Raw genomic sequence first — 64,351 nt, 5'->3', positions numbered from 1 at the left:
CTCTCAGCAGCTTTGACACCGGTTAGAAAGTGTTTCTGGGGGCACCTGGGTAGCACAGCGGTTAAGCGCCTGCCTTTGGCTCAGGGCGTGATCCCGGCGTTCTGGGATCGAGCCCCACATCAGGCTCCTCCGCTATGAGCCTGCTTCTTCCTCTCCTACTCCCCCTGCTTGTGTTCCCTCTCTCGCTGGCTGTCTCTATCTCTGTCAAATAAATAAATAAAATCTTTAAAAAAAAAAAAAAAAAGAAAGTGTTTCTGAAACATCCACTCTCTGACCCAAGTCCTATCCTTGGGAGCCTCAGAGAGCAAACAGGTCTAATTTCTCTTTGTCCTTCTACTTATAGATATTTGAAGATTTCTGCCCCAGGTCTTGTGTTATTGGAGACCAATATCTTCCATTACTGGGGAAGGGAAGATCTTTGTCCTCGTTCTCCTCATGCACCTAGTAGGTTTGAATATGGCTCCGTTAGAGTATATCACCCAAAACAGAACTAAATGTTTGCAGTACCATCAGAGCAAAGCAGTACCCTAACTTCCTCCTTTGTAGGAGTTCCATTCAGGCAATAAAGTTCATGGCATCCACACTATTGACTCATTGAGCTTGCCATCAACAAAACCTCCAAGACTTTTAAATAAGTGCTCTGCTGGAGCATTTCTACCTCTCTTGCGATTTTTGAGCCAACTTCAGTTCAGGTCATCTGAGGACAGGCCTTGGGCCTCTCACCTACTAGCTCTTTCAGGATATGTGAGGAAAAAGAATAGGAGTTGGAAGTTCGTCTAACTCCACGTTTCAACCAAGTGCTTTTGGAAAAAGTTCATGGTTTGTGTCTAAAGACCATGCCACTGAACAAATAGCATTTTATATAGATATATAGATATATAGATATATATATAGATATATATTATATCTCAACTGAGCAAAATCTCAACTGAGCAAAAAAAATGCATGCATACATGAAAGACTAAAAGGAACTATGTAATTTAATATGTTAGTAGTGGTTTTTTTCTCAGTAATAAGATTCAGGGTAGTTTCTTTTCTTCTTTATATTTTCCCATAAATTTCCCAGATTTTCTACATCATTTATACTACTTGTATAATCAAGGACTTTGTTTCCAAAAAAATGAGTAAAAATAACTTTAAAAATCAGGGACATGTAATAACTTTTAAAATTGGGGAATAAGGGGCACCTGGGTGGCTCAGTGGCTTGGGCATCTGCCTTCGGCTCAGGTCATGATCACAGGGTTGTGGAATCGAGCCCCATGAATCGAGCCCCATGTCGGCTCCCTGCCCAGCGGGGAGTCTGCTTTTCCTTCTCCCTCTGACCCTCCTCCTTATTTGTGCCCTCTCTCTCTCTGTCTCAAATGAATAAATAAAACCTTTTTAAAAAATTGGGATATAAACTTAAGATATAACAGACTAAGAGAAAACATTTGTAATACATAAAATAAAGATTTGTATCTGGAACATACAAAGGACTCTTAACAAATCAATAAGAAAAAAATCTACTAGAAAAATGGGCAAATAATATAAATCGGCAATTCACAGAAAGGAAATATAAATTGTTAATAAGCACACACAAAATGCAATCTCAGTAGTAACCAGGGAAATGGAAATTAAAACTGAGATTGGAAACAATTTTCAATCTTCATAATATCAAAAGAATATAAATTGGCACAGCCACTTTAGAGGGCAGTAGGAGAACATCTATTAAATCTGTGTCTCAGCAATGCCACTTCTAGTTATCTACCATACTCCATGTACATATGGAGGTGTGTATAAGGAGAATTACTATATTTTTTTTCCTTTTAAATTTTTTTTTTAAGATTTTATTTATTCATTTGACAGAGAGAGAGACAGCCAGTGAGAGAGGGAACACAAGCAGGAGGAGTGGGAGAGAAAGAAGCAGGCTCCCAGCGGAAGAGCCTGACGTGGGGCTCGATCCCAGAACTCCAGGATCACGCCCTGAGCCGAAGGCAGATGCTTAATGACTAAGACACCCAGGCGCCCCAGTGATATTGTTAATAAAGAAACTTTGGAATCCGCCTAAGTGCCCACCAACAGGGGAATGGCTAAATAAAATGCACATTACTCATAATGCAATTTTGTAGAGAATTTAAAGGAAGTGACCGTGATCTATGTGTTAATATAGATCTATCTCAAAATCATATAGTTGAGGGGCACTTGGGTGGCTCAGTCGGTTAGGTGTCTGACTCTTGATTTCAGCTCAGGTCATGATCTCAGGGTCCTAAGCTTGAGCCCTGCCTTAGACTCCATGCCCAGCACGGAGCTTAAGATTCTCTCTCTCCCCCACTCTCTCTGCCCCTTCCCCCTCACTTGCTCCCTCTCTCTCTCTCTAAAAAAAAATAAATAGATAATATAGTTGAATGTAAAAAGCAAGTTGCAGTATGATATATAATATGTAAGTTATATATATAATTGATACTTTAAAAAAATGTTCCTCAAAATGCTTAACTTCGGTCTAAGCATGAAAAATCATCAGACAAACCCAAATTAAGGGCTATTCTAAAAAATACCTGACTTGGACTCTTCAAAAGTGTTACAGTCGGGGTGCCTAGCTGGCTCAGTTGGAAGAACATGTGACTCTTGATCTTGGGGTCATGAGTTTGAGTTCCATGTTGGGTGTAGAGACTGCTTAAAAATAAATAAATAAACAGACTATTAAATAAAAACAAAACAGAACTGGAATCCTTTAAAAAAAAAAGTGTTAAGGTCATGAAAGCCAAGGAAAGACCGAGAACTGTTACACAGTGCAGGAGATTAAAGAGACAAGACAACTAAATGCAACAGAGGATCCTGGATGGGATCCTGGAACAGTAAAAGCACATTAGTGGAAAAACTGGTAAAATTCTAACAAAGTTTATAGCTTAATTAACAGTACCTTGTACCCGTGTTCATTTCTTAGTTTTGATCATTCATTGAACCAGAGTTACAGAACCCATTAACATTAGGAGAGGCTGAGTGAAGGTATACTGAACTTTCTGTTACTATCTTTGGTACTATCTTTTACTTAAAAATAAAATGTTAAAACACTTTGCAACTCTTCTGTAAATCTAAAATTATTTTCAAAATAAAATGTTAAAACGCAGACATAAATACTATTATTTCTTATCAACACTGCTATAGATAAATTCTAAATCATATGCTGAAACCTAATGCCCAACATTATGGTATGTGTAGGTAGGGCCTTTGAAAGGTAATTAGGTCATGAGGGCAGAGCCCTCATAAATGGAATGAGTGCCCTTATAAAAGAGACCCCAGAAAGCTTCCTACCCCTTCCGCCCTGTAAGGACACAGCAAGAAGATAGCTGTCTCTGAACCAAATCTGCTGGTGCCTTTCCCTTGGACTTCCCAGCTCTGGAACTGTGAGAAATTTCTTATAGGCTACCAAGTCTCTGGTATATGGGTATAGCTACCCAAACTAAGACAATCATACATTAAGTTTGTAAAAGATTTTTAAAACAGATATAAGGCTATCAGAAGTTATCCGGGGGGAAAAAAAAAAAAAAAACACCTGTCTCTGAAGATGGGGTAAAGGGCCAAAATTGGGGGTGAAAGGGAGTTTAGCTTAGTTTTACTGGATTTTTTTGTTCTTTTTTTTTAAGAGAAAGAGAGAGCATGCGCATGGGGGTGGGGTGGGGAGGCAGAGGAAGAGGGAGGGAGAGAACCTTAAGCAGGCTCCACGCCCAGTACCGGGGCTCCTCAGCTTGATCTCACAACCCTCCTGAGATCATGACCTGAGCCGAAATCAAAGAGTCGGATGCTTAACCAACTGAGCCACCCAGATGTCCCTAGTTTTATTGTTTCTGAAGATAAATGTATTCATGTATTGTTTTTGTAACCAGGAATTAATGTTTTAATTGCAAAAGAAAGGAAAAGGGCAGGACATTTGGTTTTATGACTTTCTGGAGAAAGACAAGCCATACCAACTATGAAAGAACCTTCTAACAGAAGACCGGGGAGTCTGAGGAAGCAATGAAGAGCCTTAAGTGGCTTGCTTAGGGTCTCTAACTTGGCATTGGCTGAAAGGCCTGGGCAGTGAGTGCTCAGCAAGAGAGGCCATCTTACTGTGGCTTTGGAAGGCCTCTCACCAAACATCCTGCCCAGTACCCACATGGCTGTCCTACCCCTTTGATTAACACGATTTCCCCCCAGAATACCATAAACTGTGAGTCACCCAGAATATAAGCAGCGTTCACAGGTCACTCATCAGTTTTCTGCTCCTTGGCAGAAGCTCTCAGAGAAATGCAAACATTGCTCAACACCCTGGCCTGGGGCCTAGAAACAGCCTCCTGCTGCCCAAAATTTTTCTCCCAGGAAGTGTTCAGTCTTAGATCCAAACAGCCTTCTCAGATGTCTCCTGTTTTTCATCCTTCTTTCTCTAATAGCATAGGGTCAGCACTTACCATGATTCGTGCCAGCACAGCCACTATGCAAGGAGACAATCAGAAAATGTTTAGTCTAGCTAGAAATGTCCAGTCCAACTTCAGGGACAGGATATCCATGTAAGACTCCAGAGCACCGACATTTCTTCAAAAATATGCAGTGAGTTCCTACCTTGTGCCTAACACTCATCAATAGAGACATGGGTTTTGCTCTCTTGGAGGTTGCCAACTGCTTGGGAAGATAAGCTTTAAATAAACGAACAATTATTTTCCTACAATTTTAGGGAAGTGCAATGCAGGAAAAGTAAAAGATGCTATGAGGGAAAACAAAATAGGGGCTAGGTTTTGGGGCAGGGAGAGGCTCAGGGAACATTTCCCTAAGGAAATAACATCTCAGCTGAGCCCTGAAGGATGAGTAGGACCTAAGCTAAAGAGAGGGGCTTGGCTTGGATGGTTGGAGGATTCCTGAAAGAGGGACCAGGAGGTACAAAGGCCAGAAATGAGTCACTACCTGATAGTGACTCAACACTGCATGAAGGATAAGAATAAGGTCAGCTGGATCCCCACTTCTGCTTCAACGCAACTCCACTTTTATCTGTTTTAAAAAGAGATTCCAAAAAATATAAATAAATAAATAAATAAATAAATAAATGGGGTGCCTGCGTGGCTCAGTTGGTCGGGCATCTGCCTTCGGCTCAGGTCATGATCCCAGGGTCCTGGTCCAGCTCAGCGGGGAGCTTGCTTCTCCCTTTCCCTCTCCCTCTGCCTGCCACTCCCCCTGTTTGTGCTCTCTCTCTCTCTCTCTAATAAATAAATAAAATAAATAAATGAATAAATAAATAAATAAATAATTTTTTAAAAAAAGAGATTCCATATAGGGATGTGTGTGTGTGTAACTGCCCACATGTCTATGTTTGAAAAAAGGGCTTGGTTGCTTTTAAAAAATGTGTTTGAGGGGTGCTTGGGTGGCTCAGTTGGTTAAGCGTCTGACTCTTCATTTTGGCTCAGGTCATGGTCTTGGTGTCATGAGATTGAGCCCCGCATCAGCTCAGCAAGGAGTCTGCTTCTCTCCCTATCCCTCTACCCCTCCCTGAGCTGGTGTGTGTGTGCTCTCTCTCTCTCTCTCTCTCTCTTTCTCTCTCTCACAAATAAATAAATAAATCTTTTTTTTTTTTTAAGTGTGTTTGAAAACTATCAGTGTAGGCTCTGGAGCACCTCTCAGAAGGCCTTTGCATGGACTCAGGTTCCAAGCTACAAGGGCTTGCTGATCTTAACCAAAGTTCATTGATTTTGCCGCTGTTGTCTTGCCAGGCTCTGCCAAAGGGCCATCTGCCCACTCTGATTCTCCCAGTGGTGTTGTGGAAAGGTCTCAAAAGAGATCATTGACAGCAGCTCAGTACAGATCAGGCAGCTTAGTCCACAGGCAGCTTCTGTCTATGGAATCAGAGGCTGAAAATAGATCATTACATGCCATAAAAGTCTTAAATTGCTTCTAACCAGGCAGCATGCTGTAGGGATTAAGAAAATGGATTCCAGAGTCAGACTCTCTGGCTTCAACTTCTGGCTCCGCAGCTAACTAGCTGTGACCTGGGCAGGTTTCTCAATGCCCTCATGTCTTAGTTTCCCCATCTTTAAAATGGAGGTGAGGATAATAATAGTGTCTACCTCATAGGCTTGACGAGGATCAAATGAGATCACATTTGTACAGCATTTGAGGTAGGGCTGAGCATCCAGTGAGCACTACATAAATACATTTGTTAAATAAAACCAAAGTGGCAATAGTACGTTTCTTTCTGTATGAATTCATGGGTGGCAATGCCCAAATCCAGGCATTTTAAGTCTTCTACACTGCTGTCAAGGTGAGGCTTTCTCTGTGGCCTCCCACACCTCTGAGGAATTGGGGTCACATGGCCCTCTGAAACGGTGAGTGGTTACCAGATTCAGGATTCCTTCACTCAGTAATATTTCAAAAGCACTTCTGAGGATTCATGTAGGGTAGCCATCTTTGGACAGTGCCATTCAAGACATTAAAATAAACTGCCAATGGGACACCTGCGTGGCTCAGCTGGTTGGGGTCTGCCTTTGGCTCAGGTCATGATCCTGGGGGTCTGGGGATCGCCCCGCATTGGGCTCCCTGCTTGGTGGGGGTCTGCTTGTCCATCTCCTCTGCCCCTCCCCCCACTTGTGCGCTCACTCATGCTCTCTTTCTCAAAAAAATAAAATCTTCAAAAAATTAAAAATAATAAAATAATAAAATAAACTGCCATCTACTGTCATTACTATTTCTTGAAAAGCAATTTTAACACCAAAAAAGTAGAAAAAACATAATTTGAGAATAAAAGGCAGGGCCTTAAACTAAATTGAGCTTAGTAAAAAATTGATACCCTTTTCTGCTTTTTTCCGTTTCATCTTGAGCCACCAGCCAAGAGCCGACCCCTGTCTAAGACCCAGCATTTGGCTAACACTGCTCTACCTGGCCCTTCTGAGTGATCCTGGACACACTGGACATTATAATTAAACACCTCTCCACCTCTCTGAATGTCCACACCTCAAAGCCAGTACTGAACACCCCACACTTTACAAAACTGAAGGCATTTGCTAATAATCCCAGAAAGTACTGCCATGCTCCCAGGTCTTGGAAAGAGTTACTTTAGTTGTTCCCTGTAGCACTTAATGAGGCCATTTAGAACCTTGGCCCTAATTTCAAGGAGTCAAGAAGGACTCTGAGCTACCCGGGTGTTTTAGAAAAAACCTCCCCATCCTCCTGTGTCTCCTTTACTCTCATAGCACTCCCACACTCACAACACTTCTGAAACCAGATGCGTGAGAGTTTTCCCACACCAAGCAATTCTCTGGGACAACGGAGTGTCTGCCTGGAGACAGTGTCAGATCCCCCAGGGTAAGGGCTCAGTCCCACAAGACTGCCCCCCACTTCAGATCCAGTCACAAGTAACAAGTCCCCAGGTTATCCACAACTTCTGACTCGGCTGCAAATCAGAGGTTCCCATGACCTCCTCCCCCTTGGATTTGATCATTTGTTAACAGCCACTCACAGAACTCAGGGAAACACCTGCTTGCATTTACCAGCTCATTAAAGGCTATGATCAAAGTGAACAGCCTGACGAAGAGATACAGAGGCTGAGGTCTGGGAGGGTCCCAAGCACAGGAGTTTTGTCCCCATGGAGTTAGAGGGGCACCCTCCCAGGATGTGGATGTGTTCACCAACCTGGAAGCTCTCTGAACCCCACACATTTTTTTTTTTAAGATTTTACTTATTTATTTGAGAGAGAGAGAGAGCATGAGTGGGGTGAAGGGCAGGGGAGAGGTAGACACCCCACCAAGCAGGGAGCCCAATGTGGGGCTCGATCCCAAGACTCCAGGATCATGACCTGAGCCGAAGAGAGACACTTAACCAACTGAGCCACCCAGGCGCCCCACCCCACACATTTTTATGGAGACTTCATTGCACAGGCATGATTGATCATTAACTCCATTTCCAGCCCCTTGCCCTTCTTAAGAGAATGAAGGGAGGGGCTGAAAATTTTGAGCTTCTAATCACCGCACGTTCTTTGTAGTGACCAGCCCTCATCCAGGAGCCATCTATGACTCTGAGGAGAGTTACCTCATTAGAACAAAAGACATGCCTATCACCCAGGGAGTGACAAGGGTTTCAGGAGTTCGTACCAGGAACCACAGAAAGAGACCAATGTCTATTTTCTACCATCTCATGCTGAGTGTGCAGTTTTTCTCCCCAGACATAATGAGAGATTCCTGGAAGGAGAGTCAGGGTACAGAGGCTGTTATGCTGACTCTGCTGCAAATTTACTGTGTAATTTTGGTGAGGCCCTCAACCATTCAGAGACCTAATTCACTCTTCTACAAAATGGAGGCAGTAACACCTGCTCTGCATTCCTCAAGGTTGTTTTGTGAATCAAATAAGTAATGGCTACGAATGTGGTGTTAAAGCATTGTAAAGGAAAGGGTATTTGTCAACTCTCAGCCCCCACCCCCTTCTGGCCAGCTCCTCGAGATTCCCTACTAAGTGTATACCAAGGATTCTCCCCCCCACCCTCTCCTTTGGTCTGACGAGGATTCCACAGCACAACACTCCAGGGGAGACTCCTAGGCCTTGGGTTAGAGCAGTGTGATAGGGAAGAGCTGATTTGTTCTCTTTCTCAGAGCCCTGGTCTCGCAGCTCTCCCCAGGAGGGAGCGAGCTCCTAAGTATTAAACACTCAGGAGTCCACAAATACTCTTGGAGTTCCAGCTTAGAGAGCCTGTCCAAGAATGCTTCCTGCTAAACCAACAAAGGGTAATAGCAGGAGAATGCCGGGAGACATTCCATTCCCCGCCTCCAAGGAATCCTGGCAGCTGGACTTTCTAGTGTGTTATATCTGGAAGAAACTTTAGATGGGTGGTTCTCTATTCTGGCTGAACATTAGAATCACCGGGGGAGATTTTTAAAAATACCCATGCCAGGCCGTACCTCACACCAATTGAATCAGAAACTTTCAGGGAGGGACCTAGACATCAGTAGTTCTAAATCTCCCCAGATCACTGAAATGTGCAGCCTAGTTTGCAAACCACTGCTATTGATGATCCAGGTCGAACAGCTCATTTTACAGAAAAAAAAAAAAAAAAAGTGCCCTGGGCATTTAAGAATTTTGTCCAAAGTCCAACAGATTAGACTTTGAACTATCAATCCAATAAGTTGATGGTAATAACAGCTAATTTTTGTGGAGCATGTACTGGCAAGCAACCTCCACTTGACAAGCATAATCTCAGTTAGTCATCACAATAGTCTTCGGAGAAAACTGAAGCCCAGAGGTTGAGTTTGCTCAAGGTCAAAGCAACTGAAGTGGCGGAGATCCCTGTTCAGCTGTTCAACCAAATCTGAGAGCGGATGACAAGACAGGACCTCTGCCTTTAAGGAGCTTGTGGTCTATCTGGGGGGACAGGGAACAGGTGAGCCAACACTTAAAACAGTTTGCTAAGCATGACAGTGACAGTAAACAATGGGAGGCCAAGGAAGTCACCTAACTCTGGGAAAAGTCAAAGAAGTCTCAGAAGAGGAGTTGCTTGCAGAAGTCGTAAAAGGTGAATGAAAAGTAGTTTAGTGAAAAGAAAGAAGACGAAGTGGGACTAACAAGTGCGAAGACATGACCTGTGAGAGAGCACGGTGCTCAGAGCTCTGTAGGAATTCAGAACGACCCGTAAGTCCGTTTGGGTAGCGATGTTAGTAAGCGGTGAGATTGAAGATGAACAGAGACCAGATCATTAAGTCTGAAAAAGGGAACCATCAAACGATTATAAACTAGACAAGGAAAGGGTATAAATTTGTTTAAAAGATTACTGAGGATAAGACATCAAAAGCCCAGGCAACAAAAGAAAAAAAGCGGCCTATTATCAAAACTAAAAACTTCTGTGGGAAGATGGCAAGTAGGAGGTCCCCAAACGCACCCCATCCCATGGATACGACCAGATAACACTCACATAAGGGCAAATAACCCAGAAAACAACCCGAAGACTGGCAGAACAAATTCTACCACTCATGTAGAGACAACGGGTGCCTGGCTGACTCAGTCAGTAGAGCATAGGACTCTTGATCTTGGGGTTGAGTTCGAGCCCCACACTGGGTGTAGAGATTACTAAAAAAAAAATAGATAAATAAACTTAAAAAAAAATAAATGTAGCAATGAGGCCACACTGAAGAGGATAGGAAGGGCAGAGACACAGTGGGGAGCTAAACCCAGGAGGCCTGGCTGCCGGAAGAGGGAGTCACTGGGCACTGAGAAGACTAAGAAACAGACTACAGTACCCAGAAGTCTGCATGGGGAAGATGAATGCCCACAGCATTTGGCTTTGAAAATCAGAGGTGCTGAATTTTGTGAGTTCTCACAACCAGTAGGACTTAAAGCCTGAAATTTTCATTATTATTTGGGGTGGGGGAGGGGGGTTGCCTGGGTGGCTCAGTTGGTTTTAAGCGTCCAACTCTTGGGGCGCCTGGGTGGCTCAGTCGTTAAGCGTCTGCCTTTGGCTCAGGGTGTGATTCCGGAGTTCGGGATCGAGTCCTGGAGTTCTGGGATCGAGTCCCACGTCAGGCTCTTCTGCTGGGAGCCTGCTTCTTCCTCTCCCACTCCCCCTGCTTGTGTTCCCTCTCTCGCTGGCTGTCTCTATCTCTGTCAAATAAATAAATAAAATCTTAAAAAAAAAAAAATAAGTGTCCAACTCTTGATCTCAGCTCAGGTCTTGATCTCAACTCAGTCTTGAGTTCAAGCCCCGAACTGGGCTCCATGCTGGTTGTGGAGCTTACTTAAAAAAAAAAAAAAAAAAAAAAAAGGCAAAACTATTACTATTATTTTTATAGTCATTCAGTAATACCCCATTGTGTTCAGCCAGAAACATGAAAATAGAGGAAGAATAAAAGATTACTTAATCTCTCAAGAGGCAATATAGTTCAGGGGTGCCTGGGTGGCTCAGTCATTAAGCATCTGCCTTTAGCTCAGGTCATGATCTCAGCATCCTGGGATTGAGCCCCTCATCAGGTTCCCTGCTCAGCAGAGAGTTTGCTTCTCCCTCTGCCTCTCTTCCCCCAGCTCATGCTCTCTCTCTCTCACTCGCTCTCTCTCAAATAAATAAATAAAATCTTAAAAAATAAAGAAGTAGGGGCGCCTGGGTGGCGCAGTCGTTGAGCGTCTGCCTTCGGCTCAGGGCATGATCCCAGCGTTCTGGGATCGAGCCCCACATCAGGCTCCTCCGCTGGGACCCTGCTTCTTCCTCTCCCACTCCGCCTGCTTGTGTTCCCTCTCTCGCTGGCTGTCTCTATCTCTGTCAAATAAATAAATAAAATCTTTAATAAAAAAAAAAATAAAGAAGTAACATAGTTCAATTTTTTGCCATACAAAATTTAACACTTTATGATACTATAGGTAACTTTTATTTTCCTTATTACCCCTTCCAAATTTTACAAACCTTTTTTAACGAACATGTTTCATTTTTTTAAAAAGATTTTACTTACTTTTTTGATACAGAGATAGAGAGAGCAAGCACAAGCAGGGGGAGCGTCAGAGGGAGAGGGAGAAGCAGGATCCCCACTGAGCAGGGAGCCTGATGTTGGGCTCAATCCCAGGACCCTGAGATCATGACCCGAGCCAAAGGCAGATGCTTAACCAACTGAGCCATCCAGGAGCCCCAAACATGTCTCATTTCTAATATTAGAAGTTTTCGGGAAAAAATAAAATAAAATTTTTTAATTAAACAAAACGAAATTCTAGGAAAAAAGTGAACTTGATTTTAAAAAAACCTTTCTTCGGGGCTCCTGGATGCCTCAGTCGGTTAGGCATCCGCCTTCAGCTTGGGTCATGGTCCCACGGTCCTACTCAGCAGGGAGCCTGCTTCTCCCTCTCCCTCTGCCCCTACCCCTGCTTGTGCTCTCTTTCTCTCAAATAAACAAGTAAAATCTTTAAAAAAAAAAAAAAAAAAAAAAAGAGTCTCTCTTTCCCTCTGCTTCTCTCCCACCCTACCCCCACTCAAGCTCTCTCTCTTTATCAAATAAATAAATAAATAAATAAATAAATAAATAAATAAAATCCTTTAAAAAAAAAATCACTTCTTGAAATAGATTTGTATCTCCTCACCCTTCTGTGAAGCAGGATATCGTCCTCCTCCCTACCGTACAAAGTGGGGGATCTTGGCACAGACTGCAGAGCAAGTGCGTGCAGACTCCGTGTTGAACTCCAGACGTGGTCTTCCTGGGCTGCACCTACCCAGGTTTATGTGCAAGAATGTGTCTCCCTGAGCCCACAACCTCAGGACTGGAGATGTTGAAGCCTGAACTTTAGAAGCTGAATCCCTGTCCTTAAAAAGATAGCACAACAGTCTAGAGATATAGTTTAGAAACAAGTTTAAAAAATGCCTGGAGCATATGGGAGGGAGAGTTAGTTACTAATCTCAGAGTTCCCTGAGGGACTTCTCCAGGAACAAAAAAGCTAGCAGGTGCCATTTCCCTCCTCCTCCCCCTGGCCCCAGCATCATCACATGGCCACCTGCCGGAACCAGTATAGCACCTGGCATTGACTTCCTAACTTGCTTACACCATACCCCTCCTCCTCCAGCTGGGCCTACCTCAGTCCCGGCACTGTGTGTGCCTCCCCCAGAAGAATGATGCAAACATTGCCAACACTGCATCTCCCAACCTCCTGTGGAGGAGACACGTACCTTGTTAAAACTGTACACCCCTACCAGTGTGTGCTTTGCAGAGCAGCCCCGGCTGGACCAGTGTCCACAGCAGCTGCTACATGTCCTCTGTAGAAGAAAACCAATGCCACCTTGTTAAAAGTATGCACCCCACCCAATGCTTTCAAGAGCAAGAAAGCGACTGACTTTCCTAACACAGAGAAACGGACACAGAGAGTTAGGCAAAATGAGGAGACAAAGGAATATGTCCCAAATGAAAGCACAGAACAAAAGTCACAGCAAGATACCTAAGCAAAACAGAGATAATATGCCTGATAGAAAATTTAAAATAATGATCATAAAAATATTCATTGGACTGAAGAGGAGGACATCAGTGAAACCCTTAACACAGAGATAAAAAAGGACTAATCAGAGATGAAGAACACAATAATTGAAATTAAAAATACACTTGATGGAATAAATAGCAGGCTAGAGGAGGCAGCAGAATGAATTCATGACCTGGAAGACAGAGTTATAGAAAGTAATCAAGCTGGAAAAAAGAGAGGAAAATAATTATGCAAAATGAGAAGAGACTTGTGGGATTCAGTGATTCCATCAAATATAATAACAGAGATCTCAGAAGAAGAAGAAGAGAGAAATGGGAACAGAAAATTTATGTGAAGAAATAATAGCTGAAAACTTCCTACTCTGAGGAAGAAAACAGATATCCAAATCTAGGAGGCACAGGGATCTCCCAACAAAATCAGCCCAAGGAGGTCCACACCAAGACACAAAGTAATTAAAATGGCAAAAAGTAATGATAAAGAAAAAATGTTAAAAGCAACAAGAGAGGGGCACCTGGCTGGCCCAGTTGATGCTGCATGTGACTTTTGAACTCGGGGTCATGAGTTCAAGCCCCATGATGGGTATAGATATTACTTAAAAAAAAAAAAAAAAAAAAAGGTGTACCTGGATGCTTAGTTGGTGGAGAATCCAATTCTTGATCTCAGGGTCATGAGTTCAAGCCCCATGTTGGGTGTAGAGATTACTTTGTTTTTTAAGATTTATTTATTTATTTTGGAAAGAGATGGGGGGGAGAGAGGGAAAAAGAGTGCAGATGGGGGAGGGACAAAGGGGAAGGGAGAGAGAGAATCCCTAAGCAGACTCCCCACTGAGCATGAAGCCTGATGCAGGACTCAATCCCAGGACCCTGAGATGATGACCTGAGCCAAAATCAAGAGTCAGATACTCAACCAACTGAGCCACCAAGGCACTCCGGGTGTAGAGATTATTTTTAAAAAAGAATTTAGGGCACCTGAGTGGCTTGGTAGGTTAAGCATCTGCCTTTGGCTCAGGTCATGATCGCAAAGGGTCCTGGGAACGAGTCCCACATCAGGGAGTCTGCTTCTCCCTCTGCCTCTGCCTCTCTCTCTCTCTGTCTCTCATGAATAAATAAATAAAATCTTAAAAAGTAATATAATTAAAATTAAAATTTTTTAAAAAGCTTAAAAGCAGCAAGAGAAAAGAAGGCAGTTACACACAAGGGGCAACCCCATAAGGCTATCAGCAGATTTTTTTAGCAGAAATTTTGCAGTCCAGAAGAAAGTGGCATGATATATTCAAAGTGCTGAAAGGGAAAACTCTGCAGTGAAGAATACTCTATCCAGCAAAGCTATCATTTAGAATAGAAGAAGAGATAAAGAGTTTCTCAGACAAACAAAAACTAAAAGAGTTCATGTCCACTGAACCAGCCCTACAAGAAATATTAAAGGGGACCCTTTGAGAGGAAAAAAAAAGACCGTAAGTGAGAGTATGAAAACAGGAAACACACATATACACAGACAAAGTAGAAACACAAAAGCAGTAAAAATAAGTATATCTGTAAAAATTAGTCAAGGGATTCACAAAATAAAAGAATGTAAAATTTGACACCATATACCTAAAACATGGGGAGAAGTAAAGAATAGGTTCAAACCGTATAGCATAGACTGCTATACGCAGAAGATATATACGAGATATAAGATATTATATACAAACCCACTGGTAACCACAAATCAAAAACCAATAATAGATATGCAAAGAATAAAGAAAAACGAATCCAGGTATATCACTAAAGAAAGCCAGCAAACCCTGAAAGGGAGCAAGAGAAAAAAGGATCAGAGAAAAACTACAAAACAGCCACAAAACAAGTAACAAAATGGCAATAAACACACAGCTCTCAATAATTATTTTGAATGTAAATGGACTTACTGCTCCAGTCAAAAGACATGGGGTGACAGAGTGGATAAAAAAACAAGACCATCTCTATGCTGCCTACAAGAGACTCGTTTCAGACCTAAAGACACCTGCAGATTGGGGATGGAGAAACATTCATCATACAAACAGATGTCAAAAGAAAGCCAGGGTAACAATACTTACATAAGACAAAAGAGACTTTAAAACAAAGACTATAACAAGAGAAAAAGAAGGACACTATATAATAATAAAGTGGACAGGGGAGCCTGGGTGGCTCAGTCAGTTAAGCATCCAACTCTTGATTTTGGCTCAGGTTGTGAACTCAGATCATGAGATCAAGCCCCACTTTGGACTCTGTGTTTGGCAGGGAGTCTGCTTGGGATTCTCTCCCTCTCCCTCTGACCCTCCCCACACTCACACTCAAGCACTCTCTCTCTAAAAAAATTTATTAAATCTTTAAAAAAAATAATAATAGGGACACCTGGGTGTCTCAGTCAGTTAAGTGTCTGCCTTTGGCTCAGGTCAAGATCCCAGGGTCCTGGGATCGAGTCCCACATTAGGCTCCTTGCTCAGCAGGGAAAACTGCTTCTCCCTGCCTGCCTCTCCCCCTGCTTGTGCTCTCTCTGTCTCTCTCTCTCTCTGACAAATAAATAAAATCTTTTAAAATATAATAATAATAATAATAATAATAATACAGGGGACAATCAAAGAGGAAGATATAACAATTGTAAATATTTACGTACCCGACATGGGAGGACCTAAATACATAAAACAGCTAATAACAAAAATAAAAGAACTAATTGGTAGTAATACAATAATAGTAAGGCACTTTAACACCCCGCCTTCATCAATGGACAGATCATCCAGACAGAAAATCAACAAGGGAGCAGTGCCTTTGAATGACACACTGAACAGAAGGATTTAACAGATACATTCAGAACATTCCTTCCTAGAACAGCAGAATACACATTCTTTTCAAGTATACATGGAATATTCTCCAGAATAGATCACATATTAGGCCACAAAATAAATCTCAACAAATTCAAAAACATCAGAGTCATAGCATGGATCTTTTCTGACCACAATGCTATGAAACTAGAAACTAGCCACAAGAAAAAATCTGGAAAGAGCACAGATATATGGAGGTTAAATAATATGCTATTAAACAATGACTGAGTCAACCAAGAAATCAAAGAAAAAAATAAAAAATTGCATGGAAACAAATAAAAATGATCCAAAATCTTTGGGATGCAGCAAAAATGGTTCTAAGAGAGAAGTTTTGAGCAATACAGGCCTAACTCAGGAAGCAAGAAAAATCTCAAATAAACAACCTAACCTTACACCTAAAGGAGCTAGAGTAAAAACAAACAAACAAACAAAACCCCAAACCAGGAGAAGGAAGGAAATAATAAAGATTAGAGCAGAAATTAATGATATAGAAACTAAAAACACCAATAGAACAGATCAATGAAACCAGGAGCTGATTCTTTGAAAAGCTCAACAAAATTGATAAACCTCTAACCAGACTCATCAAAAAGAGAGAGAGAGAGAACCCAAACAAAATCACAAACGAATGAGAAATAACAGCCAACATCACAGAATTACAAACAATTGTAAGAGAATATTATGGAAAATTATATGCCAGCAAATTGGACAACCTGGAAGAAATGGATAAATTCCTAGAAACATATAAACTTCCAAAACCAAAGCAGGGAGAAATAGAAAATTTGAACAAACTAATTACCAGCAATGAAATTAAATCAGTACTTAAAAAGCTGCCAACAAACAAAAGTCCAAGACCAGTAGGCTTCACAGGTGAATTCTACCAAACATTTGAAGAAGAGTTAATACCCATGCTTCTCAAACTATTCCAAAAAATAGAAGAGGAAGGAGAACTTCCAAATTCATTCTATGAGGTCAACACTACCCTGATACCAAAACCAGATAAAGACACAACAAAAAAAGAGAACTACAGCCCAATATCTCTGACGAACAGAGATGCAAAAACCCTCCACAAAATACTATCAAACAGAATTCAGCAATACATTTAAAAAATCATTCACCACGATCAAGAGGGATTTATTCTCAGAATGCAAGGGTGACTCAATATTCACAAATCAATCAACATGATACATCGCATCAATAAGAGAAGGGATAAAAACCATATGATCATTTCAATAGATGGAGAAAAGGCATTTGTCAAAGTACAACATTCATCCATGATAAAAACGCTCAATAAAGTAGGTTTAGAGGGAACACCCCTCAACATAATTGAGGCCTTTCATGAAAAACCCATAGCGAACATCATCCTGAATGTTGAAGAACTGAAAGCTTTACCCTAAGGTCAGGAACAAGACAAGGATGTCCACACTCACCAGTTTTATTCAACATTGTACTAGAAGTCCTATCCACAGGAGTCAGACAACAAAAAGAAAGAAAAGGTACCCAGTTGGTAAAAAAGAAGTAAAACTCCCACTATTCGCAAATGACATAACACTATCTATAGAAAATCAGAAGGACGGGCGCCTGGGTAGCTCAGTCGATTAAACGTCTGCCTTCAGCTCAAGTCATGATCCCAGGGTCCTGGGATCGAGTCCCGCGTTGGGCTCCCTGCTCTGCAGGGAGCCTGCTTCTCCCTCCTCTACCTCTCTCTCTCTCTCTGTCTCTCATGAATAAATAAATAAAATCTAAAAGAAAAAAAAGAAAAGAAAACCAGAAGGACTACACCAAAAAACTATTAGAACTGATTAATGACCTTCAGTAATGTCTTTGGATACAAAATCAATGTATAGAAATCTGTTGCATTTTTTTTTAAGATTTTATTTTTTTAAGTAATCTCTACGTTCAACATGGGGCTCGGACTCACAAGAACTGGGTGCTCCTCCAACTGAGCCAGAAAGGCATGCTGAAATCTGTTGCATTTCTTCCTTCCTTCCTTCCTTCCTTCCTTCCTTCCTTCCTTCCTTTCTTTCTTTCTTTTTTTTTTAAGATTTTATTCATTTATTTGACAGAGAGAGAGACAGCCAGCGAGAGAGGGAACACAAGCAGGGGTAGTGGGAGAGGAAGAAGCAGGCTCCCAGCAGAGGAGCCTGATGTGGGGCTCGATCCCAGAACACCCGGATCACGCCCTAAACCGAAGGCATACGCTTAACGACTGAGCCACCCAGGCGCCCCCTGTTGCATTTCTATACACTAATAATGAAGCAACAGGAAGAGAAATTAAGAAAACAATCCCATTTATAATTGCACCCAAAATAATAAAATACCTAGGAATAAACTTAAGCAAAGAGATGAAAACCTGTACTCTGAAAACTATAAAACATTGATGAAAGAAATTGAAGATGACACAAAGAAATGGAAAGATATTCCCTGCTCATGGATTGGAAGAACAAATATTGTTAAAATGTCCATACTACAGGGGCGCCTGGGTGGCACAGCGGTTAAGCGCCTGCCTTCGGCTCGGGGCAGGATCCCAGCGTTCTGGGATCGAGCCCCACATCAGGCTCCTCCACTATGAGCCTGCTTCTTCCTCTCCCACTCCCCCTGCTTGTGTTCCCTCTCTCGCTGGCTATCTCTGTTAAATAAATAAATAAAATCTTAAAAAAAAAAAAGTCCATACTACAGATTTAATGCAATCTACAGATTTAGTGCAATCCCTATCAAATATCAACAGCATTTTTCACAGAACTAGAACAATCCTAAAATTTGTACAGAACCACAAAAGACCCCAAACAGTCAAAGCAATCTTGGAAAAAGCAAAAGAAAACTGAAGGTACCACAATTCCTGACTTCAAGCTATATTACAAAGCTATACTAATCAAAACAGTATGGTACTGGCACAAAAATAGACACATAGATCAATGGAACAGAATAGAAAACCTAGAAATAAACCCACAATTATATGGTCAATTAATCTTTGACAAAGGAGGAAAGAATATGCAATGGGAAAAAAAAACAGTCTTCAACAAATAGTGTTGGGAAAACTGGACAACAACATTCAAAAGAATGGAACTGGACTACTTTCTTACACCATACATAAAAATAAATTCAAAGTGGATTAAAGACCTAAATGTGTAGGGTGCCTGGCTAACTCAGTCGGTAGGACATGCGACTTTTGATCTCAGGGCTGTGAGTTCAAGCCCTGAACTTACTTCAGAGCTTACTTAAAAAGAAAAAAGAAAAAAAGACCTAAATATGGTACCTGCAACGATAAAAAATCCTAGAAGAGAAAACGGGCAATAATGTTTCTGACATTGGCTGTAGCAACATTTTTCTAGATAGGTCTTCTGAAGCAAGGGAAATGAAAGCAAAAAGAAATTTTGGAACTACACCAAAATAAAAAGTTTCTGCACAGTAAAGGAAATAATCAACAAAACTAAAAGGCAACCCACTGAATAGGAGAAGATATTTGCAAATGACATCCAATAAAGGGTTAGTATCCAAAATATAGAAATAACTGATACAACTCAAGACCCAAAAAACAAATAATCCAATTTAAAAATGGGCAAAAGACATGAGCAGACATTTCTCCAAAGAAGATAAACAGATGGCCAATCGACACATGAAAAGATTCTCGACATCACTCATTATCAGGGAAATGCTATTCAAAACTATGAGATATCATCTCACATGTGTCAGAATGACTAAAATAAAAAATGCAAGAAGCAACAGGTGTTGGTGAGGATGCGGAGGAAAAGGATCCCTTGTGCACTCTTGGTGGCAATACAAACTGGTGTAGTCAGTGTAGAAAACAGTATGGAGCTTCCTGAAAGAGTTAAAAATAGAACTACCCTACAATCCAGCAATTGCACTACTGGGTATTTACCCAAAGAATACAAAAACACTAATTCAAAGGGATACATGCACCCTCATGTTTGTAGCATTATTTACAATAGCCAAATTAGGGAAGCAGCCCAAGTGTCACTGATTGATGACTGGATAAAGAAGATATACACATGGAATATTATTCAACCATAATAAAGAATGAAATCTTGCCATTTGCAATGACATGGACAGAGCTACAGAGTATTATGCTAAGCAAAATAAGTCATCAGAGAAAGACAAATACCATATGATTTCACTCATATAAATGGAATTTAAGAAACAAAACAAATGAGCAAAGGAAAAGAAAAAGACAGAGGGACACCTGGGTGACTCAGTTGGTTAAGCGGCTGACTCTTGATTTCGGTCCTAGGATTGAGCCATACGGCGGGCTCCCCACTCAGCAGGAAGTCTGCTTCAGGATTCTCTCTCTACCTTTGCTCCTCCTCCCACCTCTCTCTAAAATAAATAAATAAATAAATAAATAAATATTTAAAACAAAACAAAACAAAAAACAGAAAGACAAATCAAGAAACAGACCCTTAACTATAGATAACAAACAGATGGTTACCAGAGAGGAGCTGGGTGGGGGGATAGGTGAAATAGGTGATGGAGATCAAGAGTATATATATCATGATGAGCACTGAGTAATGTATAGAATTGTTGAATCAAGGCACCTGGTGGCTCAGTGGGTTAAGCATCTGATTCTTTTTTTTTTTTTTTAAAGATTTTATTTATTTATTCGACAGAGACAGCCAGCGAGAGAGGGAACACAAGCAGGGGGAGTGGGAGAGGAAGAAGCAGGCTCCCAGTAGAAGAGCCTGATGTGGGGCTCGATCCCATAACGCCGGGATCACGCCCTGAGCTGAAGGCAGACGCCCAACCGCTGTGCCACCCAGGCGCCCCTAAGCATCTGATTCTCGGTTTCTGCTCAGGTCATGATGTCAGGGTCGTGAGATCAAGCCCAATGTGGGGCTCCACACTCAGCATGGAGTCTGCTTGAGATTCTCTCCCTCTCCCTCTGCTCCTCCCTCTGCTCACAAGCTCTCTCTCTCTCAAAATGAATAAATAGAATTGTTAAATCACAACGTTGTACACCTGAAATTAATATAACTGGAATTAAAATAAAAAACAATTTTAAAAAAGTTGTGTATCAAGGTACACTATTAACAGAGTAAAAGGACAACCCATGAAATGGAAGAAATTATTTGCAAGTCCTATATCTGATAAGGCATTACCATCCAGAATATATAAAGAATGCCTATAACTCGACAACAAAAAAACAACCTGATTCAAAAATGGGCAAAGGACTTGGATATTCCTCCAAAGAAGATAAAAAAAAATGGCTGGTAAGTACATGAGGAAATGTTTGATTACTCATTAGGGAAATGTAGGGAAATGCAAATCAAAAGCACAATGAAATATCACCTCACTGCCAGTAGGATGGCTGTAATTAAAATAAAAACAGAACAAAATAAAACAAAAAACCCCCAGAAAACTAGTGTTGGAAAGGACTAGAAAAGCTGGAACTGTCGTGTATTGCTAGGAGGAACGTAAAATGTTGCAGATGCTGTGGAAAATGGCAGTTCCTCAAAACATTAAAAATAGAATTATATGATCCAGCAATTCCACTTCTGGATATGTCTCCAAAAGAATTGAAAGCAGTCTTGAAGACATAGCTACACACCCATGTTCATAGCTACATTACTCATCATAGTCAAAAGGTAAAAGTAACCCAAGATGACAGATGAATAAACAAAATGTGGTATATATATATATATATATACACACACACAGGGGAATATTATTCAGCCTTAAAAAGGAAGGAAATTCTGCCACATGCTACAATATGGATGAACCGTGCACCTTATTATGCTAAGCAGAATAAACCAGTCACAAAAAGACAAACACTGTATGACTCCACTTCTATGATGTACCTAGAGCACTCAGGCTCATAGAGACAGAGAGTAGAGCGGTGGCTGCCAGGAGCTGGGGGAGGAGGAATGGAAAGTTACTGTTTAATGGGTATGGAGGTTCCGTTTGGGAAGATGAAAACGTTCTAGAGATGGATGATTGTACAACAATGTGAATATACTTGATGCCACTGAACTATACAGGTTAAAGTGGTAACTTTTATGTGCACTTTACCACAATAAAAAAATATTATTGGAAAAAAATCATTGGCAATAGATTAGGGGGTGAAAGACTCAATGAGGATGATGAGGGAACAGAAGGCTGGCTGAGGACAAAGCAGAAACTGACACCCCACAACCCCCCCCCCATGGGATGTAGGTGACATTCCTCAGGCACTCCTGGCCGCCCTAAAGGACAAAGAAATAGTTAACCTATAGATACTGATGAGGTCGGGGAATATACCCGAGGTTCAGGGGGGTGGAGTCCGGAGCCAACGACCAAGAAAGAATTCTTGGGACGTCTTTGGTGCAAAACTGGTGGTTTATTAAAGCACGGCGACAGGACCCGTGGGCAGAAAGAGCTGTGGCACCGGGGTTGTGAGAGGTGGCTGTTATATTCCTTGGGGTTGGGGGAGGTAAGGGTAAAGGGAGGTTGAGGAAATACTTTCATATGTTAAAAAAGATTCACAAGATACGGAGGCCTTGCCATTGTCAAGTTAAGATTGTTTACCCCTCTAGTAAGGCGTTAACGTGAAGATGGCTGGGAACTTCCTGGAGCCTGCAGATTACAAGGACATTTAATTGTATCTACATTCCCTTCCGGAAGCTAGGTTATTGATAGAAATGCTTCATTCTTGTAAACTGTTAAGACATCTGTAAACTGAGGGAGACTTAAGTCTTGCAGGATTGTTGTATCTATAGGTTAACGATTTCTTTGTCCTTGAGGGCAGCCAGGAGTGCCGGAGGAATGTCACATACATCCCATGGTGGGGGGCGGGTTGCGGGGTGTTTCTGCTTTGTCCTCAGCTTGCCTCTGTTCCCTCATCAGATACCACAGTCCTGCAAGCCTTAAGTCTCCCTCAGTTTGCAAATGTCTTAGCAGTTTACAAGAAGGAAGCATTTCTACCAATAACTTAGCTTCCGGAAGGGAATGTAGATACGATTAAATGTCCTTAAAATCTGCAGCCTCCAGTTCCCAACTATCTTCACGTTAACGCCTTACTAGAGGGGTAAACAACCTTAACTTGACAATGGCAAGGCCTCCGTATCTTGTGAATCTTTAACATATGAAAGTATTTTCTCAACCTCCCTTTTTCCTTACCTCCCCCAACCCCATGGTATATAACAGCCACCTCTCACAACCCTGGGGCAGGAGCTCTTTCTGCCCACGGGTCCTGTCCCCGTGCTATAATAAACCACCATTTTGCACCAAAGACGTCTCAAGAATTCATTCTTGGTGTTGGCTCCGGACTTCACCCCACTGAACCTCACCAATATCCCACAACCTCATCATAGAGGATGGGGGCAAATGGGACAGGGTTGGCCATGGGTTGATGTTTGTTGGGGCTGGGTCATGGATACATGGAAATTAATTATGCAATTCCACTTTAGGGGCTGTTCAAAATTACCATAATAAAAAGTTTACAGAACAATAATAAAGACAGATATAAACCTATAGGGGGGTAGAGATAAAGATGTTATTTGGTTATTATCAATAATACAAAGTACTACCATTTAGAGAGCCTCTACTCCATGTTAGGCACCTTGCTGGGCCCTTTATGTGTATGAGTTGTATTTTTCATGGCAACTCTTATTTTACTAAAGGCTCAAAGATGTCGGATGTCTTGCATAACGAGTGGTAAGCTTTAGATGATATGAGGTATATCAGAGGGAGCAAATAAAGAAAGATAATTACACCTGAAAATAATGTAACACTGTGTGTCCACTATACTTCAATTAAAAAGACCCCCAAAAGCCCGCAAGATAAATTAGGGGCTAAACAAGAAGAAGTATGGACTATTGACAGTTGAGAAGAGGACGAGGACACCATAAAGGAAATAGTAAGTAGAATGCTTTGCAAACCAAGGAAGAATAGAGATTGAAGAAGAACATCGTGGCTCATAGGGTCAAATGGCATACAGAGCAAGCAAAACAGCAGTTGAAACCCCTCCTTGGGTCTTGCAATTAGGTGGTTGCTGTGGCCTTGGGAAGAACCACTGGGGTGGTGGGGACAAAAATGGGCTTGGGAGTGAGTGGGTAGCAAATGGGGCCTACACTTTTGACAAGCTATGCTGTGAAGACAACTTGAAGGACTGGTGTGATACTGCGATACATAAGAAATATGTACTTGGTCTTTGTCCCCTTTTGGCGCAGAAGTCTTAAAACCCTTGGAATTTCCTAAGTGTCATTTGTTATGTTAATGAGGTGACTTTCGGACCGCACTCAACTGGAGGCTGGTTGCCAGGGGAACCAATCTTACGATTATCAGGGTGGAACTTTCAGTCACACTGACCTGGGGTGGAGAAGGGGACTGCAGGTTGAATCAATCACCCACCTCCAGTGACTGAGTCAATTGTGCCTACATACCTAAACCTTCATAAAAACCCAAAAGGACGGGGTTCAGAGAGCTTCCAGGTTAGCAAACATGTGGAGACTTGGGGAGTCCCTCCCCAAGCGGAACATGGGGACACCCTCAAAGAGGGCACAGAAGCTCCTCACTCCCTTTCTCCATGCTTTGCCCTACGCCTCTCTTCCGTCTGGCTGTTCCTAAGTTATATCCTTTTATAATAAACTGGTAATCCAGCAAGTAAACCGTTTCTCTGAGTTCTGTGTGCCGCTTTAACAAATTAATCAAACCCGAGGAAGGAGGGGATTGTGGGAACCTCTGGTCTATAGCCAGCTGGTCAGAAGCCCGGGTAGCCACCCGGACTGGGGAGTCGCATCTGAAGCTGGGGAGTGGGGGGGTCAGTCTTGTGAGGCTGAGCCCTTAACCTGGCATCTGATGCTGTCTCTGTGTAGAAACTATCAGAATTGAGTTGCAATGTAGGATACCCAGCTGGTGTCCAAGAATTGCTTGGTGGAGTGAGGAAACCCCCTCCCTTTGGATCGGTCCCGAACCTGAACAGGCTAGTAGCTAGAGGAAGGCAGCCATAAAGGTGAAAGAAGCCTGACCGTGTTTGTGCGTGTAAGAAAGAGCCAGAGGAGAGACTGAGGGCGGAGGAAAGGCAGGGGATGCTGACCGTGCCAAGGGTGCTGAGGGTGTCCTCTCTCTGACGGGAGGAGGAGGGGCACCACTTTGTCAAAGGCAAAGAAGCAGGGAGGCCACTCATGGGCTGGGGCTGAGAGCAGAGTTCCAGGGAACCATGATGTCAGTCAGAGAGCAGGTGAACTGGGAGTGGGGCAAGGGAGTAAACTGAAGGCAAGGGATTCTGGCCAGAGACTGCTATGTGAGCATTTCTGAGCTGCAGGGGTCATGACAATGTCCAGGGTGTGCCTGGCTGAGGTGGCAGTTGTGTCACTGGAGTTAAAAGGTCAAGAATTAAAGATGGATTATCCTCAGGAACAGATCTGAGATGGGAAACAAACAAAAAAAAGCCTGGTGAGTTCCATTCTCAAAGAGATCAAGAGAAAGCAATTCCTCAGCCTGACATGGAATCACATGTGAGGATTTTAAAAAATAATTCCAAGACCTAAGTTATGGCTCATCTAACTACGTCTTGCCAAAATGTAAATCAATAGCTTCATCAAGGGTAGACCAAACATTTAGGCCAAGTAACAGACTGCAACTGGAGGCAGGAATGTGCATGACCAATCCGGGATCTGCAGCTACAAAATGGGTTAAACCTACCTTTCTGAGTTAGTCTAAGGCCTGGTCGCCACCCACGGATTTGTTTATTCATTCATTCATTAATGCATTCAACACCTTCTTTCTGCCAGGTACTCTTGCTAAGCCCTAGGGATGCAAAAATGAGTCACCGGTGATCTTCACGGAGCTTACAAACAAGTACAGGCGCCAACCCGACCCAAGATGAAAATTCTAGAGCTGAGGTAGGGAAAAGTGCAGGGGGATTACGTAAACACAAAGAAAGGAACCTAGATTTGGGGGAAGCAGCACAGAAGAGCTGGTATATGAGATGAACCTTAAAGAAGGAGCAGAGGGTCCCAGGCCAGGAAGTATAGGAAGGGCATTTAGGAAGAGGAACAGCGTGAGAAAGGGCACTGAGCCTACAGAGTCAGGAAGCTACTCTGGTTTGGCAGAGCAGTACTTCTTAAAGGGTAGGCTACACAAGAATCAGCCTCAGTATAATTAAAATGCAGCTTCCCAGGCCCCAAGAGCAACTGATTTGGTGGTCCTAGGAATGTGAATTTTAAAACAAGTATTCTCAATGATTCTGAAGAACGTGGTCCATAGATCGCACCAAGAAATCCTGGGCTAGAGTACAGAGTGCATGGTGGGACGAAGGAGAAGGGTTTGGGATGAGGCAGAAATTTTGGTCAGGACCACATTGCACTAAGGAGCTTGGAACTCAATTTTATAGGCAGCGAGTCACCCTTTGGGAGTGCCCGGGGGGCCATCTGTTTTAGAAAGCCCAACCTGGAGGCAGTGCTGACATGGACCTGGAGAGGAGGAGGGTCGCTACATCCAGGCAAGACATGAGGGGTTTCTTCACACGGGAATGTGCGTTATTCAGAGATCAAACCGCAACCAGGACCCTGATACTACTGCCCACTCATTAGCAGGGGGCTGCCAGGACATCCTCAGACTCCTAGGGGACAAAACTCCCCCCTGAGCAGAGAGTAGTTAACAGCCACCGCACACGGGCCTCTGCCGGATCCAGGCTGGGGGACGCTCCCCGGGGCTCTGAGACTTGGGCTGAGTCATCTCTCACCGGAAAGAGTTTCTCAGAGCCCCTGAGATCTTGCTTCACGAGCTGCTGCTTGGCTTCCCTGTGGTTTCCAGGCCGAGCAGGGAGAAAAAGTAACTATTAACCAAAGGTACTTCTCAAGCTAGGTGCCCAGGACCCCTCCCCGTGCCTCCTTCCTCTTATTCTTCGCTCTAGAAGGCCGGATAAGCTGCTGATTGCCTAGTTTCATAATCCTCTTGGCCACTCTGCAGCAAAAGGGCAAAGGTGAGCAGCTCTTGGGACAGATCTGAGGCTGGAAGGGACGTGATGGCAGACAACCTGTTTCCCTGGGAGGGGCCCCTGGCTAGCTGACTCAAAGCGCCCTTCACCACTCAGACCTGGCTCCTGGGGAGGCTCTCACCATACCACACGGCTTCTCAGGGTAACTTCCCAGTTGACTGGCGCCAAGGGGTGACCTGACACAAAACTACTCCCTTTCTTGAGTTTCAACTTCTGCAAAATGATGGCGTTGGACTGAAAGAACTTCAGCGGGTCCTATCATTCCCCAGGCTGAGCTGACCAGGCTGAATACCCTCGGCTTCTTGACTCCGCCGGATCCAGGCTGGGGGACGCTCCAACACCCCAGGAGGTCCAGGAGCTGCTTCAGGTGCTCTCAAGAACCATCTGTTTAATTTATTACTCTCTGAGCACTTAATGCGCTCATCACAGCAACCCTATGATGTAGGTACTATTATCTTTATTTCACAAATGAAAAAATTGAGGCTCAGGGAGATTAAGTAACTTGCCCAAGAACATTCAGCTGGGTAAAGCTGCAGAGTCCCTGTCAGCTCCAGATCAGTCAGCTCCAAAGACCCAGGTCCTCCCAAGCCATCGCACGTCATAGTGCTAGTCAACCAGGGGCCAGTCAGGTACAGATCACAGCCTATACTGGAGTTGTTAGGGCAGGGGAGTGGGGAGTAAGGACAGACCAAAGGACGAAATGACATGTTGGGTTTTTCTTATTTTTTTTTTAAAGATTTTATTTATTTATTTGACAGAGAGAGAGAGAGAACACAAGCCAGGGGACTGGCAGGCAGAGGGAGAGGGAGAAACAGGCTCCCCATGGAGCAGGGAGCTCGATGTGGGGCTCCATCCCAGGACCTTGGGATCATGACCTCATCTGAAGGCAGACGCTTAATCGACTGAGCCACCCAGGCGCCCCGAAATGACTTGTTAAATGGGAATAATAATCGTACCTACCTCAACTGGTGGTTGTGAAAATTCAATTAAATAATTAGAAAATTCATAAATGCTTTAAAAACAGCTACTAATAACACTATTGTTATGAATGAATGTTATATAGTAGTTGCCATTTTCATTTGTTTTTTTTTCTTCTTATCTATTCCTTTATTAACCCCTGGTTTCTCTTGGTTTAGATAATTTGACATTGTCTTGGTTCTTTTGTTGTTTGCTTTTTGTTGTTGTTGTTGTTGTTGTTAGCAGTGGCCATTTTTAAAGATTTTATTTATTTGTTTTAGAGAGAGAGTGTAAGCAAGAGTGGGGGGGGGCAGAGGAAGGGGAAGAAAGACAGAAAATATCAAGCGGACTCCACACTAAGTCTGGAGCCCCATGTGGGGCTTGATCTCACAACCCTGAGATCATGACCTGAGCTGAAACCAAGGGTCAGACCCTTCACCGACCGAGCCACCCAGGCACACCAGCAGTTGCTATTTTTAAACTGTGTAACATATACACAAAATTTACCATTTTAATCACTTTTGAGTGTACAGCTCAGTGGCATTAAGCATATTGACATTGTTTTGCAACCATCACCACCAACCATCTCCAGAACTTTTTCATCTTCTCAAACTTAAATCCTGCCATCGGTCTTTAATAACTACCCACATAACTCTTATGCTAAATATTTTCATGCTCCTATCTCCTTAATCACAGGAAGATTACAACCCTGGGTTCAAATTCAGATTCCCTCGCTGTCTATCTGAACTTGAATATCACGTAAATCTCTGAACACCAGCTCCTCGTTGCAGATGAGCCTAAGGCATGGAGACCACACAGTGCTGTGGTTAGAACCAGAAGAGATCACTGAGGGAAAACTATGTTGCAACCTCCGTGCAAAGTGCTCCACAAACACATGGTCTTTAGATTGGTGGATAGATGGTACTTTTAAGCTCCTAGCTCAGCAACCGGCTCAAAAAGGAACTCAGAAAAAGTTCTGAAGAACCAAGAAGTTCCCAGTTGTTGGGTCATACTGCCCCCTGGTGGTACCCAAGAAAGGTGCAGCGTCTCTGGCCTCCCAGGTACTCTTGGGGCTGCTTGGGTAAGATCAGGGGCTGACTGGGAACCCAAGGGAAATCCAAGGTTCCATGCCCAAGGGGCTTTTCCCTCTCTCCTAAACACACACATTATCCCCAGACATTCCCCAGGTTCCATTCTCCATTCCAGTAGGGCTGGTCTCCTTTCCATACTCCTAAGTTTCTCTTACGGCTTTTGCTCATGTTGTGACACTTCCCCACCAGTGGCTCATCCAAACCCCAAATCTCCTTCAGACCCTCCTCCAGGAGGCCTCCCTGGAGCCCTCTTCCCCAATCCTTTTTTGATTTGTTTTGTTTTTTAAGAGGGGAGGCAGGAAGAGAGAGAAAGAGAGAGGAGGGCCAGAGAGAGAATCTTAAGCAGGCTCCACACCCAGCATTGAGCCCCACACAAGGCTGGGATCTCACAACCCCAAGATCATGACCCAAGCCAAAATCAAGAGTCTGGGCTTAAGGAACTGAGCCACCCAGGCGCCCCTCCTCCAATCCTATTTTTAAACCTCTACAGAGCTCACAGCCTGTACTTGATTATATGCCGGTGTGTAGTTCTCCCCAAACTTTGGTTCCTTGATATCATTTCCTGGTTTTCTTAATGTTTCCCATGGTCTTCAGAGCATGAACTGAAGAGGTAAACCAGGTTTCTTAAAAGCTACACATTTCTGAAAGCCTAGGTACACGCTCAGATATACGGGCTGGGAATGGCACTGGGTACTTTTACAAACATACTTTTAATCTTCATGATAATTGTGATGCAACTTAACTGCAAATTACATATTTCAATGTGTAGAGGACAGAACTGAGATACAATCAAATGCAGTGTATGATCCAAAAACAAAAACAAAAACAGCCAAGAGACAACTGGGAAATTTGAATATGAATATATGTTAGATAGAACATTGATGCGCCTAACTCTTGGTTTAGGCTCAGGTCCTGATCTCAGGGTCAGGAGACAGAGCCCCATCTCAGTCTCTGTGCTCAGCATGGAGTCTGCTTCAGACTCTCCCTCTGCCTCTGCCCCTCCCCACTGTGTGTGTGCACGAGCTCTCTCTCTCTCAAATAAATAAATACATCTTAAAAAAAAAAAGTAAAAAATTTTGATGAGGTGCCTGGCTGGCTGTCAGGAAGGCACGTGACTCTTGATCTCAGGCTCATGAGTTTGAGCCCCATGTTGAATGTAGATATTACTAAAAAAATCAAATCAAATAAGTAAAATTGTGAATAATTTGAAAAATATTTGAAGACTATATTAACATGAAAAATACGAGATAAGAGTTAAATTTTTAAGAAGCAGAACACAGAATTATAACAAAATATTGGGAGGAAAATATAAACCTTTGTTCTTTTCACATGGTAGAATAGAAACTTTAAGAGTTATTACTCTAATTATCACTAGAGCCTTAATTCTTTTTTTTTTTTAACAAGAGCCTTAATTCTGAGAAAATCTCTGAAGGAGTTGCTACAAGCTACCTATTACTTTGAATCTATTTTTATGAGAGAGAATATATCCGTCTAAATGAGGAAACAGGAAAAAAAAAAGCCACCGAATTACGTCCTGACACTGCCTGCAAGTCCAGGAAACATTTTAAAGTGCCAAGTCAGTCATTAATCACAAGCTCCTAGAGCATGGATAATCTATCCTAGTTAATTTCTTAAAAATGAATTTATTTGGGGTGCCTGGGTGGCTCAGTAAGTTAAGCATCTGCCTTAGGCTCTGGTCATGATCCCAGAGTCCTGGGATCCAGCCCCACGTCAGGCTCCAGCCCCACACTGGGCTCCCTGCTTTGCAGGGGAGGCTACTTCTCCCTCTCCCTCTGCCTGCCATTCCCCCTGCTTGTGTTTGCACACGCGCTCTCTCTCTCACTGTGTCAAATAAACAAACAAACCAAACAAATAAAATCTTTAAAAAGAATGAATTTACTTGAGCAATGATGGGTCAGTAAATATCCATTACAGAACACTAGCATTTTTCCACCAGAGGGGACTGAGAAGCAGCCACAAGAACGGAAAGGCTGAGAAGCAAATTGTCTCAAGTGATGAGAAAATCAGGTATCCGTGATGAGCAGGAAGGGGGTGTGGTCCCGTTTTACAGAATACTAAGACACAGAAACCTTTTAAAATGGTATAAAGTGAAGAAGCAATTATCATTAATTTATATGGAAAATTTTTTTAGAGTTCTCAGACCCCAAAAATAACCTCTGTTAGGCTTTTCTGATACCTTAGGACACGTCTTGCCAATGACCCACAAAATGAATTGTGATAAAGCACAGATGCTCACAGACAGCTTGATGCTGAGATGCTGAGATGCTGAGATGCTGAGATGCTGAGTGGGGACCCCCAGGAAGGTGCTCAGCTGTGCCACTCCTACTGCTAGAATGTGCACTGCCTCTCTGAGCACTCCCTGCAAAACAAACCCTGAACATTATTTTCGCTTCTCGCCTTTTTTTTTTTTCCTAAAAGCTAAAATCTTCTTTGGATTTCTCTTGGTTAGGAAAAACAGGGATTAATGTAGGTCTTTCATAAAAGCACAGTGGTAATAATGCGAACTTTGGAAAAGTAGGGGATACCTGTAATGAATGACAAGCTATGAAGCAACTGTTTCTCAGAAGCCCAGCTTTGATTTATATGACCAGCATGACCAGAAACAACCGTAACTACTAGCCTAGGGGACAACTACGGTCACATCTCTTCTACTTTTCAAAAGAAAATAGGTTATCACCTTACGTGCCAGATTAGTAGGAAGCCCAATATCTGTGTCCCCACTGAAGTTGTCCAACATCCCCAGTTTTACTCAAACCAAAGGGCCAGTATTATTATAAGGACAGAGAACTGAAACCACATTTCCATTCACCAGAGAACCTGTTTGGGGGAGCTGCTGCCTCGCTCACTGCCACAGGTGCAGCTGATGAAAACCCGCAACGCACAGCCTGAAAATCCTGCCCCTCCCTGTGGGAACTTGCTGCTCTGGATCTCGGTGCTGCCCTGAGCTGGACTCCGAAGCCGGCCTGCCACCTACTTCACCATCCCATGCCGGTCTCCTTGTAAGAAGAGGAGATCAGGACACAGACATGCACAGAAGAAAGACCATGTGAAAACAGAGGGAGAAGATGACCACCTACAAGCAAAGGACAGAGGCTTCAGAAGAAATCAACTCTGCCAACACCTTGATCTTAGACGTTTGGCCTCCAGAACGATGAGAAAATTAACTTCTGTCATGTAAGTCAACCAGTTTACAGTATTATGGCAACCCTGGCAAATCAATACAGAGGCAACTTCATTCTTTTGCACGCATCTACCCACTTGTCCCAGCATCATCTGTTGAAAAGACTACTCTTTCCCCATTGAATGCTCTCGGCACCCTCATCAAAAATCAAGTCACCTAAAATGTACAGGATTATTTCTGAACCCTTAATTCTATCCCATTGATGTATAGGTCTATGCCTATGCCAGCACAACACTGTTTTGATTAGCATAATTTTGTACTTAAGTTTTGAAATCAAGAGCTGTGAGTCTTCCAACTTTGTTCTTCTTTTTCAGGATTGGTTTGGCTGTTCTCAGGGTCCCTTCAATTCCATATGAATTTTAGAATTAGTTTGTCCATGCCCAGCTGCAAAAAAAGCCACTGAGATTTTGGTAAGTACTGTACTAAATCTATAGACCAATTTGGGGAGTACTGCCATCATAATAATATTAAGTCTTCTGATACATGAATTCACATGGGACATATTTCCATTTATTTAGAGCTTTAATTTCTTTCTATGGTGTTTTATAGTTTTCAGTGTATAAGTCTTGAATTTATTTTGTTAAATTTATTGCTAAGTATTTATTCTTTTTAATGCTGTTATAATGGAATTTATTTTACTTATTTTTTTAAAAGATTTTATTTATTTATTTGACAGAGAGAGAGACAGAAAGCAAGAGAGGGAACACAAGCAGGGGGAGTGGGAGAGGAAGAAGCAGGCTCGCAGTGCAGGAGCCTGACATGGGGCTCAATCCCAGAACACCAGGATCACGCCCTGAGCCGAAAGCAGACGCTTACCGACTGAGCCACCCAGGTGCCCCTATTTTACTTATTTTTTAAATTTTTATTTTATGTAGGCTCCATGCCCAGTGTGGGGCTTGAACTCACCACCCCGAGATCAAGAGTTGCATGCTCTACCGACTGAGCCAGCCAGGCACCCCATAAGTGGAATTTTCAAATTTTAATTTTCAGATTGTTCATTGCTCGTTTATAGAAGTACAGTTGATTTGAGTACACTGATCTTGTATCCTGCAACCTTGCTGAATTTGTTTGACATGAATAGATTTTTGTGGATTTTTTAGGATTTTTCTCTCTATAAAACCATGTCATCTGTGAATAGAAATAGTTTTACTTCTTTCTTTCGAATCTGAAGGCTTTTTAACTTCTTTTTGTTGCCTAATTCTTTGGCTAGAACTTCCAGTACAATGTTAGATAGATACGGAAAGAGTGGATCTCTTTGCCTTGTTCCTGATCTTAGGAAGAAAGCTTTCCATGTTTCACCATTAGGATGTTAACTATGGGGTTTTTGTACATGCTTTTTATCAGGTTGAGAAAGTTCATTTCTTTTATTTAAAAAAAAGAACTTTTTTTTAAGTGGGCTTCACACCCAGCGTGGAGCCCAACACAGGGCTTAAACTCATGACCCTGAAATCAAGACCTGAGCTGAGATCAAGAGTCACATGCTTAACCAACTGAGCCACGCAGGCACCCTGAGAAAGCTCCTTTCTGTTTCTAGTTTGTTGGGTGTTTTTATCATGAAAGGGTGTCGGATTTTATTGAACAATTTTTCTGCATTGATTGAAATGAAACCATGTGTATTTTCATCCTTTGTTCTATTAATATGGTGTGTTGCATTGATTTTCATATGCTGAGCCACCATTGCATTGTTGGGGTAAATCTCACTTAGTCATGAGGTGTAATCCTCTTAATGTACTTGCCTGAATCAATTTGCTAGTATTTCATTAAGGATTTTTGCATCTATATTTATAAGGGATATTGGGCCTGTAGTTTCCTTTTTATGTGTTATCTTTGTCTGGCTTTGGTATCAGGACAATACTGGCCTCATATGAGTTAAGAAGTGCTCTCTTGGGGTGCCTGGGTGGTTCAGTTGGTTGAGTGTCTGCCTTTGGCTCAGGCCATGATCCTGGGGTCCTGGGATCAAGTCCCACATTGGGCTCTTTGCTCAGTGGGGAGCCTGCTTCTCCCTCTCCCTCTGCCCCTCCCCCTACTTGTGCTCTTTCTCTCTGTCAAATAAATAAATAAAATCTTTTTCTAAGTGTTCTCTCCTCTTGTATTTTTTGTGAGAATTGGAGAAGGTTTACTGCTGATTTTTCTCTAAATATCTGATAGAATTTACCAGTGAAAGCTTCTAGTCCTGGGATTTTGTTGTTTTTGCTGAGAGTTTTTTGATTATTGATTTAACGTCATTACTTACTATAGGTCTATTAGTGTTCGAAAAAGTTGATTCTGACAGTTTTTGCCACATTTTTTGTTGCTATTATGAAGGGATGAACTTTTGGAGTTCCTCACTCTACTGTTTCGTTGACATCACTTCAATATGACTTATTATTGGTAATGTTAACCTGATTACTTGGTTAAGGTAGTGTCTGCAAGGTTTCCCCACTGCAAAGTTACTATTTTTTCCTTTCCATATGCTATTTCAGAGGTCAGCAAACTATGGCTGGAAGGCCAAAGCCAGCCCACTGCCTGTTTTTGTAAATAAAGTTTTATTGGTACACAGCCACTCATTTGTTTACATATTTTCTGTGGCTGCTTTCATGTTACAACGGCAGAGGTGAACTGTTGCAAAAGAGACTATATGGCTCACAGAAACTAATGCAGTTGCTATTTGGCTCTTTGCTGACTCCAACTATATTCGTTAGAAGCATATCACTAAACCTAGCCCACATATAAGGGGAGGGGAATTAAGGTCTACATTATGGAGAAAAGAATATCAAAGCATTTTTGGACATATGTTTTAAAAAAGATAATAGATATCTGGGGGACTATATTTTGAAGCTATGCAAATATCCTGTTTCTCTTTCAAGTTTTGTCCACTAATATTAGCTTCATCAGTAGATCTTACTTGCAGCAATTATTACTGTGGTAATAGTGTAAATTACTGTTCTAATAGTGATTTTCTGTTTCTCTCATCTCTTTTACATGTATTAATTGAAATCCTTCTATAAGGGAGATTTGTCCCTTCTTTCCCATTTATTTATCCGATCTTTTAATTATTTAAGTATGGGCTCATAATTGGGTATTATGTAACACTGATTGATCACTGAACTCTACCTGTGAAACTAATAATACGTTGTATGTTACTTAACTGAATTTAAATAAAAAATAAGTATGGGCTCATAGATATTTATTTTGTTCTTTGGGTCATAATCTATCATTACCATATTTACATATTATAATTTTGTTCACATACAGTAAACATCATAATTTACTTCATGGTACAGGAACTGTAGTACTTTCTCTTGTTGGAGAGACAAATGAGAACACAGTACAAAATTCTGAGTTAGAAACTTCGATTTGTGCCCTTGAGCAAATCTCTTGACCTCTCATGCTTTTTTCTCACCAGCAGAATGAAAGTATCAATAGCCACCTCACAGGATTCTCACGAAAATGCTGTTTGAACTAAGAAGTAGGATGTAGACGTTAGATTCTTTGGTAGTGAATTTTCCTTACTCTTATTTTCTTCTTCACTTTCCTTCTCTTCCTCTTTTCTCCTCCATTCTGAGTCCACCTTTCTTCTCCTCTGCCAGTGTTGTAGGTCAAGCAGACATCCCCCATGGTACTATAGGGGTGAAACCAGTGGGGTCTGAGTCATGGCACTTCTTTGAAGAAGGGCTGTTTTTAGGGCCAACCCAAATAACCGGTTTCCTTCTGCTGCTATCTCTAGGAAGCCACTTTGAGGACTCCTTTGCTGTTCGAAGCAGTCTGCTTCCAGCACACATGTCCCCACCTCTCATTCCCTGGAGGGCAGGGAGCTTGCCTTGCATCTTTGTAACTCCCTTACCTCCCTTACTGCACAATCCCTTTCAGGTAGTCTTCAATCATCTTTGGATGTGGATTTTAACACACATATTCTGTATTTTAACATACACATGTTCTGCATGTTACCACTAGGCAGAACATAGGCATACTACTGGCAAACATCATCAATGAAATTCATTTCATGGTTTCTATCATTTTATTAGGGCCTCATTCCTAGTTTGGAGATATCTGACTTTCTACTTCAATAGGAACTAGCATGAGGGAGGCTATAAACTGAATCAGACATAAATGGCACTGGGCCTCAAGGAACCCACAGTGCAGGTGACAAAAGAGAGCTCTGCACAAATAACCAACCATCGATTATCAAGGACTTCAAGATGTTATTTATTTATTTGTCAGAGAGACAGAGAGAGAAAGAGAGAGAGTGAGCACAAGTGGGGGGAGCGGCAGGCAGAGAGAGAAAGAGGCTCCCTGCTGAGCAGGGAGCCCAACTCGAGGCTCGATCCCAGGACCCTGAGATCATGACCTGAGCTGAAGGCAGATGCTTAAGTGGCTGAGCCACCCAGGCGTTCCTATCAAGGACTTCAAATATCAGTCATCACATAGTCTTTGTTCAGCAGGCAGTGGGTAACTAGTGAAGGCTTTTGAGGAAGAAGGTGACGTAATCTACACTGAGGAAGTAGAAGGGATGACATGCACGAGCCTGGATACATGGGAGCAATTAGGCGGCTTTTAGAATGATCAAGTGAGAAATAATATACGTCAACGGCAGTAGGAATGGAAAGAAGTGGACAGAAAACCTTGCAGCAGGACATGGTCAATTAGGAATCAGAGAATCTTAGAAGGTGACCTTTGAGAGTATATGGGGCAACTCTTATGTTTCAGAAGAGGGAGATGAGAACTGAGGACACTGTTACTTGCCCAAGCTCACGCGGTTAGTTAGCGACTACTAGTCAAGCTGACTCTAGGCTATGCTGCAGTAACAGTCAATCCCGAGTCTCCGGAGCCTAACCCATAAAAATTTATTTCCTACTTGCAAAAAGTTCTCTGTGAGCCAGGAGGCTCCCCAGAACAGCACCATTCCAAACAATGATTGAGGGATCCAGTCTGCTCTTGCGGGTTCTGCCAACTCAACTCATACCTTCCAGGAGGAGAAAGTATGGAGAACATGTATCACTTCCTCTCACAACCCTTCGGCCAGAATTAGACATATGCCCCAGCCTAACTACAAGTGAGGTTGGGAAATGTAGTGGGAAGAAAGTGGGCATGAGATACTTATGTGCTGTTTGGTGACTGTGACAGAGTCGGCCTATCCCCATAATCCAGTCCTTTTTATGACAGTTTATGGTAAGTGGAACCCACTTCGTGCATTTGCTCACACCTGTGTTCTATCTTCTTGTTACTGTAGACTTGGCAAGAGAACTGAAAACAGATTTTCAGTCTTGAGAGAAACAACCTCATTCAGAAACTGTAAGTAGGCAGCTTGAAATAAGCTGCAGATATTTCAAGCAACTCCAAACTCCATATCACCATATGGCAATTATTTGCATAATTTTAAAAATATGTGCAGAAATATCTGCATAGTACACATCAACTCAGAATGTACACCTGTGCTCCATGACTTGTGAAGTTACAGAAGTAGAGGCAGGTCATAGGGTTATAGTACAAAGGACAGCCTCATAGCAGAGCACAGAAGAGCTGATCTAGAAGGATGAAGTCAATGACTCCCTGGGCATCTGCCTGCCATGCTCCCAACCTCCTCCCAAGAGAAGAAGACCTTTACAATTAAAAGACGTACTCAATAGCATGGGACCCCCCACATCCTGGCCACACCTGATCAGAGTACGGGAAGATGCTTGACTCAAGGGCAGCTAATTTCTAGATGGGCACGTGGCTTATGAGGTGGTATGATATGAGATGACTGGAGATTAACCAGGCCAAGCAGAAAAGAGAGATTTTTGAAGATATGGTCAGCTGACAGAAGGCACAGGAAATGAAGGGCACAGAGAAAAGATAGCATGTCCTTGAGATAGTAGAAATCTGGAGTCAACAAAAACCTGAGTGTTGCTTCTCAAAGAGTGAGAAGTAGGTGGTTGGTAGTGCCAGGTCATACAGAAGCTGTGGAAGCAGAATATCACTGAGTTGACAAAATGGCCAAGTATCAGAAAATTAGCAAATTCCTGCCATTAAGGGGGCAATGAGATTTTTGGGTCCCTAGAGTTGTGCTGATTAGATTCCAAACTCCTTTTAAGTCCTCAATAACCCCAGTTATATGGCTATTCCTGAACTTCTAGCCCTGTTGCTGAGATTTCTGTCTTCCTTAATTCTCTAAGATTGCTTACAATCACCCCTTATTACTTATGGTGGCCTGAGTGACTCTGTCCTTTGCAACCACAAGCCTCCATTAGGCCATAAAAAGAAATGAAGTTCTAATACATGCTACAACGTGGATGAATCTTGAAAACATTAAGCCAAATAGAAGAATTCAGACACAAAAGAATAAATATGGTATCATTCCACTGACATGAGGTATGTGGAATAATCAAAATCAAAGAGACAGAATGTAGAACAGCAGTTACCAAGGGCTGGGGTCTGGGGGAATTGGGGAGTTATTACTTAATGGTTAGAAAGTTTCTGTTTGGAATGATGAAAAAGTTTTAGAAATAGTGGCTACTATCTAGTGGCAATGATTACACGGCATTATGAAAGTACTTAACACCACTGAATTGTACATTTTAAAGTTGTTTAAATAGTAAAATTAATGTTATGCATATTTTACCACACCAAAAAATCCATTGGGGATGCAGTATGATGGAAGAAACAGCAGCTTAGGGTCAGAGAACCTGGGTTCAAGACTCAGCTCTGCCGTTTTCTACCTGTGTCACTTTAGGCAAGTTACCCAACTTCTTAGTATATTCATTTGAAAAACAGAGATAATAAAACCCTTTCTAAGTTTGTTGTGAGGAAAAATGATGAAAAAAATGTATTAAGTCATTACGTAAACATCTTTTGAAAATGGCCTAGTGACTCTTGCTATGTATATGTGGAGCGAAGACAGCAGGTCTCTGTATTCTCATTTTAGGAAAGTGTGAGCCTTCTCTTTTATGTGTTCAGAGCACACTGTTACGAACAGTGTGTGAAGCTCACCACGTCTGCCTTCAGAGACCAGACTTCACCGAATGTCCCTCTTCTCCACTTCATTCTGTCATTCCCTCTCTAGCCCCTTTTGGGTCCCCAATGTTCTGCTGTTCTCTCTCCCTCTAGTCCCTATAGAGACCAGCCCTTAGGAGGGATTATTTTTTCATTCAAACTAAAGTCCCTTTGTTCCCTTCCCAGAGTATACCTGTGTTTAGACCATATCTCTTTCCATGGAGGGAAAAGCTTGATCCATTTAAGTTTGTTGAGTTGAACTGAAAATTTTTTTAGGCATCAGCAGACATGAAGGTATAGGAAATGTTGGAGGAAAGAGAGGCCTCCAAGCCATTTGTGTCTCCCACAGCCAGGCTGTTAATAATCCTGAAATATTTGCTGACTGGGATCCTTCCTCTGGGCATCAGCAAAAGGCAGAGAGTGGACTAAATGATTTCTCAAATTTGATTCCATTCTGATATTCTGCGAAGTGTAGTAAGTGGACACCCACACCAGGAAGGCTGGAGAGCTGTCCAAGGTCCTGAAGTGTAATTGAGCAGGGAAGTCTCTTTGTATGCTCCTGGGGCCCTGGCAATTCTGGTTCAGCCTAAACTCAGATTTAGAAAAGATGGATGAATAGATAATTCTGGGAAGGGGAAAGGATGAGAGAGAGAGAATTACACAAACACGCAGAACCTTTTTGATAGGCTTCAGCACAGAGAGACTGCTGAGGCCAAAACACAAAACATTTTTTACCCAGAAATCTTTGTTTTGATTTTATTTTTAAATAAGAATGGTTACCAAGATAGCCCAAATGCCTTAAGCAAAAATATGGTAAAAGTGAAAAGGAAAAAAAAAAACCAGTGTGTCAAAGAATGCAATGCAAAACCACGTAAACACAAATTTATAAGCAAAACTACAACCACATAGACTGATGTGTCCCCATCAACTGAGCCATACCAATGGACTCATAGCTCTTTATTTTTATCTTCTTTTTATTTTATTTTATTATTTTTTTTAAGATTTTATTTATTTATTTGACAGAGACAGCCAGCGAGAGAGGGAACACAAGCAGGTGGAGTGGGAGAGGAAGAAGCAGGCTCCCAGCAGAGGAGCCCGATGTGGGACTCGATCCCGGAACGCCGGGATCACGCCCTGAGCCGAAGGCAGACGCTTTAACGACTGCGCTACCCAGGCGCCCCACATTTTATTTTATTTTATTTTTTTAAAGATTTTATTTATTTATTTGACAGAGACAGCCAGCGAGAGAGGGACATTTTATTTTATTTTATTTATTTATTTTTTTAAATGATTTTTTATTATATTATGTTAGTCACCATACAGTACATCCCCGGTTTCCGATGTAAGGCTCGATGATTCATTAGTTGTGTATAACACCCAGTGCACCATGCAATACGTGCCCTCCTTACTACCCATCACCGGTCTATCCCATTCCCCCACCCCCCTCCCCTCTGAAGTCCTCAGTTTGTTTCTCATAGTTCATAGTCTCTCATGTTTCATTCCCCCTTCTGATTACCCCCCCTTTCTTTATCCCTTTCTTCCCCTACCGATCATCCTAGTTCTTATGTTCCATAGATGAGAGAAATCATATGATAGTTGTCTTTCTCTGCTTGACTTATTTCACTTAGCATTATCTCCTCCAGTGCCGTCCATGTTGCAGCAAATGTTGAGAACTCGTTCTTTCTGATAGCTGAGTAATATTCCATTGTATATATGGACCACAACTTCTTAATCCAGTCATCTGTTGAAGGGCATCTCGGCTCCTTCCACGATTTAGCTATTGTGGACATTGCTGCTATGAACATTGGGGTGCATATAGCCCTTCTCTTCACTATGTCTGTATCTTTGGGGTAAATACCCAGTAGTGCAATGGCTGGATCATAGGGTAGCTCAATTTTTAACTTTTTAAGGGACCTCCACACTGTTTTCCAGAGTGGCTGTACCAACTTGCATTCCCACCAACAGTGTAGGAGGGATCCCCTTTCTCCACATCCTCTCCAACAATTGTTGTTTCTTGCCTTGTCTATTTTTGCCATTCTAACTGGCATAAGGTGGTATCTCAGTGTGATTTTGATTTGAATTTCCTTGATGGCTAATGATTTTGAACATTTTTTCATGTGTCTGTTAGCCATTTGTATGTTTTCATTGGAAAAGTGTCTGTTCATATTTTCTGCCCATTTTTTGATTTGTTTATTTGTTTCTCGTGTATTGAGTTTGAGAAGTTCTTTGTAGATCTTGGATACCAGTCCTTTATCTGTAGTGTCATTTGCAAATATATTCTCCCATTCCGTGGGCTGCCTCTTAGTTTTTTTGACTGTTTCCTTGGCTGTGCAGAAACTTTTAATCTTGATGAAGTCCCATAAATTCATTTTATCTTTTGTTTCTCTTGCCTTTGGGGATGTGTCATGAAAAAGGTTGCTTTGGCTGATGTCGTAGAGGTTGTTGCCTATGTTCTCCTCTAGAATTTTGATGGATTCCTGTCTCACATTGAGGTCTTTCATCCATTTGGAGTTTATTTTTGTGTATGGTGTGAGATAGTGGTCAAGTTTCATTCTCTTGCATGTAGCTGTCCAATTTTCCCAGCACCATTTATTGAAGAGACTGTCTTTTTCCCACCGGATGTTTTTTCCTGCTTTATCAAATATTAGTTGCCCAAAGAGCCGAGGGTCCATTTCTGGGCTCTCTATTCTGTTATTTTATTTTTTTTAAAGATTTTATTTATTTATTTGACAGAGACAGCCAGCGAGAGAGGGAGAGACAGCCAGCGAGAGAGGGGAGACAGCCAGCGAGAGAGGGTTTATCTTCTATATAGATAGGAATAGTGTAATTTTTATGAACAGAAGACAACTGGAAGTATGACTTAGCCTGATGTCACATTATATCACATATCTTTGCTAAAAACACACCCCCTTCTCCAGAAAGTTTGGAGCACGATACTCCTTACCTGCCTTAATTATATCCTCATGCAAGCATATTTTCATCAAGGCTAAAGAAACTTTGCTGAATAAATAACTAGTCTAAAACTGGACACAGAGAGGGCATGGGTTTCCCTCTGAGGTCTTAGCACATGTGGTCTGCAGTCGAATACATACTGCCTAATGGTAGTTCTTAAGTTAGGACCAAAGTTAGCCTAACTCTTCAACTAATAGCAAGTTCTTTAAGAGTAGCAACCATGTGTCATGTCTTCTCCTACACAGACACAAACAGCACCAAACATCCAGCTGGACACACAGTAGGTGTTCAAGAAATGTTGGTTGGTTGACTGCTTAAGGCAAAGTAGAAATGGAAGCTGCATTTCATTCAGGTGATATATTTTCTTTTCTTCCTTTTTAAAAAATTAGAGTGTTTTTAACAGGGAAAAACTAAAAACAACATAAAAGTTCAACAAAAGACTGATTAAACAAATTATGGCACATTCACATACTACACTGAATTGTAGAAAGAAGTACATAGACAGAGATACCTGTTGTGGGAAAATGGTCACAATGAATGGCATTTTAAAAAGCCGCAGAACAGTATATAAGATGCATATGATTCTATATTTATAAATATTTAATCTGAGAATACTGACGCTTTTTATCACTTCTATATTCATTGCTGTAATTCTGGCAGCTGGCATAGAGCCAAGGTTCAGTAAATGTTTGTTAAATGACTAGGATAACACCAAGAACTCAGAGTAGCACTTAAAATACCCCCAACAAAGTGTGAATTCTGACCTTTTTCTGTTACTCTAGAAAAAGCAGGATTTTCCTATTTGGCAAAAAGGAAGGAGGAGAAGACTTTAAATTAGATGAAATTGGGAGAGCATTAGATTGAAGGTCATTGGTTCAATCCTAGATTTGGGTGACACTTTTTTTTTTTTTTTTAAAGATTTTATTTATTTATTCGACAGAGATAGAGACAGCCAGCGAGAGAGGGAACACAAGCAGGGGGAGTGGGAGAGAAAGAAGCAGGCTCATAGCGGAAGAGCCTGATGTGGGGCTCGATCCCATAACACCGGGATCACGCCCTGAGCCGAAGGCAGACGCTTAACCGCTGTGCCACCCAGGCGCCCCATCTTTTTTTTTTTTTTTTTAATTTATTATTTGAGAGGAGTGGCAGGGCAGAGGGAGAGAGAAAATCTTTTTTTTTTTTTTTTTCCTTTTTAAGATTTTAGGTATTTACTTGTCAGAGAGAGAAAGAGAGAACAAGCAGGGGGAGCAGGAGGCAGAGGGAGAAGCAGGCTTCCCACTGAGCAAAGAGCCTGATGAGGGACCAATCCCAGGATCCTGGGATCATGACCTGAGCTGAAGGCAGACTGAGCCATCCATGCATCCCAAGAGAATCTTAAGCAGGTTCCACACCCATTGCAGAACCAGATGTGGGGCTTGATCCCACAACCCTGAGATCATGACCTGAGTCAAAATCAAGAGGTGGATGCTTAACCAACTGAGTCACCCAGGTGTCCCTATTTTTTTTTTGCTTACTTTATCTATCTACCTATCCATCTATATATTAACCAATATTCCTTTTTATTTTGAAAAATTTCAAACCTAGAGAAAAGTTGCAAGGCTAACTGTTAACTTTTTGCCACATTCGCTTTATCTCCTATGTGTGTGTGTGTGTGCGCGCGCGCCCGCGTGTTTGCTAAACCATCTGAGAGTAAGTTATATAAACCATGACATTGCAACCCAAAATACTTCAGCGTGTATCGCCAAAGAACATTTCCCTATTTATATATTTTTTTTCCCAAAGAACTATTTCTTACTTTGAAATAGTTTAAGACTCACAAGAAGTTGCAAAAGTAGTACAGAAAGTTCCCAGGTACCATTCACCCAGCTTGCTCTTCATGATAACATCTTATATAACCCCAGTACATTATCAAAACCAGGAAAATGACACTGACACAGCAAATTAATTCAACTACGGATCTTATTTGGATTTCACTAGGTTTCTCAGTTTCTTTCTCTTTCATTCTATGAATTTTTCACATGTATAGAGTTGAGTAACATAATGGCTCCATTACCACACACAGACACACACACACACACACACACAAAACCCCAAACCCTTCCTGTTACCCCTTTATAGTCAATTCCTCCCTCAAACCCTAATTCATCAAACACTAATCTGTTCTCCATCACTACAATTTTGTCACTTTGAGAATGTTACACAAATGGAGTCATGTATTATGTAACATTTTGAGATCAGCACAATATCCTTGTGATTCATCCAAGTTGTTGAGAATTATTCATCTGCAGTTGATTCTTTTTATTTTTTAATTTTAATTGTTTTAATAGTTACTGAGTAGTATTACACTGGATAGTTGGTTTATCCATTCACCTGTTGAAGGACATTTGGGTTGCTTCCTGTTTTTGTCTATTACCAAGAAAGCTGCTATGGATATTCATGTACAGATTTTTTGGTAGGTTTTCATTTTTCTTTTTCTTCTTCTTCTTTTTTTTTTTAAAGATTTTATTTATTTATTTGAGAAAGAGAGAGAGCACAAGTCGGGTGGGGAGGGGAATGGGAGAAGCAGACTCCCTACCGAGCAGAGAGCCAGCCGGATGCGGCTCAATCCCAGGACCCTGAGAACATGACCTGAGCCTCAGGCAGCTGCTTAACCAGCTGAGCCACCCAGGTGCCCCGGTTTTCTTTTTTTTTTTCTAGGCTGAATACTCAGGAGTGAGATTGCCGGGTCATATGGTAAGCATATGTTTCACTTTATAAGAAACCGCCAAAGTGTCTTCCAGAGTGGCTGTACCATTTTACAATCCTACAGATAAGAGATCCAGATGCCCTGAATCCTGTAAGTAGTTCATATTGTCAATATTTTGTTTCAGCCACTTTAGTAGGTAGATAGTTGATATCACTGGGGTTTTCACTTGCATTTCCCTAATGGCTAGTGATGTTGAACACATTTTCATACACTTATTTGCCATCTGTATATTCCCTTTGGTAAAATGTCTGTTCAAATCTTTTGCCCATTTCCTAACTGGAATGTTTCTTACTGCTGTGTTTAGAGTTCTTTATATATTACGGATACAAATCCTTTGTGGGATATATGATTTGTAAACATTTTTCCCAGTCTATGGTTTGTCTTTTCATCATCATCATCATCTTATTATTATTACTTTCTTAATAAGGTCTTTTGCAGAAAAAAATTTTTTTAATTTTGATGAAATCAAATCTATTGACTTCTTTTATGGGTTGCACCCTTGGTGTCACACCAAAGACTCATCCCAAGTGGTTGTACAGAAAATAATTTTTTAAAAGATTTTTTAATTTATTTAGCAGGGAGAGAGTACAAGCAGGGTTGGGGCAGAGGGAGAGGAAGGGGGAGAAGCAGACTCCCCGCTGAGCAGGGAGCCTGATGCAGGGCTCAACCTCAGGACCTTGAGATCATGACCTGAGCCAAAGGCAGAGCCTTAACCAACTGAGCCACCCAGGCATCTCCAGAAAAGAGTTTTCAACCATTTTTTTCACCTTACATGTGTTTAATACTGTAATAGATGCTGAGAGAGATTCACACATGTAGAAGAAGAATTGTGCTCAAGGGACTTTCAGTTAAGTTTAGACAAGCACACAAATAATTTAACAGTAGAAGATCGTAGGTAATTATGAGTCAATGTGAGTGTTGAAAAGGCATCACCTTACATTTGAAATAGCAGACAAGGCTTCATTGAGGAGGTGGCATTTGAGCCTTAAGGATTACAACAGTTGAAATAGGGGCAGAGGAGGAAATACCAGAGGAAGAAAGAATTGCACAAGTGGAGGAATGGGGGTAGGAGAGAAAAGTCAACATCAAGAAGTGGGCTGGGGTGGAGAGGCTAAAGGTGAGATAAGTTCATTTTTAGATATAAAGTACTTGAAGACCAGCAAGCATTGATGAGGAGATGTCCAACAGGCAGTTGGAGGTGTGAGATTAAAGTTGGAAATTGGAAATAAGGATTCGAGCATCATCGGCATAGGTCAGGCCTTTTGTTATACGCTCCACAGCAACTTGTACTCTCCTTCAGGGCACTTGTCACAGTTATAATTAATAATGAACTGTATAATTAGCTGTTTAATCTCTATCTGTCTTGCTAGGATTCCAGTCTCATGGAGAGAGTCCATACCTAGCACCCAGTCCAGTGCCTTGCACTCAAAAATACTTGCTGAATGAATAAAGAGATAGTTCTAACAGCCACCATTTATTGAGCATGCACATGGCAGGCACGGTATACCCATTCTGTATATATAATCTCATTTAAACCTCTCAGAAATCTCATGAGAGGCAGGTTAAGGCTTCTCAGAACTAAATTCAAGGGTCTGGGGGTAAGGCCCAAGAATCTGAATTTAAGTACGCAGGGACTTCTAATGAGCAGCCGATGTGGAAACCACTCAGGTGGATAGTTTTGCTGAAATTTTACAGATAAAGAAACTAAGGTTCAGCAGTGATTTATTCAAAGTCCCATGGCTAGAAAGAGCCATGATGCAAAACTAGAGCCCTTAGGGAGAGAATTCTACCACAAGCCTCCTTGCCTCTGCGAGACATAAGATCTAAAAAAGAGTTTATGAGGGAAGAGCAGAAGGCCAAAAACTGAATCTTTGAAACCAAGGTGAGTAGTGAGCACCGCCAAATGCCACAGAGGGGCCACAGAGGATGTGGCATGAGCGAGAACCTGGGGATGACTAACCCATGTGTCTGCAGCGCCTGCATCTGACATTACAGGAAGGTGAAGAGGCAGCCTTTGCATAAGGCAGGGCACTCCCTCAAGAAACCTGGCCAGCTGGAAGAAATTGTCGTTTGAGGCTCAGCCAAGATCACTCCTTGGTAATAGAGCTTTGTGCTAAAAATATTAAAGGCAAACATCTGGGCCTGTGGGGTGGTATGCCAAGAAAGGGGAGGTACAAATCCCATGGGGGAATCTCAGTTTGGAATCTAAGATACACTGTTTAGAAATTACAAACTACAGCCCACTCTAGATTTTCCAGGCCACTACCCCTTTGTTGGATTATCCGGGCCTTTTGCCTCCCTGCTGCTTTGTGTGTGTTTTACCCTTGGAGTACTGCTTCTATTGGAGGATGGAAAGAGAAAGAAAGGTAAAACTCCAACCAGAACATTTTGCTGACTTTTAGTTATTTGGTCCTGAATAATCTGAGTTCTTCTCATGAGTTCTTCTCAGTTGAAATGAGACTGGAACTAGAGCCCAGAAGTAAGATCTGGTTATCTGCAGCTGTTTCTACTCACCCCACTCATGCTGGCCTCAGGTACCCCAGGCAAGGCTGGCTGCATTCTCTTTGCCAAGGGGCACCCTGAAGGCCTGCACATGGAAATGGTGGACAGTTTCCTGCAATCCCATCACTAACCCCAATTCATATCCTGTTGATGGTAGATGGGAAGCAATGTCCCTTTACTTGAAAGAGGACAATGATGACAAGAACCCCTTATCCCTATACAGCTTACAAAGCCCCTTCACATGCATCAAGTCAATCTTTCTCGACCTTGGGAAGTAGGTGTTGTTATTCCTACAGGCTTGGTAAGTGCAGAAGCCACAATTCAAGCCCATCACCTCTGACTCTGAATTATAAACCAGGCTGCTACTTTGTTATTGGCTAAAACTCTTCGGAAGCCCACTTATTAGCCTTATGCTGGCTGCATGGAAATTAATGAGATTTCAAGAGCCTCATTGCTCTAAGAAGTAGAATTATGTAGTGAGGAAACAGTGTATGTTTGCTTGCTAGTGACCTTGTGCAGAGCGCTGCAGCCGAGCCCTGGTTTCTGATCTCTAAGATGGGGGTAAAGGGCCACCCTGAAGAGTGGCCAGAAGGAAGTAAACCTATGCAAAAGTTCTGGCATGATGGCTAGCAGAAAGTAATCACTCAGTAGGTTAGCTAGCACTCTTCCATCCTTCACCTCGCCAGGTATCTCAGAGCCCAGTGAACGCAGAATTAAGCTCAGGTCTTGGTCTGTGATAAGGAACCAGGGGAACAGGCTGTGGCATGGCCTGACCATCTTCCATGACATCAAGCATAAAGCCAAGAAGTATGTTCCAAAGTCCCATAGGATGCCCCTCTCCCTCTCCCTTCGTTTAGTGGCCTGTCTCAGCTACTGTTTCCCTGTGTGAAGTTAAAACTTGTCCTAGAACTACATCCTTAAGATTCCAAATCAAAGAGGACTTCAGTCTGGAATTCTGGAGTCTACTAAAAAGTTCTTCCTAACTCCCTCTCCTAAGCCATAGCCACATCCTGAGAGATACTATAAGCTAGAAGGTGAGTGCACACTACAGATCCTACACTGACTCCTCCCTGCCTTCATCTCTCCAGATCTGGTTCTTTAACACCCCCCACCCCTACCCTGTGTTGTAGGAGGCCTGCGCTGTAGCCAGCACCCTTCCCCACTCCTGGAGTTTAATGTTTGCAGAGGTCTCTTTTGCTCAGAGATCTTCACAGGAAGGGGTGCTCCTAAACCAGATGAGGATTTACACACCCTGAAATCTCTAAGACCTACAGGGCCACATAGGTAAAGCAAATGAATTAAGAAGGTGGGCGTTATTCAATGGAGAGTGGTGGGGACTGTGGTGAACCCACCCCCATCGGGAGCTCCTGGGCCACCTCCCAGAAAAACCCTCACTATGGCTGGAGGCAAGGAGGACAGGGTCAAAAGAAGCCGTGTGGTCTGCGGATGGGAAACCCGTTTACTTACGCAAACGTCAGGGGCATTTTAGTTTTGCAGATTGCAGCCATCCCAGCTCTTTCCTGCGCTTCCTTCTACTAACTGCAACTCAGGCCCGTGTTCTTTATCTATCTCCCCTCTTTTCCGGGGGCGTCATGAGCATTCCGCCCAGCCACCCGCCCTGGGAGCTTCCGAGAGCTGCGGAGGAACAGCTGATAAGATGCTCTCTGACGTAGACCCACTCTATCCCCTGGGAACCCCTAGCTGGCGGAGGGAAGGGACAAAGCCTGAGGGAAGATACAAAGTCCCCACTCTAATGGGAGAAACAGGGCCTCACCCTCAGGAGCTCCCGGGGAGGGATGGGCGGGCGTTCGGGACACCTCCCAGAAAACCCTGACTCCGGGTGGGTTTAAGGGGGGCAAAGAGGACAGGGTCGAGGGAAGCGACAGAGCCGGGTGGTCTCGGATGAGAAACCCCAGGCGTTGAGGCACCCCTCCGCTAAAGTACTTCCAAACCAGACAATCCTTGGGGAGGGGCGTTGCGGACAGGGAGCGGCTTCTACGCAAATCGCTTTGTCTCCGCGCCCTAGGTCCGCCGCGCGCGCAGCTGCAGTTGTCACTGCGCTTCCCCGCCCCCGCTCCTGGATGCCCCCCTTCCCTCTCTCCACCAGACCCGGAGCAGGAGCTCCGCCCCCAACGCGCCGCCCCAGCCCCGGCGCCTTAAAACCCGGTGCACACCGCCCAACCGCGCCCCGTCTGGCGCACCTCTTCTCTGCTCAGTATCTTCAGCCGCAGCCGCTCTCCCGGCCCTGGTCCCGGCACCATGAGCTTCGGCTCGGAGCACTACCTGTGCGCCTCCTCCTCCTACCGCAAGGTGTTTGGAGATGGCTCTCGCCTGTCCTCACGCCTCTCCAGCGCCGGTGGCGCGGGTAGCTTCCGCTCGCAGTCGCTGTCCCGCTGCAATGTGGCCTCCTCGGCCGCCTGCTCCTCGGCCTCGTCGCTTGGCCTGGGCCTGGCCTACCGCCGGCCCCCGGCGTCCGACGGGCTGGACCTGAGTCAGGCGGCGGCGCGCACCAACGAGTACAAGATCATCCGCACCAACGAGAAGGAGCAGCTGCAGGGCCTCAACGACCGCTTCGCGGTGTTCATCGAGAAGGTGCACCAGCTGGAGACGCAGAACCGCGCGCTCGAGGCCGAGCTGGCTGCGCTGCGGCAGCGCCACGCCGAACCGTCGCGCGTCGGCGAGCTCTTCCAGCGCGAGCTGCGCGACCTGCGCGCGCAGCTGGAGGAGGCGAGCTCGGCGCGCGCGCAGGCCCTGCTGGAGCGCGACGGGCTAGCGGAGGAGGTGCAGCGGCTTCGGGCTCGCTGCGAGGAGGAGAGCCGAGGGCGTGAAGGTGCCGAGCGCGCCTTGAAAGCGCAGCAGCGCGACGTGGACGGCGCCACGCTGGCCCGCCTGGACCTGGAGAAGAAGGTGGAGTCGCTGCTGGACGAGCTGGCCTTCGTGCGCCAGGTGCACGACGAGGAGGTGGCCGAGCTGCTGGCCACGCTGCAGGCATCGTCGCAGGCCGCGGCCGAGGTGGACGTGGCTGTGGCCAAACCAGACCTGAGTTCGGCGCTGAGGGAGATCCGCGCCCAATATGAGTCCCTGGCTGCCAAGAACCTTCAGTCAGCCGAGGAGTGGTACAAGTCCAAGTTTGCCAACCTGAACGAGCAGGCAGCGCGCAGCACCGAGGCCATCCGGGCAAGCCGCGAGGAGATTCATGAGTACCGGCGTCAGCTGCAGGCACGCACCATCGAGATAGAGGGGCTGCGTGGGGCCAACGAGTCCTTGGAGAGGCAGATCCTGGAGCTGGAGGAGCGGCACAGTGCAGAGGTGGCTAGCTACCAGGTAAGGGCTGGAACGCTGCAAAGGGAGGGGCGTCCTGTCCTCTCCCCCACCCACCTGCGCCTTCCCACAACTGGAGGCGCTGGCAAACAAAAAGCCCTGGAGTCTACACTTTTCATTCTAGAGTCGTGGTCACCCTCTTTCCTTGCCCGTCATGTCCCTGTCCGAGCCCTTTTAGAAAAAACCCTTAAGCTTGTTTTTCAGAATCCAAAAATCTAATTCGTGCCTCCGTGTCCGCAAGTGGACATTAACACCCTGGTGACCTGAAGAACAGTCCCCCACCCAAAGTAGGAGTGAACCCAATGCAGTTGGGTTCCAGTCTCTCATGTTGGCAGTGCTGTCTCGGCTGTCTGGATTGTTTGGTTGACTCTGAAAGGCTTTCTGTGGGCCCCGGAATTGGTATTTATGGAGTATGGTCTGCGCTAGAGAAAAGAATTCTGGACTGAACTGGGAAGGGTTCTGCCCAATCATTTTCTTGACTTTTGCCTTCAAAAGAGTAGAGATTGGGAACCAAGGAGCTGGATGATTGGGCTAGTTACAACTGCTCTTCCCTACCCTCTTCCCCTCCCAACACACCGACACACACACACACACACACACACACACACACACACACACACACACACACACACGCAGCGTTTCCTTGTCTACCTACTTGTGATATTTCTCCCTAAAGAAAGCTTTACACCACTTAGCAAATGAGAATGGTCGGGGCGCTGTCCTCGGTGCTGATCTAGAGTTCTTTCCATCTCAGAAATGATGTGTCTCCCGTCTCATGTCCTAGTTATGACTCTCTAGGCAATTAACTGCTTTGGTTTTTTTTTTTTTTTTTTCTCTCCTGCAACACCATCACATCAATCTTGGCTACCTGCAATCAAAGGTCACCTCATGGACAGCATCAATTTTCACTGTCATGGATGGCTTAGCACTTAGTAAAAACCACTTAATCTGCTCAGCAGTAGTGAAGTCCCACTTGAAAATTCACATCTCCTTAACAATTTTCCATCCACAGCGCATGTGATAAATCACAGAGATGGGTGACTCTATCTTTGTCATAGGCCACTTATTTTTTTTCATCTTTGCACGTCCTCTAAGCTCCTATGAAGGTATTGATTGGATCTTTCTTCCTTTTCTCTCCAAACAAAGGCCACTGCATCTTCAGTTTTACTATATAGGGCATTCTGGGCTTATGACTACAAAGAGTACAGAGGCAGGAAGGAATCTAAATAGTATGGTTCATTTTCAAGGTCCAATCAAAGCTCCATTGGGTAGGCTGGTAATAATTCAGAAATTTGTAATGATTCATTCTGGCCAAGATCAAGGTTTACATTTGATAAAATCAATAGGGTTTGGAACATGAATAAAATAGAACAAAGAAAGGAGTAAAACCTCAAAAGTACTATTTTAGTCTACAGCTAAAGAATTATTATTGGTGTGCAAGTATTTGTTGTCCATTATAAACTGCCCCGTTGCTAAAAGAAGAAAGCTTGCCTGGACCATTTGTTTTGGTAGTTCGGAATGACAGTGCTATTCAAGTAAATACTTCTATTCTGCTTCAAAAGCTGTAACTTGAATTTTTCACGGTGTGGCCTAGCTCCTGCATGGCCTGAATTAATCACATTTAGTTAACTGAGATGTCATGTGTTCTTCCAGAAGCCTCAAAAGATGAGCTAGGTGGTCTTCTGAAGGGCTAGCCCAGTATTTCTACAAAAAGGCTAACTTCTGTGCAACTACACTGCCATCTGCATTGGGCTTTGCCATGCCCTCTGTTTACTTGGTGCAGCCCTACATTCTAAGAGGTAGTGACAGTATTGTCCGACTTGTTTTGTTTGCTTGAAAAGGCTTTCAGTGTCAGACAATAGTAGGGTCATCCAGACACAGTCTGCAGGAAACAAACAAACAAAAACCCTACAAAAACTGCCGCATCCGCAGCTCTGCAGTGCTGCCCCCGGCAGCGTTCGCCTTCAGAGCCTCAGTGGACCTGCTGGTGGAATGGAAGACCAAATGAGACAACAGAAAGCTATTTCCTACCCCTTAGGACTTCAGGCTGAGGAGTGGCTCACAACCTCACCTGCTGATCCTCAAGGCCTGAAGTCACAAGGGAATCCTCTGGCTGTTTTCTCTAACAATTTTAGCAGTCTTGGCCAAGATGAAAAGCCTCCTTCTCCACAGTGAGATTCAGCCATTGTTTTCTTGCCCTCTCCCTCCAACCCCCCTCCCCTTCCACTGCAGTAATGGGAGGCTGTTCTCTTTCTTCTGCTTCAGAGATCAGTGATAGGCCCATTTTCCTTTGCAAGCTTGCCACCCTCTAAGATACAGAGAAGAGCCCCATTAAAGTCGCATTTTCCCTTCTCAGAATGCTGACAGCCTATTCTAGAACAGAAAGCTTATTACATTTTTGAAAGGGTGAAGTATGATTCAAGGTGACATAGTAAGTACACAATAATATATGAGAGAGTCCAAATCAGGCAACAGGAGAAATTATGAAGAGCTAGGGCCATTGTCTTCAAAAGCCAAATGTAGCCACCCTCTATAGCTGAACACTTTTCCATTTCTGACCCAGGGTGAATCTGTTTCCTGCATAGCTGCTTTACCACCATTACAGGCCCTGTTCTGTCAAAGACACCTAAGGATATTTTGGCAGGATACTGGAGGCCCTGACCCTATACTATGGTCAGTCTTGGAAAGCCAAAGTTTTCCTTGAAAGACCTTGCTGAACAATCAAACTCACCATTAGTTAATGCTCCCCAGGGAGATGAGCCAAGTCTGCCCTCTTCTCTCCAATATGAGATTGGAATACAACCTAATGAAATAGCAAAAAGGGGCTGCCCTCTTGGAGATTGGGGGTGACACTGGCTGCATATAAATCTATGGCTTGATAGATTTATCTCTGCAACTAGAATTCAAGAAGAAACTACATTTGGTCCTTTTTTCTTTTTAACTCTTCTGGTGTTTTTAGTTTTGCCCCTCCCTGCCTCATTGTATTACTGTCACCAAGGCCACCTTGAAAGCTCTGCTACAGAAATAAGTGTAAACTTGTAGTTCCTAAACCCATCGTTCCACCAAGGTCATTTGGGGGCTTAACAGAAAGATTCTCAGGCCTGCTCCCGAAGATTTGGATTCAGTAGTTCTCAGGTGCAGCCCAGGAATATGCATTTTCAGTAAAAGTGCTGCATCCGATTGTTCTCTGGCTGACTTGGGGGTGCGCTAACCTAAACCACACTTCACAATATAAACCAGCTCATCTAATGCAAGATATTAAAGTACAGTAGGGAAAAAGAAAGAGAGGAAGGAAGCAAGCAAGCAAAGACAGGAGAGAGAATAAGGCATATGGGTGGGTCACCTATAAAAATCCTCTCTCCTCAGCCAGTAATTCTGGAGGAGCTCTTTCTTTCAGGCTGTGCTGTGCTCACTACTACTGCTCACCTGGCTGAGGGCTCCCAAAAGGGATGAAATCCATAGCACTGTTTGTGGTTCCTTTTCTCCACTGCAGATGCTTGTGTGGCCTGGTCTTTCCCTTATTCCTGGCCTGCATCCTTCCAGCTCTTGGGAAGATGCTCAGCGCTTAGCTACTACTCCAGGAGGGACCCCAGCTGGAACTGGGAGTGCCTCTGCCATTCCCTCAGGCTAAGCCAGCAGCAGCTGCGTGGTTGGGGGTGGGGGCGGACTGCAGTACTCTGCTCAGATTTCCAGCTGGAGGCCATCTTGGCAGGGCTTTTGAAGGGCAACGCGAGACAGTCTGGTGTGGGCTGAAGAGAGCGCAAACAAAGGGACTAGATGTTGAAGAGCAATGGTCAGCAGTCAGCCCAGTTCCTTCTGAAAGGAGCAGAGTCATGCTGTTTGTCTTCTCCGATCCATAAAATAGACGTGTGAAATGTGTAACATAAAATTTCAAGGAAATCTCGTCTATCTAGAACTCAGCTCCCAATCTTTTTATCCATCAACCACAGCTCTGAAACAAAAATGTTGTTTTAAAAGGGACCTTATTAACCTGCTACTGAGACAAAACGTCCATGTCCAAATCACATATAGGGAAGTTGACCCCTCTGATGGCCCTGACGTATTCAGTCTTACTTTACATGATTCTAAAGCACTTTGTCTTTTAAATTTCAAGCATGCTGCAAGATAGAGAAGAGGGACCAATGGAGTCAGGCATCGTCGAGAACTAGTAGCATTAGTTTAACTCTCAGAACAAAGAAAACCAATCAGTAGCAAGCACTAATGCAAACACTGCTCTTTGGGGCCATTTAGGGTAGAAATATACAATCTGGTATACCTCAGTTGACCTAAAAGATAAAAGACATCATAGAATTATAGAAAAGTAATTGATCATTATCATAACCTGTAGTTGCTAAGAAAGGTTGCATTATGTTTATGTCCTAATTAAGATTGGTACCCCCCGCCCCCATGGGGCACCTGGCTGGCTCAGTCGAAGCGTGCCGCTCTTGATTTCAGGGTCCTGAGTTTGAGCCCCATGTTGGACGTAGAGATTACTTCAATAAATGAGTATTTTTAAAAAATGGTACAAGCCCCTTTAGAAAGGCTTTTTATTCAGAATCATTATTTAAAAAATATCAGATGCTTCAAGGAATATGCCTTCAACTATCTAATATTAAAAGTTTTATTATACATTGCTTTCCTTAATAATCCAAGGGGCTGTAGGGAGGGCTCATAATTAATTTATCCATATGATTAAAAAGGGTATAGAGTCAGATGGTATGACTCTTTAACAATAATTTATTGAGCAATGTCTACGTGACAAGTGCTGTTTAAATGCCTGTTATCTAATTTAATAGATAATGGACTCATACAATAATGTGAGGTGCCTTAAATCGGAATCCTAACTTGAGAATCACAGAACACTTCAGAAAAGAATAAATATTATAATTTTCTATATGTAGAAATGGAAATTTTGAAGAAACTAAAATATAGAAAACTGACTGAAGTGTATTAGATATTTAGGCAGAGCAAGAAATGCAAGCCAAAGATCCTGATGAAATCCTCCTCTTTTCCTCAGATTTCATTTCTCCTGTCCTTTGCATACTGAGAAGTCTTCCTCCCCTTTCTCCCTTTCCCCTTTACCACAGTAATATTGCTTCTCTTACCCTCAGCGCACCACTAGCAGACTTGCTTATAGGTTAGTTTAACCTCAATGACCAACCATCGGGTAAAATGCTTGGTAAAATCACTTTAAGCCCTTATGATCTCTTAACACACTTTGGAATATTTCCATCACTGTCCGTGTCATATGTATTTTCCCCACTGCTTGTCATTCCTTGCTCTGTACCCATCAGTTGATTGAGTCTCTCCTTTGCGGCATTCCCGTCAATATTTATAGAACAGGTAGGAGGTATGAATTTTCATTCTTTCTGCAGATTCTCTTGATTTGGAGGTTTGCATCACCACCCCACGCCCCCCCCCCCCCCCCCGCCGATGTCATCAGCCCAGCTTTCCACCATCACTTCGTCATCCCCATGAGGGAAGTTACAAGGACCCCTCACCACTTACTTCTGGAGGTTTCTGATGTTAATCTGCATCACTATTTCACAAAAGATACTCTCAATTACGTGTTCTTCATGTCGACAAAGTTGCAACTGAATTATATGGGTTATTTGCTCACATCTTTTCAGATCAGAGGACAGGAAGTGCTCACGTAGCACCGTTCATTCATTTAACGATTGCTCACGGAGCTTCTCCACGGTGCATTGTGCTAGGCTCTGGGCTTCCAGGGGTGAACCAAACAGAATCAGCCCCCCTTTCCACATAAATTACATTCTAGAGCAGTAGTTCTCCAACAGGAGTGACTTGCCTTCTGGGGGACATTTAGCAATGCCTGGGGACATCGTTGGTTATCACAACCGGAAGGAGGGTGCGTGCTGCTGGTGGGCGGAGGTCAGGGTTGCTGCTAAACATTCAACGTTCACAGCACAGCCCCCACAGCAAAGAATTAGGCCCACATGTCAACAGTGCGTAGGTGGAAAACCATGAGCCAGAGAGAGGTGACAGAAAATAAACTAGTAATGAACGAACGAGAAAATTTCAGATAATGATAAGAGCTAAGAGCAGAGCGGCCACTTTCTTCTCATTTGTCCTCCTGCTGGAGGTGCCTTTTTCTCGTTTGCAACAAAGCCCCTTCATGGGCTAGCCACTGTGCTGGCTTGGGGTAAAATAGCATGCTAGATCGGGGTGGGAAGTGTACTTAAATTGGACACAAAGGAGGACTGAGTAGAGGGCATTTGAACTGAATCTTCAGCCACAGAAGACCTACTACAGAACATTCCAAACAGGGGAAGTAGCTAGCCTAAAGGGCCTGGAACAGGAATGAATTTAATAAGTTTAAGGAGCAAAGAGAAAGCCAGGGTAGCTGAAACACTTCGAGCAAGGGCAATAGTATAGGTCGTGCTTAGGAGTTTGGACTTTATTGTCAAGCTGTGAGAGGGCTTCCAGCAGGTGAGCAACTGGATCTGCTGTGTTTTTAAAAGACCCTCCAGGGGCGCCTGGGCGGCTCGTTTAGTTAGGCCTCGGACTCTTGTTTTTAGCTCAGGTCGTGATCTCATGGGTCATGGAATCAAGCCCAGAGTTGGGCTCTGCACTCAGTGGGGAGCCTGCTTGAAGTTTCCCTCCCTCTGCCCCTGCGTGCCAATCCCCCCACCCCGAACCGAGTGTGCACGCATGCGTTCGCGCACTCTCTCTCTCTCTCAAATAAATCAATCTTAAGAAAAAATTGTAAGCTATTTTTCTTCTGTGTCTGGGTTTGCACCTGAAAGAATTTGGAGCAAAACTATTATATGGACCTAGTTTCCTTTTTATTTATATATATATATATATTTTTTAAAGATTTTATTTACTTATTTATTTGGGGGGGAGAGAGAGAGAGAGAGAGCAAGCTCAAGTGGGAGGAGCGGCAGAGGGAGAGAAGCCCAAGCTGACTCTACAGTGAGTGCACAGCCCAGTGCAGGGCTTGACCTCACGACCCCGAGATCATGACCTGAGCCAAAATCAAGAGCCGGCTACCCAACCGACTGAGCCATTTGGGTGCCCCCTAGTTTCTTTCTTAAAAATATAATTTCAATCTGCCATTCGGATTAAAAAAATTCTGTGGAGTATTTCTGCTTCCTTCTTATCTGTCGCGTAAAATGCTTTCAGTAAGGTGATCGAGTAGCAGACCTCCAGGAAACCATCAAAACGGATGGAGGCAGAAAAGACTTGCTGTCCTCTCTGTGCTTTTCACAGTTGGAATTTTCTGAGTCTAAGCTCCTAACCTGAGGCTGTGGGTTTTGGAAGGGACAGGCAACAACTGAATTATTCAGCAGCAGTGCAACAAGCGAGGGAGGGATGAGAAGTAAGGGGTTTTTGTTTTGTTTTGTTTGAAGTTTCTACTTAAATTCCAGTCGGCTAATATACAGTGTGGTATTAGTTTCAGGGGTAAGTGTAACGAGAGAGAGAAAATAGCTCCCTGGTGCGCTTTTGAGATGCACATGCCTCGCAGTAGAAGTTCCGAGCCCTTACCATGCATCCGAACCTCCTGGGGACCTTATGAAAGAACGCAGAGGCTGGGACCCCACCCCAGAACAAATGAATCGGAATCTGGGCTGGGGGACGGGCCTGGATTGTTAATGTGCAGTCAGGGTTGAGAATCCTCGCTTTGTGGAAATCTCACTGAATTTCAGCTGGCTCAAATACGTTGGGTATGTCACTTTTCAGGATAGCATTGGGCAGCTGGAGAATGACCTGAGGAACACCAAGAGTGAGATGGCGCGCCACCTTCGGGAATACCAGGACTTGCTGAATGTCAAAATGGCTCTGGATATTGAGATAGCAGCTTACAGGTATTTCAGAGGACATGCTCACCCGAGCAGATCCAGCCACCTGGGGCACAGCTACCCGAATAAGTGGCTAAGTGGTTTTATAGTCTTTCCGATTTCTGATGGGTGAGAAGGGAGGAGGAAAGTCATCCCCAGCCCCTTCCAGGTGAGCTGACTCCTCTGTCCCTCAGCTTCTTTATATCCCAACTCCACCTTACTCGTCCTGGAGTCGTCTGCCTACCTCTGCTAGCATGGAAGGAGATAACTGAGTATCCAGAGGTTGAATAAAACCCATCAGATTCTAACTTTTAAAAATAGGGCTTATACAACATGGAACGTCCTAATAGGTGAGGTATCCCTTTGGATTTCTACTGAAACAATGTTCAAGTGAATATTTACCTTAAAAAAAAAAAGGTAATAACAGTAGCTACTATTTTTTGAATGGCTACTATGTGCCAGGCACTATATTAGAAACTATATTTAAATTATCTAGGTATCTGGTCATATTATTTCCATTTTTCAGACCAGGAAACTTGAACCACAGACTGACCATGTAACTTGTTCTGAGTCACAGTGCTGGTAAAGGGAAGAGCCCAGCTTCTATCCAGATCTAAGAATTTTTTTTTTCTTTTACACTATGTATACCTCTTCAAAACAAAACTCCAAGAGTTTTTGATAGTGTCCTGAGTTTCTGATTTTAAAGAAAAGATGATAAAAATTATTAGAGATAAGAGAAGGCATTGGGGCCACTCTTATGATGCTGGTTAGGTTAGGCTGAGAAAAAGTCTGGTATCTGAAACAGTTGTACTCACTGGTTTTTGAAGTTGCTGGTTCCATTCCCTTTGTCCTCCTCTACGTTGAGAAAGTACAAATCTCAACTTCAGGCTGAATGCAGCAGCTCATCCCTCCGCTGTGGGTTTCTCACCTCCTTATCCCTGTTGCTCTTAAGGTTTTAATTAGTGAAATTACTTCTCCCTAGAGCTTTGTAGGCTCCTAAGTGCCAAAAATGGGTGTGATGAGGCCAAGGGGAAATGAACAAAAATTCCTTTTTGAACCTATCTGTGAAGAGGATAGGTTTCCCTCTGACAGTGCTTTCAGCACAGCTGATGCTAAAGATGTGCGAGTGTGTGTGTGTGTGCGTGTGTGTGTGTGTGTGGTGTGTCCGCACACGCACGCAAGCATGTACGCGTATGCACGTGCTAGATAAACTCCAAGTCTTTGAACCTTGGAAGTCAATATTTATTGGTCTCAACCTCACGAAGAAACTGCAGGGTCTTATGGAATCTTTCTAAAATGAATAGAAACTGGAGGGTTAAGTTCTTTTTTTAAAAAAAGTTACCAGTTGACTTCCTAAGACTTTTTCTCTGTTGGATTTACAGGAAACTGCTGGAAGGCGAGGAGACACGTTTTAGCACCAGTGGATTAAGCATTTCAGGGCTGAATCCACCCCCCAATCCAGCTTATCTGCTCCCGCCTAGAATCCTCAGTTCTGCAACCACCAAAGTCTCATCCACGGGGCTGTCTCTTAAGAAAGAGGAGGAGGAGGAGGAGGAGGAGGAGGCTTCTAAGGCAGCCTCTAGGAAAACCTCCCAGATAGGGGAAAGCTTTGAAGAAATACTGGAGGAGACAGTAATATCTACTAAGAAAACCGAGAAATCAGTTATAGAAGAAAGCACCACTTCAAGCCAAAAAATATAATTCTGTTGCTTAAAAAAAAAAAAAAGTTAATGCTTAAGAGGGGATAATATGCATTTGACTTGTTAAAGAGCCTATTCCTGAACCAAAACACCTGTCACCACTGTAAAATGTCTTCAAGGCTTCAGTCTCCTAGTTAGCATTGAATACTTCACTTTCTCTAATAAGAAAACCAGCCCTTAGGTTGGAGCAAAGTGCAGTCCTCGAGCAATCACAGAGGAGTTATCGAAGAACTCAGCTTTCTCCCCTAAAGCTCAGGCTTCGCAGCGTTAGATGATTCGGGTACAGAGGAAGTACAGACTAAGGTGCTAAATCTGTGATCATCATCATTTGCTGTGAATTGAAATGAAAACTGATATTCGCTCACTCTCCCCAGACATCACCCAGCCATATAGTCTCCTTCTAGGTACCTAAAACATAAGATCACTGCCAAAGATAAACCAATGGTCCACATCCGACTCCACTCTGACAAAACTGCTTCACAAGTGGTAGGTGTTTGTTTGACAGACACTTCCTCCCACCCCTCGCAATTCCATCTCTCCTTTTCTTCCCTTCAGGAAAAAAAAAGGCTAGTGTCGTATTCTTCCCCCTTAAACACAGTTAGGTTCTTCTCATAAGAACTTGCCCCCTTTAGCTCTCTTTGTTCAATGGATAAAATTAGATGCATGTTGACCATTTCTGTGATTCGTGTCATGACTTCTCCCTGCCCGTTCCACGTCCTTCCAATTCTGTAAGTGAAGAAAAATGGCAGTGATGAGTTTTAAGGGTTGTCCCCAACAAATAATGAAAAGACTCCCTAGACTTTAGGCTTTCAGATTATTCAAATCCATTTATTTAGGAGGGAAAAAGTACTTTATTAAGAATGTAGTTGTTCACTTTAACTTTAGAAACACGGTCATAGTGCCCCAAGCTGTGATTAAGCTGACCTTAGATTTAGTCGTAGAAGCTAGAAGAGGTATTTGTGTGAATGGAAAAAGCCAAGGTCCCATTGATCTGCGTGAGTTCATTTGTGGTGATCTAGAATTAGCTGTTTCACGCCCTTACCCCGGCACCCACGTAGCCCCTTTCCCACTGTCTCGGTCCTAGAGAGACCTTGCTTTCACTCTCCTCTGCCTTGTAAGAGTGCTAAGGGTAATGACGTTACCCCCAGGACACGATGCTACTGCCCCAAAGTAAAAGGAATCGCCTCTGGTCAATCAACACCACCAGCAAACGTAAAAAAGAAATCTTTCTCTCTTCTGAAAGAGTCCTGCCCCACGGTTTTCCCATTGCTGCATGGTTGGTGGGTCTCCTTTACCTACCGCAGAGGCAGCGACGCTCAGGCTGGAGAAGCGCATGCGTACGTGCTCCCACTCCCGTGCTAGGAAGTACGCTCTGGAGAGCCCGCTCTCCATCCGCCCAACCAGGCAGCAGCCGCATTGCCCCGTCTTCCACATGTGCCAAGTTTGACGTAGGGCTAATTCTCTCCTGCAGTCCCTTCCACCAGACTAAAGAGTTGCCGTGTCTTGTCACACACCTCCATTGAAAGTGCTGTTGTGAAAGGGCGTGATGCTTTTACTGAACTTTCTTATCCTAGGACCTGCCTCAACGGTTCAAGGAACTGGACAGATACTTTCTCTTCTTCCTTTCCCTCACTCCATCCCTGTCTACTCCCCACACGTACTGTAAAACATTAGTAAGATAAGAATTAAAAGTCACACGAATCCCACCAACGTAACTGTGTTCTGTGGTTTTTGCTGCTACTGTTAACAGAAAAGTGCTGTTTTGGGGGCGCCTGGCTGGCTTAGTTGGTAGAGCATGTGACTCCATCTCAGGGTTGTGAGTTCAAGCCCCATGTGGGGCGTAAAGCTTACTTAAAAACAGAGAGAGACGGGTGCCTGGGTGGTTCCATTGGTTAAGCGTCTGCCTTCAGCTCAGGTCATAAACTCAGGGCCCTGGGATCAAGCCCCATGATGGGCTTCCTGCTCAGCCGGGAGTGTGCTTCTTCCTCTCCCTCTGCCCCTCCCCCTGCTCATGCACTCTCTCTCAAATAAATAAAATCTTTTAAAAGGAGAGAGAGAGAGAAGCACTGTTTTGGTTCAGTGAGACAGCCGTACCCCAAATAATTCGGGAATTGTATATTCCCTGCTCCTTGCATCCACATTTAGAGGTTTTTTCCTTTGCCAAGCCTTCAGAGTGATAGAGTCTGCCTGTGTTTACACTGTCTGAAACACAAAATGCACTAAGTGGACAGTTTATGGCAGAGAGTTGAGAAATCAAACCAAACAAATGGTGCAAAACAACATATTCTTGCCTAGTTAATGATTTAATTAGCTTAAGTTGAGCATTTCTGAGGATGAAGTGGCAGAATGCATATGATAAAAGGTAGTTCCAAACAGTGAGAATCTTTTCTCAAATTTTCTGAAGACGGGGTTACACTTCTGCAGAACCCATATATTAAATAGAACATAGGCAGCAATAATAGAATTTGCCTCTACTGTAATGATTCTTAACCTTTTATGGATTACAGACCCCTTGGAGAAAACTATGGACACTTTCCCCAGAAAAATACACACACAAAACTTTGTACATATCAAGGAGCTTGGGTCTCTGTGTTGAACCATCTACCTAATGTGTCCAGAAGTCCATGGACTCCAAGTCGGGATTCCTAAAGCCATGTCAGGTTCCAGGATGGAGACTAAAAGAGGGGAATACACTGATGCTGGTATGATGCTGGAGCTTGCTGAATCCCGAATGAGTCTGGCATTCTCAGTGCCTCTGGCTAAGAGCACTCGCATGTCACACAAAGGTACGTTCATCGTACTGCTTGGGAAGAGAGATGTTAGTCCCGCACCAACAATGAGAGTTTTATAACAATTAAGCATCTTTTAGGACCTATTAAGGAACAATAATAATCTCATCAATAGAGGGGTTTGCAATACAGATGTTGGTTGCCACTTCTAAGAATACCATTTCGTGAATGGATCCTTCTGGACACAAAGCCACCACCCTTTTATTACATTTTTATAATTCCTAGCTCTAATTTATATCTCCTATTTTCAATGAGTTGCCACTAATTGCCATGAGCTCATTTATAAAGAATTAAAAGCATCTTATGGAGTTGATAAATTATTAAATCAGGACAATTACAGTAACAAGGAAACAGTGTTCAGAATCACAAAGCAGGGAGGAGAAGGGAAGGGGAAGCAGGCAACACCAACTGTTAATGACAGAACAGGACAACACAGTGAGTCCGTGAGATTGCGGGGATGCCTGTCCACAAAGCACATTAGTGATAACTGATACGACGTGCAGATTGATTAGACAAAGAGATCCCTTGCATCCTGGGACTAATAACAGCTTTAATTTATTCAGTACCTGCCTACTATGTGTCAGACACTGTGGTAGGCAGTAAGCAGAATTATCTCATTTAAACCTCACAACCACTCTTTAGGTAGTACTTGTAGACCCATTTTACAAATAAAGAAATAGAGCCTTGGAATGACGAGGTTAAAGTCCTTGTCTAATGTCACAGAATAAGAGTGCAGGGATTTGAACCTGGGTCTTCGGACTGCCGTGCTTGCTTCTCTTTCCTAATTGCCTTCCTATGTAAAAGAAAGTGCTCTCACTTGAGGGAGTAAAAATCTTTATTTTTATCCTCTTTTCCCCCCCTTCCTCACTGGGTTTTACTTAAGGTTTTTCTGCCCCAGAAACCTTTGACAACACCAAGTCCCATAGGCAAACTGCTATACTTTGCAGACTTCCTGAACCTATTAGCTTCCTGCATTGCAGTGAGGTTGTGACAGCTCAAAACTGGGCTCTGAGCCCATCTGACTGAGTCACCTCCTACTAAAAACTAAATAGAATTGGGTGCTATTACCTAATTGTTAAAAAGGAGTTTTTAAAAATAATTTTGCGAAGGAATTCTGCAGCTCAGTTATCAAAGGGCCTGGAAATGAGGGGATATTACAGAAGGGACAATTCCTCAAGAGGTAATAAAGTCAGGATAGTTAGGATTCATTTTACCGCACTGGCTAAAGAGGGGGCAAGATCTGAGCAATTGTCTGGAAGCCAGAGTCCAAATTTTAGCTCAAGACACAATGCAAGTCACATATAGTCCTGCAGATAAACTTCTAGAACTTACTTGTGAACACAAGCAGAGAGTCCAGGACTGCCATCCATGACTCTAGAGGCAAACGTGAAATAGTTTTTAAAATGTATTTGAAAATTCACTGGGTGGTGCCTGAGTGGAGCAGTCGGTATGATGTCTGACTCTTGGTTTCAGCTCAGGCCATCGTCTCGGGGTCTTGAGATTGAGCCCCGTGTTGGGCTCCGCACTCAGTGTGTGGAGTCTGCTTGAGACTTTCTCTCCCTCTCCCTCTGCCCCTCTGCCTTGTGCGTGCTTTCTCTCTTTAAATAAGTCTTTAAAAAATTCATTGGAACAGAGAGCAGATTGGTAG

The 64,351-nt window shown here is 43.3% G+C and overlaps 1 protein-coding gene across 1 annotated transcript; it reads left to right on the top strand.

The window, feature by feature from the left end:
* Nucleotides 1–49,300: 49,300 nt before the first annotated feature.
* On the top strand, nt 49,301–61,624 carry INA (internexin neuronal intermediate filament protein alpha). The gene is made up of 3 exons (XM_045803027.2): nt 49,301–50,415; nt 58,117–58,241; nt 59,597–61,624. The coding sequence occupies exons 1-3, from the start codon at nt 49,351–49,353 to the stop codon at nt 59,913–59,915; spliced, it is 1,509 nt and encodes a 502-aa protein (XP_045658983.1). The 5' UTR covers nt 49,301–49,350; the 3' UTR covers nt 59,916–61,624.
* The last annotated feature ends 2,727 nt before the right edge of the window (nt 61,625–64,351 follow it).

Source organism: Ursus americanus, chromosome 6 (genome assembly GCF_024610735.1).
Source record: "Ursus americanus isolate L20-20 chromosome 6, mUrsAme1.1.p, whole genome shotgun sequence".
NCBI classification, from domain to species: Eukaryota; Metazoa; Chordata; class Mammalia; order Carnivora; family Ursidae; genus Ursus; species Ursus americanus.
This window is presented reverse-complemented; position numbering and strand designations above follow the sequence as displayed.

Excerpts from the sequence above, each read along its gene's own strand:
- INA (XM_045803027.2), top strand. The coding sequence starts at position 49,351 with ATGAGCTTCGGCTCGGAGCACTACCTGTGCGCCTCCTCCTCCTACCGC. Across the intron at positions 50,416-58,116 it reads CAGAGGTGGCTAGCTACCAG|GATAGCATTGGGCAGCTGGA; the intron begins GTAAGGGCTGGA and ends GTCACTTTTCAG. Across the intron at positions 58,242-59,596 it reads ATTGAGATAGCAGCTTACAG|GAAACTGCTGGAAGGCGAGG; the intron begins GTATTTCAGAGG and ends TTGGATTTACAG.